General features: G+C 46.8%; 2 protein-coding genes and 2 long non-coding RNA genes across 5 annotated transcripts; 1 reads left to right on the top strand and 3 right to left on the bottom strand.

Annotated features, from left to right (window-relative positions):
* The first annotated feature begins 2,562 nt into the window (after positions 1-2,562).
* LOC111944509 (uncharacterized) lies at positions 2,563-7,603 on the top strand. The gene is made up of 11 exons (XM_023947245.2): positions 2,563-2,791; positions 3,150-3,221; positions 3,814-3,912; positions 4,347-4,454; positions 4,738-4,809; positions 4,898-4,969; positions 5,056-5,154; positions 5,606-5,713; positions 6,179-6,353; positions 7,049-7,106; positions 7,420-7,603. The coding sequence occupies exons 1-10, from the start codon at positions 2,695-2,697 to the stop codon at positions 7,071-7,073; spliced, it is 927 nt and encodes a 308-aa protein (XP_023803013.2). The 5' UTR covers positions 2,563-2,694; the 3' UTR covers positions 7,074-7,106; positions 7,420-7,603.
* Positions 7,604-7,961: 358 nt separating this feature from the next.
* LOC147651076 (uncharacterized) lies at positions 7,962-17,219 on the bottom strand. The gene is made up of 3 exons (XR_015274815.1): positions 14,641-17,219; positions 12,147-12,227; positions 7,962-12,026 (listed from the first exon to the last, which is right to left on the bottom strand). It is a non-coding gene; the product is annotated as an uncharacterized LOC147651076 (long non-coding RNA).
* A 12,527-nt stretch (positions 17,220-29,746) lies between these two features.
* LOC111942186 (uncharacterized) lies at positions 29,747-31,889 on the bottom strand. Its single transcript, XR_015274961.1, has 5 exons — positions 31,771-31,889; positions 31,251-31,322; positions 30,949-31,036; positions 30,158-30,239; positions 29,747-29,939 (listed from the first exon to the last, which is right to left on the bottom strand). It is a non-coding gene; the product is annotated as an uncharacterized LOC111942186 (long non-coding RNA).
* A 270-nt stretch (positions 31,890-32,159) lies between these two features.
* LOC111944024 (uncharacterized) lies at positions 32,160-36,239 on the bottom strand. 2 transcript variants are annotated; one of them, XM_086845859.1, is made up of 7 exons: positions 35,891-36,239; positions 35,524-35,795; positions 35,104-35,195; positions 34,922-35,018; positions 34,657-34,775; positions 33,412-34,497; positions 32,806-33,091 (listed from the first exon to the last, which is right to left on the bottom strand). In XM_086845859.1, exons 2-5 carry the CDS (start codon positions 35,564-35,566, stop codon positions 34,708-34,710), a joined length of 300 nt encoding a protein of 99 aa, XP_086701985.1. In that variant the 5' UTR covers positions 35,567-35,795; positions 35,891-36,239; the 3' UTR covers positions 32,806-33,091; positions 33,412-34,497; positions 34,657-34,707. The 2 variants fall into 2 exon arrangements, with proteins under 2 accessions (XP_086701983.1, XP_086701985.1); XM_086845857.1 differs by lacking the exons at positions 34,922-35,018; positions 35,104-35,195; positions 35,524-35,795; positions 35,891-36,239 and having other exon boundaries at positions 32,160-34,497; positions 34,657-34,814.
* Positions 36,240-60,948: the final 24,709 nt, after the last annotated feature.

The following is a 60,948-nucleotide window of genomic DNA, read 5'->3' as shown; positions in this document are numbered from 1 at the left end:
TCACTGCATGGATGCCTGTGTGAATTAAAACAATGTTGGTGAAGCAGCTGAACAGCTCAGACTTCAGAGACTCAACTTGTAGGGTAAAAGAGGAGGAAGGAAGGATAAAATCCTATTTCAAAGGCTGTTTTTTCATTTCTCGTATGCCAGAAGTATGGTAGGCTACACCTATCTTCAAATGTCATTTAAACAGAGAGAAACTCTCTCTAGGGCAAATTGTGCAACACTTTGCCTCGCAATCCATCAGCCTTAATTACAGTGAGAGGTAGGTCTTAATTAGAGCAAATCAACATTGTGCTGATTTACCAAAATATGGATATGATCTTGTATCAGTATCCAACTATAATGGACCAAGACTCTTTAACTGATTTGGGTTAAAAAATGTATGTTTATTGTCAGCGCTGGGCTGATGTGCAGGGTCACCCCTTAATTCACACGGCCCCAAATACAGGCGATTACAAACTTGTTATTTACCGAGATACTGAATACAAATACATATTCATAACCCAGTTACCACCCACTCCCTGCTTCCTATGCTAATTAAGAAAAATCAATTAAGCATGCGCAGTTTCTTCCTTGAAATGAGTCAGTAGTCTCGTTATGGGGAGCGGTCATAAAAGGGAGGAAGGGATACGGCTCTTCCTCATTCTGACCTTTCTACCTTTTCAATACAAAGTGGCAAAGGAACCCCTGGGCATGTTCCTAGTTTCATGTTTCCAAGTGGTTTCTGATTTGCAATTGTCTTATGTTCTTGAAGTTCCTTACAAGATTTCACGTTTCCCATTAAAAGCCCAGCTGAACAAACATAGAGTTGACAGTTAGTTATTGGCTAATGATTAGCTCCTAAATCTATTCAATTTAACAAGGATAATTTCTTTCATTAGATTTAACAAAAATTAATTTTAATTAAGGCCTTAGCTTTTCTAGTATCTCAAATTCTTCAAAGTTTATGCTTCAGTGTGAATGGCAAGGAGAATTTGCTAGTCAATAGATGATTATGTCCCACTCCAGAATGAACAAAATCTGCCATTACTTGGAAGAAAGCAGACATGGAGCAATGCAGTATTTGGGTTTTATTCAGTGGTAAATGAGGCAAGAAGCTGTAACAACTTAGGTGTTTGACAGAACACAAGTACTGATAGAGCCAATAGTGCACCCACTTTGAAGGGATCTTCAGGACATTCCTTTATTGCTTAACAAGGAATGGGCAGCAAAATGCTGGCATTTATCTGAACTGGAAGCCATGTTCTATTGAGAGCTCCACCAGCTATTCATCAGTCTTCACAGAAGTAATCGTGAACGCTGTTTATTTCTATCTTTAGCACACCTTTTATAGGGTTCTACAGGGTCTGCGGGCAAAGCAAGCTACTATTGGCTAACAACACAGGTTTATATTGTTTCTCCTACACACAAGGATATTGTTTTGCTTTACTCTCTCTTCTGCAGGAAGGTTTCCAGGACTTTAGCCTTTAATATCATGACTTATTTCAAAGGCTGGTTTGTGCATACAGGCCTTTACTAAAATATAAAATATATCAACAATGTTCCTCGCCTGTTTCTCCTTGAGCACACTATTCTTTGCAGACTTCACTGTCAAACCCATCAATCCTCTCTTGGCCAATAGCTAAATGGCACAACTATCCAAACACAGGTGCCAGCATCATCACGCCAGGATCATTCCAGCACTGCTTTGCACAGGAGCACAGAAGGGCTTGGCTTGCAAGGGACATTTAAAGGCCATCTAGTCCAATGCCCTGCAGTGAGCAGGGACACCTTTAGATCAGGTTGCTCAGAGCATGAGCTTGAATGTCAGCAGGGATGGATGCCCACCACAGGAGCAACCTGTGCCAGGCTTTTAAAACCCACAGTGTCTATGTCTAGGCTGAATCTACCACCTTTTAGATTAAAAACATTCCTCCTGAGTCTTTTCACAACAGGCCCTACTAAAAAATCTGTCCCGTTTTTTTTACAAGCTTTCTTAAGGTTCTGAAAGGTAGCAATCAGGTCTCTGTGGAATCTTCCCTCTTCCAGGCCGAACACCCCCAGCTATCCCAGCCTGTCTCCAAAGCAGAGGAGATCCAGCCCTCAGACCATTTTGTCCCTCCTCTGGATTAGCTCCAACATGACCATGTCCTTCCTGTGCTGGGCACCCAGAGGTGGATGCAGTACTCCAGGAGGGCTCACAGCAGAGCAGAAGGGTGATGGAATCTCATCCTTCAAGCTGCTGGGCACCCTCCTTTGGAGGCACATGGCTGGCTCATGCCCAGCCTCTCATCTAGCAGCAGCCTCAAGTCCTTCCCAGCAGGGCTGCTCTCCATCCCTTCATCCCCAGCCTGTGAGATCAGCTGGGCTGGGACCATGTCATAGCCCTTGGACAGAGCTGCTGGGCAGGATGAGCTGCCTACTGGAGGAGGCAGATCCCACTTCCCACACAATTCCATCCTGGCCATAAGGTCACAGCAGGCACTGGGGTCATAGCAGGCTGAGGTGACAGCTGGCTCTGAGGTCACAGAGGTCCCAGAGCCCTGTTCTTGCACAACACCACAAGGACCAAGCAGTCAGTCCTTGACTACGACTGTTGCAGCAGCAGCGGCGACGGCAGCGGCGGCGGCGACAGTGGTGCTGACATTTGAACAGCGGCGTCAGGACAGTGGTGGCAGCAAGAGCTGCAGGACTGGCAGAGAGCAAGGCATCATGGCCCTTGCTCTGCGCCTCTTCCTCCTGCTCCTCCTGGCAGCGGCCCTGCCTGACAGGGCTGCCCAGGCTGCTCCACAGCGAGCATGGAGAGCAGGTGAGCAGGCAGCCTGGTTCCCCTTTCCTGGGACGGTGCTCCCTTCTCCCTCAGAAATGTTTGGGATGGTTTTCCCCAGGGCTTTATGGAAGGTTTCCTCTGTGGGAGGGAGAAAGTCCCCAGGGGCCCCGGGCTGGTCCTCTTGAGGCCTGACCAGGGATGTTGCACAGGGCCTGCAAAGAGGGGGGAGAGAGATCAGAGCCAGCCAGAGTTCCCTGGGCCCCTCTCCAGCTTTGGCCATGTCCATTGACATGTGGCTCCCTTGGCCTTACCCAACCTGCTTGCATTGCCCAGTTCCCTAAGGAAGAAGGGGATCCCAGCACACCATGGAATGGTTCTGATCTGTGCTCTCTTCTAGATTGGGACCGTGACATGGAGTATATAAAAAAGATGGTAAATGGTGGTTTGAAGACCATTCCAGATGCTGGAGGCAAGTTCTCAATGTCCCTTTCCACACAAAATAATCAGTGTCAATGTGGCAAGAGCTCACTCATGTGCCATTTCCCTTAAGAGTCTGAAGGTTGATGGATTGTGGAAACCACACTCTGTTCCCTTCTGGAGCCCTGAGTGATCCCACAGCATCACTGTCAGTGGGAGGAAGGAGCATTTAGCTGTCAATCTCCTTCCCATGTGCAATGCCAGTGTCTCCTTCCATGTGCTCTGTGCAGCCACAGAGAAGAGCAAGAGGGAAGGGGCCAGGGCTGTGCCCTGGGGCTGTGCCTTGTGTGGCTCCTTTGCCAGCCCCAGGGAACCTGAGCTGCTCCCGCTGTCGCTGTCAAGCCCTGGCCCTGCCTGGGTTTCACTTCAGAGCTGCTGGCAGCACAAGGGAGACCATTCTCCCCTGACTGCCATGCAAGGGGCTCCTTCCATCCCTGTGTGGGGCCACTCCAGGAATGTGGTCCCCCTGCCCCTGCTCCTGAGGGGAAGGCAGATATGAGGGAGTGCTTTGGAGGGCAGCAGTCACCCAGATGTACTCCCAGCCCCTCAGGACTGAAGGAGAAATGGAACTGCTTTCCATTCAGGTCCTCCTACATGGACAAACCAAGACAAAGAAGACCAGAAATCCCTGGAGGCATCCCAAGTTCTGGACAGGATGTTGAATGATCTGAAGAGACGTCGTGGTGGGTGCAATTCCATCAGCAGTCAGGGCCTTTCTCTGCACATCTGGATTTGCTGTTCCCGGCACTGTGAGAAGGGATCCAAAGCAGCCTGGCTGCCCCACTGCTGCTTTCACGGCCTGCAGGGCTGTTCCCCGGCCTGGCCTGGCTACAGCTTCTCCCCAGCCTCTGCAGGAAGGCATTTGGCATCAGCTGACAGGGAGCCCAAACAGCAGCACGGGCCATGCACACCCTGACACCCCCTGAAATTTCCTGGTCTTGGGGTAGTTCAGGTGTAGGGGCTGTTTGGAGGAGGAAAGGTCCTGGCTAATCCCAAACTTTGATATGATTTCCTAATCTTTATCCATGATTTTGACCATTATTGCCTCATGATGATGTCACCTCGCCGGAAGGAGAACAGTTCTGTCTAACACAGCTGTGCCTCTTCCATTCCCCAGAGTTGAAGAAAATGGCTTTGCTGAAGGCGGTGTTTCCCGAAGGAAACACGGGACCATGGGCAGCGTCTGCTGCAGGAAGGGAGGCCATGCCAGGCACAGTCCCAGGAGGTAATTGCTGTGCCCCTGGGCCTGAGCCCTGCTGAGGCTTGAGCTGCCATCTCTGCTGCTTGGCAGTGCCTGCCCTTCAGGGATGTTGCACAGATCATGGAAAGGATGTTTAGAGTGACCAGGAGGCAGCCCAGAGCTCCCTAGAGCCCTCTGCAGCTTTGGCCATGTCCATTGACATCTGGCTCCCACAGCATTACCCAAACCCCTTGCAGTGCCCAGATCCCAAGGGCAGAAGTCGATCTCAGCACACATTGGAATGGTTCTGATCTGTGCTCCCTTCTAGATGAGGGTGCTGAGACAGCTTCTCCAGCAGCTGGGATGGAAGATGGCTTGGAACCATTAGGAGGTTCTGCAGGTAAGTTCTCAACTTCTGCTCAGAGCATAATCATTAACAACCTGTCAAGAAACAGGTGACAGAAGCTTCTGTGGCTGTTGAGTTACAGGTGTGTCTGCAGAGAGGACTTATTCAGCTCCTTTCCTGATTCCTGAAAGCAAGCTCAGCTCCCATCGCAGGGGTGAGTAGTGTGTCCCTGCTGAGCCCACAGGCTGAGCCCTGGTTTGTGGGACACATTCATCTGAAATAGAAATACTTTCTGTTAAGGTCCTCCTAGAGGGAGGAACAAACCTACAGAAGGTATCAAGTCCCTGGAGACATCGAAACACATGGATGTGAGGCTGAGTGATCAGGACAGACGTCGTGGTGGGTGCATTTTCCTCATCAGCCAGGGGCTTTCTCTGTACATCAGGACATGCTGTGCCTGGCACAGCAGGAAGGGATCCATGTCAGCCTGGCTGCCCTGCTGCTGCTTTCATGGCCTGCGGGGCTGTTTCCCCAGCCTGGCCTGGCTGCAGCTTCTCCCCAGCCTCTGCAGGAAGGCATTTGGCATCAGCTGTCAGGGAGCCCTAACTGCACCTTGGCCATGCACACCCAGAGATCTTCTGCAATTTCCCAGTCTCAGGGTAAATCAAGAGGGGCAGCTTCAGGAGGAGGGAGAGTCTTGTGTGTGCCCAAAGAGCTGTGGACTTTTCCTGATCAAGCAATCATGACCAAGACATGGATATGTCTTTGACAAGTATTACTCCCTGAAGAAGCCACTTCCCCGATGGGCAGTAGATCCATCTGATTCAGCTGTGCCTCTTCCTTTCTCCAGAGATGGACCAAAAGTCTTTGCAGAAGGCAGAACTTCCTGCAGAATGCAACAGCTTCATTCCAGATGCCTCTACAGAAAGGGAGGAGATAGCAGACAGTGCCACGGAAGGTATATTGCTGTGCCAGGTTCAGCCAGGCTGAGCAATCCTGCTGGGGCCCCTCCGTACGAGACACGTCTCGAAACCTGGGAGCGGCTGCATTGGGTGTCCATGGTGGGGAAAGGGCAGAGGAGGAGGCCAAGGCTCCAGTGTGTCCTGACAGGGCCTGGCTCTGTCCCCTTGGGCTAGGGGAGCTGTCAAGTGGAAGGGAGGGTCAGGGGTGGCTGTGGCTGCTCAGGGATGGCTTTGGCCCGTGTCCCTGGAAGGAACCACTGCCCAAGTGGCTGCGCTGTCCCCGGGGTTCTGCTCCCGGCCTTCTGGGCTCTGTTGGGTGGCACAGCCTGTGCCAAGGGGCAGCAAGGTGCCTGTAGGCCCCAGCCCTGGGGGAAACAGAGAACGTCCTGGCCGTATGCTGCGTGCTGCCAGCTCAGCAGTGGAGTACAGCATAGGCTCAATGCTGCCCATTTCTCCCACAGATGTTATCTCAGAAACTGGAGTGTATGTCGAGGATCCCGTGCGCCTGCCAAGAATTGTCTGCCCGCAAGACATCCGCAGGTCCTGCATGATAGGCACTGTAGTGACACTGATCACAGTGCCACTTGTGCTTATATTCTGCTATTTTGGGATCCAGAAAGTCTACGAGATCAGACGGTAATTTGTTGATTTTTCTCCAGTTTTCCTAAAACTCTGCTTATAGCACTGGTAGCCTGACGTACAGTCAGTGCTGCTGTGCGCTTGTGGCTAGTCCTTGGTTTCCAAATAACTCTCCTGAGAGTTCTGCTGCTGCCCAGGCCTTTCATTGGCCTCCTAATTGCTGGGCCTTGTCCTGGGGAGTCTGCTCGTGCTGCAGCTCATGCTGGCTCCCACGGAGGCTGCCTGGCCAAGAGCAGCCCCAGGAGCAGCAGGCAGAGGCAAAGCAAGTTCACAATATTTGGCAATGCATTTCATGATCGGACAGAGGTTATTTCAGAGGTCATGTAAAGTTTCATGGTAACAGTGATGTTACCGGACAAGCAAATTTGCTATAATTCAGTGTTAAAACCAATCCAGCCTGATGAAGACTTGGCTTTGGCCTTGAGACTTTGCTCTTTGTGTGAGCCCTGTTCTGGACTGACTCCCAATCAGTCTTGGAGCCAGTTTGGGGTGAAAGCTCATCCCAGCCCTGACCCTTAGCAGATTTGGGCTCAAAGGGGAAGCTGAGGCTACACTACAAGTGACTAGGCTGCAGGGCTCCATTATCTTATTAGGCTTTGACAAGTTTAAATGACTGTATTTTTACTACATGGCTTTGTGTATGAAATTAATTCACTTATTTTAAACCAAGTTTTAAAAATCTTCTTTTCCAGTTCTTCCTCCAGTTATTTGATATAGTTTGTTATTATCCCGTGGCTGAATTACAGGACTGTAAGTACTATAAAATGAAATATTTTTTACACTCTTCTGTCTTTCACAGACTGTTCAAACTTATGTTGGTTTGATGTGACCCACAGAAGAGTTTTGCTCTGCTTTTAATTCAAACAAGGAGCAGGAAAGAATCTCTTCACTTCATAGCTTATGAAAACTACCAGGGTTCTATTTTTCCAGCTCTGGGCTGAAATTTAAAACTATAACAGCAACAAACACTCCTGTAAAGTAACTGATATAAATTAGGGATTTGGTCTGTTTGCTCACTAACCCCTGAGCCCCTCAGAGCTGCAGCTCCCTGTTCTCTTTGCAGACAGAGGCTGGCTATGGATGACAGTCGTGTGTCTGGCCTTCTGCACAGCACATCCACACAGGAGCTAAGGGATCATCCTTGCACAGCCCATCGTGGAAGAAGAGAGTTCACTGATAAATCCGACACCGTTTTATGGCATGGCAGCAGAATAAAGGCTAGAATTGGTCCTGTTCCAAGCCCTTTACATTTTGCTGTGTGTAATGGAGATAGGAACTACAAGTTTCCTATTTGTTCACAATTTGCTGTCTGAGAGCACACAATCCACAACGTCACGGGAGCTTGCAGATCTGTGTCTGAGATGACTTCAAAAACAAAACCAACCTTTATGTGCAACACCTGTGCTTCAAGACTTTACAATACAAATCACAAGCTGATTCTGACTGTTAAGTGGGAAAAGACCAAACCAAAGAACAAAACCAAAACTCTGACCACACAAAACAGACAAACAAAACAACCACCAAGATGTTGCAGTCAGCAACCTCAGGATCTTGTCCAGGGAAGCAGCAGGATTCTGGGGACCAGCATGAAACACCAAGACGGGCTCCCGGTTCACAAAACCATTTATTCAGCATGGGAACAAACCCAGGTCCGGAACAGAGAGCTCCGAACAGAGGCACAGCAGGGGTTTTTGAGGGACAGAACCCCCGAGGGTCTCCACCCTTGAGGGTGGAGTTCAGGGTCAGGGAGCAGTAGAAGCACAGCAAGGGAGAACCCCCCAGGGACTAAAACCAAATCAGAGCACCTGGGCCGCCCTTCACAAGGGGTTTGGGGTGGGACAATGTAACTCTTTGTCTCCCCTGACGAACGCTGCCACACCAAGAAAAGAAAAGAACCAACACAAAAAGCCCCACAAATCCAGAAAAAGATAAAAATCAGGTGAAGGAGGCAGAGATCCAAGAGCAACAAATGGGCAGAGGAACTACAGAAAGACAGGTAATAAGAAGGGACAAATAAGAAGTGGCTATGGCACCCAACTAGCCATAGGTTCTGAGATACTGTTCTCACCCTTCTGAAAACAATCTGACACAAAAATAAACAGAAAATAAATGATGATATCTGTGATAATGGGGCTCTGCATGTTTAGCTGTATCTATCCACTGTGTGTAAGTTCTGTTTTCCTTGTTAAGTCACGTCATCTGGTAAGGCTGTTCTTCTGTCCAAAGAAAAAACACTGCAGTGGAAAAGGAGGCCAGCTTAGAAAATATTAAAAGCGAGAGCTAAAAATAATATGTTTACTTGGTTTGCTGTTTCCTCGTGGATTTTTTGTCTGTCTTTGAAAGCAGCTCCTTGGATGTTGATGCAGGCAAGAAGTCCTTTGTAAAGGGCTGTCTTTGCAAAAAACCTGCCACTTCTGTGATGCAAGACAGAAACAGCTTCCCTTGGGCTGTAGCTGGAAGGCTTGAAAATGTGTTCCAGAAACTCGTGATATGACAGAGTCTGATTAACACAATTTAATGTCATCAAGCGCAAGATGTAAGTTACCTGATAAAATAGCCCGAGTATTTATATGACAAGCAGCAGGAAAGGGCTGTGCATTGGAATGACAGGAAACAGCCCCAGAGTGCATGATGGACAAGTTTCCCAGCCAAAGCAGACCAGAAGCACTGGGAGCACAAAGGGACACACCCAGGGGCAATAAGGGGAGTCAGAAAGGAGTCTTGACAACAGGGGATGGACGGATCGTGTTGGTGTGTTGGAACAGAATTGGTTAAAGGGGAGTGTGGAGAGATATGGTTGAGGCAAGGAGCAGCAGGACCAGGCGTGGAGGTGTGGGAGCACAGGCTGGGGGCCTGTGGGGCTGCCAGGACTCAGCACCAGGCAGTGCCTGACCACACCAGCCCCGGGCAGGGGTGCCAGTGGCCACCGGCCCCGTGAGGCCGCCTGTGGTGCTGCCAGCTGTGCGCACCGGGAGCGCCGGAGTGGGAAGGAGCTGCTTGGACAATGTGGCAGGACAGAGACTGGCTCTGGTATACGGTGTGTGGTAAATAGAGTGAGCACAAGGAGGAAAGGTGAAGGTGCTGGCAGAATTTTTCCAGCCCAAGAGGGAAAAAGCGCAGGGTCCAAGAGGTCTCCCAGGACAGAGGGGATGGGGTCGGCCACAAGGAAGTGGCAGAGGCGTTCTCTCCCCGGCAGGGGACACCCAACCCAAACAGCAGTTGGGAAAGAATCAGTGTGCTGTCCTGCAGGGCAGAGGGACACTGGGAACGGCAATGTCTGCAGAAACAGCAGGACCCTCAGGAAGAGTAAGTCCAGAGGATAATGGAAATGGATTGCTAAGAGTGTCAAGGGCTCCCATTGTACCAGGGATCCACCAACCTGGAGCCTTTGGTGACTTTTAAAGTGGGTCTGGATCGAGAGGAGGTGTGTGTCCTAGTAAACACAGGCGCCTCTCGATCCACCTTAATTTTTATCCCTGAAAGGGGAAAAAATGTCAGAAGGATTTTTTGATTGTTCAAGAGAGTTGTGAAAATTGTGGTTTCTTCTGTAGGTTCCGAAGTTTGAATGCATCTTTCTGTGAGAGAATTGTAGAAATTGTAGTAAATGAATTTGAGGATTTAATTCATTTGTCTACATGGGGTTTTGTGCAGAGCTGAAAGGCTCCTGTTTGGAGGGGACTACATCCCTCTGCTTCTTGTGTGTTTTGTTGTAAAAAGCCAGAATTGGCAGGTTTTAGTTAAGAAGCCAATTCTGCAACTCTGCAGCTGCTGCTCCGACAGAGATCACAGAACCATCTACAAAGCCTGGGCAAGATTTTAAGCCTTTCATTACTCAGATGAGACTTGCAGATTAACCCTTTTATCCAGAGAGAGAAAAAGAGAGTAATCAACATGTAAAGAGACGTTATAAACTATCAGAGACAGTAAAGAAAAGAATTAAGCTTCAGAAGAGCTAGAGAATAAGGAGATGCTTTAATTAAGCTGAAATATTTTTCTGTTAAAGTTATGGAGATGGACAATAGTGTCCTGAAAAAACTCCTTTAATTCATGACAGAGTATATTGGGAGGAATAGAGTGTTCAAAGTGTGGATTTTGAGCAAAAGGTGGAATAATTGTGATGCAGTGAGGTGCTGAAACAGAGTAAGGCGAAGTAATAGTTGAAGATTTGAGGCCTTGAGAGGCAATGAGAAAACTTCTGTTTCCAGAGAAGCTCACAGAGACAGATGAAGAGAACTTTTGCCTTTGAATAACTCATCCTTAAAAATAACATTCCTAGACTCATGGCCCATAACACACCTCAGAGTGAGGTGAAATGAGAGGAGTGGACGGATGACAGATTTTTTTTTTCTGGGCAGCTGGCATCAGAGAAATAGAAAGCTATAACAGAAATAGTTTTCTTGTGAAAAACTCCATAGATTAGCAGAAGAAGACTTCTGTTTCTCTGCAAAGACTGATGAAAAGACTCTAATAACAATTGGGACTGATTTAAACACCAAAGTTCCAAGTTTTTTGTCCCTAGGTTGTATGTGAACAAGGGAATTTTTGAGTAGTGGGGGAGAAAGAGGTTTTCTGGAAGTTATTCTGGTGTTCTTTTTCTTGTAGTTCTGTTAATAAACTTTCTTTATTCCTTTTAAGTTTTAAGCCTGTTTTGCTCTTGTTCTAATCCATATCTCACAGCAAGAAATAAGTAAGTTTTCTAGTAATTTTTTAGTTACTGCTTTAAAACCACAACACTACTGTAGAACAGTACTGTACTACTGTACTGTATCACAAGTGGCAAGAATTCCTTCCCAGGATGATTCCAGCAGGGGCAAGGCTGCAGACAATTGAATTAGGTTTTCAGGTACTGTGCAGTCTGTAGCCATCTGACCCAAGGGCACAGCTCACACACACACACATATATATATATACTTTGGAACATCTAAGCATGGGAAAGAGTGCTCTGGCTTGCTAAAGAACTCAATGTTCAGTCGCTTGCAGTGGGGCTGTTCTTAGGGGGCACCCAGAAATAAACCAAAATAAGACCCTTTATGGCTTTGGGGGTTAGTGTTTCTTGGGGTTTGTTTCGTTCGTTGAGGGGTGGATTTTTGAAGATGTGTAGAGAAATTCTAGGGGCAAGCACTTTACATTATTAGACCATGCTAATTGTCTTACCACTGACCACAATGGAAAATAAATTACTTTTACCTGGAATTATTGGTGATTCGAGATGTGACAACACAAATATTGTAGCCTTACAAAAACAATGTGTATGGACATTCAGGTGAAAAAAACATGCACAAATATTCTATTCATAAAAATGAATCAGTTCAACATTTGCACACTTGTTTGTACAAAATTAAAGGGGCAAATGACTAACTTTCACCTGATACTCCACATTCTTAAACAGAAAAAGTTACCAAAGGACAAATGTAACACTGGCCATTAAACAAAGGAAAGGTTCCACCTTTCTTCAGATAAGCACTGGAAACAGCACACGGAATCAATCTCTCAGTGAGCTTATTCTTTGGAAAGAGGACTCCTTGTTCCCCAGGGGTGCGTGGTCTGTTGTGTGCCCACAGGTCACTGTCCTCACCTGCCTCCCAACCTGGCATCTGAGCAACAGGGCTTCTGGCTTTGGGTAGGGCACCATTTGAGACCATTTGAGTCTCACAAACGAGACTGTAGGATCTGAAATAACATAAGGCTAAATTCAGGAACTTGTCAGACACAGCAGGTCACGTTACTGAGCAGCACAAAGGGTTCTGTGTTTAAGAACCTGTCTTGAAAGAGACACCACAGGTGTCTTACCTGGAACTCAGCTGCTGGTACTGGACTCATCAAAGCAGACACTGCCTGCTACCACTCTGTCAAACAAACTTGAGAGTTGGGCTGGAGATGGAAGGAGAGGTGAACAATTAACACCTTGCCTAGAAAATGAGAATTGAATTTAAACCAATTTTTTGCCTTTTCCTCTGTTCCAAAACACAGAGTAATAGAAAGGAGAATCAGAGATTCCTTTCTTCCATCATGGTATTATCCAGTGCTGTTTTAGATACCTGGAAGGTGGGGCCAGAGTTCAGGTCCTCAGCTTTTGTGACTTGCATTCACTCCTCAACCTCTGCCCATTCCTTAGGGTGCCAGGCTGCTTGGCAGTATCCTCACTCCAAGCCCAGCATCCTCACTGACAGCAGCCTTAGCTGCTTCTGATTGTGCAGATGCAGCTCAGTACCAGTTGATGCAGCTCTCCAGCTCTCTAGTCTCCCTCTACTGCAGCCTCATTAATCAAAATGGATGTTGGCAAACTGCAGTAAATGCCAATGAAATTTCTTCAGCGTCTCCTAAGTTCTCTTGAAAATCGTGTACACGGAAATTCAGACGTTTCACTCAGCTGTGCTGCACTGCTGACACTGCAGCACACTTTTTCAGAAAAGCTAAGGAAAACAAAATACAGAACCTTCTCCTGGCACACACAGGTCACAACTAAATGAACAGAAAATGTTTGGTTTAACCAAGTTCTACTGAACAAGCCAGCGTGAAAGCTTCAGGACATCACCTTATGTGGGGGGGAGGGAATAGCATATTAAAAATAAAAGCAGAGGAAGTGCCACAAATGCTTTCACTGCACTGAGCATCTCTGCAATTGGCTAGGGGAGCTGTTGCTCCATAAACTCTGCCTGCTCCTGCCCCACGGAATAAGCCCTGCTCACTGTTACGGAATAAGCCCTGCTCACTGTTACAACAGACTGAAGCACAGCACAGCAAGCTGTCCCCAATTACTAACCCTGATGGCCATCCTCCCTCAAGAACAGTAACAAGTTTGCCCGAGATCCTAAACTCTCTCAAACTGAGCTGTGCACAGGCAGAAAATTATAGTCCACAAACATTTCATGCTAAGCCTAGCAAACTTGTGTTCTGTAACTTCTGGTTTCCAAAGCAACAGAACACGGTCCAAATCCCTCCTTGGGTATTATCAAATAGGAATCCCTTTCAAGTGTGTCATCATTGTAAGAAAGAAAAGCAGGGAAACAAAGGTGAGGCAATTTCAAAAGGTACTAAACTAAAGGCAGAAAATAAATTAAACACCCTCCTCAAAGAAAAGAAGCCTTGGGTTTACAACTAAAATACCTTTACAGGGGATTATTTTAGATTTTTAAATTAAAAAAATTGTTTTCCTTTTGTGTGAGACCCATGTATTAAAATCAGCACAGACAAAACTGTACCTGAGTGTCTAAAAGTCTTGCCTGTCCCAGGAGTAACTCTGAATTGGAAATCAAAGGTGTACCCTAGCCTAGGGAAAAGTGCTGAAAAAATACCTACTGCTTTAAGATATGAAATGGAAAAACTAACATCCTGCCTCTTCAGCTCCTACTCTAGTGCAAAGCAATGTTGAATTTGGAACAAACCCAAGAAACTTAATAAAATTAACAACTTTAATGTCCTGACAACTGATATGCCGGAGCAAGCCCTGAAGGGCCCATGGGATTCAGTAATACACTTTGATCATAAAAAGAGGTATTAAAGTGAATGATCCCAAATATTGGACCGAGCTACTGAGAAAATCCCTTACATATAATTAAAAAGATTGAGTTAATAAGGACATTGCATTAATTTGGGTTCATCAATAAAACAACTCTAACAGCTTTAGGTGTCATCTTGAAAAACAGCATTAATGGGGAAGTGTTCAGCAGAAAGTCAGACTTAAATAGCCAGCACTGAAACTCAATTTATTTGTGGGGAATAGGAAATTTCTTCTACAGTTACAAAAAGTAACTGGCCAAGAAGTCACAAGTCCTTCATCACAGGAGTCACACGTGGAAATTATAAGATATGCTTTTTTGGGGGAATTGCAGCAATACATGAGAGGTATATAATAAATAATTGCATGTACAGACAGTTTACCAATAAAACTGAATTATTTAGTTCTTGTTTGAAGAGTATTCTCACTCCTCAGTCTCATCACAGTTTTATTCCTATGCAAAGGCACAGTAAAATGACTGTAGCAGCCAGGCTAGGGCCAGATTTGACTGCTTCGAGTTTTAGAAGCCTTTTAGGAAGCCCGGACACTTGCTCAGTTTGTGAACCCACTCCAAACTCTGTGTTTCTATTTGGGTACTGTTGTACTCAGTCCAGCTAGATTAAAGCTAACTAGAAATGCCTTCTCAACATAGCAAAGCCATAGCCTCAGGCTCCCTGGACCTGTAGGCAGCATGTCCTCACTCCCAAGCTGTACAAGCTATTTTTGGATTGCACCAAATGGATGTCAACAGACCTGCTGTAATCAAACACTGGTTAAAAACAGCACCTGTCTTCAGCAGAGACGGCTCATGATGGCTTCCAAAGATGTTCCTAAAATGCTGTGCTGCTCTAATCAGTTTTCCAAAGGTCCATGAATCACGCTCTCTAGGGAAGGGCAGAGTGTGCACATGGCAGACTGAAATCAGGTGAGGAAGCAAAAGAAAACAGTATTACGTAACAGCGAGCTGGCTTTGAGTTTAGAAGCAACCGGTCTCTCGTTTGGCGTCTTTCTTTTGTCACCATCTTTCACACCCTCCCGCTTACACTCCAAGGTCTGCAAGCCTTGTCTGGAAGCACACGGTGCCAGCGTGACACACAGCCCAGTGCCAGTGCAAGGCTCCACACAGTGGCAGTGTGGCACACGACAGCAGTGTGACACTCAGGGCAGCACTAGGGTGACATACAAAACACTGCTGGTGTGACAGAGCTGAGACACGCGGGCAGGGCGGGAGGTCTCTGTGTGCCAGCCGAGGTGCAGAAAAACACAGCTGTCAAAATGCCAGGAAAGGGCAGAATGAGGGGGCGATATAAAAAGCTGTGCTTGCTATGGCCACCCTGGCTCTCCCCATCCAGCCCGGGCCGCGCAACAGAAACCACCATGTGCGTGAGCTGGGGCCGTCCTCAGGGAAACCCGCCATGGAGGGGGCAAGGGCTGCCGGCCCTCAGGGAAACCCGCCATGGAGGGGGGAGGAGCTGCCGGCCCTCAGGGAAACCCACCATGGAGCGGGGCAGGGGCTGCCGGCCCTCAGGGAAACCCGCCATGGAGGGGGCAAGGGCTGCCGGCCCTCAGGGAAACCCACCATGGAGCGGGGCAGGGGCTGCCGGCCCTCAGGGAAACCCGCCATGGAGCGGGGCAGGGGCTGCCGGCCCTCAGGGAAACCCGCCATGGAGCGGGGCAGGGGCTGCCGGCCCTCAGGGGAAGCCATCATGGGGTATGCCTGGGGCTGCTACCCCTCAGGGAAACCTGACATGGCAGCCAACTCCAGAGGCTTTGATGTACATGTTTCTTGGTTTAATGCCCTTCAAAGATCAATTTAACATCTTTGCAAACATGCATGACATATAAGGGTACTTAAAAATTGAGTCTGATCTAATTATCAAAGATAAAGCCTGTTCCCTCTAAACTTATTTTTTCATGATTGCTAAACAACACGTGAAAACAATACTTTTCTTATATTTGACTTAAAACATCCGTTATGCAAAATTCATTCTGAAGGCAGGAGAAAAGAAAACAATAAAAATAGAATGTAGGCAATCTTCAAAAGGCACAGAGAAGAAAACAAAAATTAAATAAGAGAAGCTTAGAAAAAATAGTTTTTCTCCTTCAAATAGCAAATACTTAGAAGATGAACTTTTGTTGTCTTACTTATCCCTCACCAAACAAGGCACTTTACAGCTTTGTTGTCTCAGTGGTCTATTTCTCCAATCGCTGACTTGCCATTTAAGCTCTGGTTTATCAAAAATACACAACAAGGGATTCTCCATGGAGGAGGGTTGCAAAAGCCTCTGGATTCCTGACCATTCACCTGTGTCAATGCTCACAGTTATCTCCTAACACACCTGAGCTTCCTGTCTTTCTCTGAGGGAAGGATTCGGCTTAAGTCTAGGAAACGGGGCAGGGGAGACCAAAAGCTTCCCCTGAGACACTTTCTGGAAGGCCTGCAAGGACCCTGTCTTTCTTTGGGACAGAGTGTGATCATTATGCACAGTGTCTTGCCCTAGATGCCCCCTCTATTCCAGAAGAACTTCTGTCCACTTCATCGCTTGTCTGTCCCTCCAGTTCCAGGGCCTCCAACCTGCTCTGTAAGGTACTAAATGTATAAGTTGACTGCGAGGTTTCAGAATAAAGCAGTCAACATGGCTCTAACTAGGATTTTTAAGTCAGGCTTACAATATATTTTGAGAAGGAGGAGAGAAGGGGGAGATTCCACACCAGAATCCAGCACAGTCTGGCCAGCTTTCTCAGCTGGGTTCTTGAAGCACAATGTCCAGTGCTCACGCTGCACCGTCTTTACCTGTGTTCTGGTGACCAGGACCATCCCATGGTCAGGCCCAGGATGATGTTGGTGCCAAAGCCCTGTTGCCTGCAAACAGCACACTCTTTTTTTACCCAGCTGGAGCTGAGTTCAGCCTATTTGCTGAGTTGACTTTATCCGTGTTTTCCTTATGTTGGCAGTTCTACCAGATATCTTTATGGCCCCTAAATCCTACATCCTTTGTGTCCCCTGGCAGTGGGCATCCTTCTTCTCAAGCTTTGTCAGCCTCCCTCTAGGTCTGAGATCGGTGAAACTGAGCCTTAAAAAGGCAATTGTAGCAACAAGTCCTTTACTTTCCTAACACCTGGACATCACTTGGAGCTCACAGGCTGCTGTGAGACAGGTGAGATGTCTCTTCTTGTCGATCAGGCTTGAAAGCGTGTAAAGCTCCAGCATGAAAGGCCATCTTTTCTTCAGGAAATGTGACCTAGGCCGCAGTTTGCAACAGCTCCGCGCCCGCCCCTTCCTGAGAGCCAGACCGCTGGCGGCGCCATTCCAGGGCTCAGGGCGCTCCCTGCTGGGCCAGAGCCGCCATGACAGCGCGGGCTCCGCGCGGCGGGGGCTGGAGGGCGGGAAGGGGAGGGCGGGCGCGAGGGCTGGGGCGGTTGGTGCCCAGAGCCGGGCTGGCGCTGCTCCCTCAGAGCGTTCCCGGCCCGCGCTCGGGAGCCGTGCGGCTCTTGCTCGGGGCTCTGGGAGAAGCGTGCGGCCGCTGCTGGGCCCCGGCCCGCAGATCTCGCTGCTGGCCGAGGTTGGCCGAGGCTGCAGTGCCAGAGCTGCCGTGCGGCGTGGCACTGCCAGGGCCTCCCGGCCGGGCCTGGCTGGAGGTGCCCACACCTGAGGGAAAGCCCGCCATGGTAGCGCCGGGGCCGCTCCTACCCCGGGGCCACCGGCAGGAGCCACGGCTGGGATGTGCCGACCGACCGGCACTGCTTGCACGTCTTCAGTAGATGGAGACAGTGGCATCACAAGAGAGCAAAATAGTATAAACACCTGATACAAAACTCCAGAGGGAAACCATAGAAGTGAAAGGAAAATGAAGGTGTGCCAAAAGATAAAGAGCAAGAGAAGGAAGACTGAAAACACACCAAATCTTAATCTTCGTAGTAATTTTTACTGTAACAAGGGAAACGTGATGATGGAAAAAACCTACCAAACGTTTTGACAATAAAAAAGGGCCAGTTTCCTAATTTTACAAGCATGTTAAACTCTTAAAGTAAAGCAGGCACCATTCCTTTGTCTGGTCATGCCAGTTTAATGATGCCATTTGATTCAGTTGTCCCTCAAATACTTCACATAAAGTGAACTGAGTATTTAGATTCCAAGGAATCCATGCATAATTAGTAAAAGAAATCTGCCATTTTGTAGTAGTTCTGTAGTTAGCTAGTAAAAGAAGTCATAGTTTTGCCAGTGGTGCTGATCCCTGACCATCCATACAGGTCGCCTTGAAATGGATTTTTTAGTAATGGACTGCTACAAAATAATGTGTTTTCTGCTGTTAAGCTGGTACAAACACTTTCACTTTTATGGTAAAAACCCAAGTGACCCTAGCAGACTGCTCTTTCTTTTCCACTTGTCGTAGATGTAAATCCATGCAGGTTAAAATATGACCACACCTTGGTGCTCTGTCCCCTACAGCATGCATCTGTGTCCCCTGTGTGAGTCTGAGTCAGGCACCTGTGGCGACAAACGGGAGAAATAGGGGCTCTGTGCCCGAGTGCTCTGCCAGGTGAGTGGCTCCAGGCACTCCCTCCAGCATTACAATGGGCAATCCCTGCCACCCTGTCCTCATCAGCTCTTGCCCTTCAGAATTTTGCCTGTCTGCTTTTATGGCAAGAAAATGAATGTATTGGACTCGTGGGCTTTCACTCATGAGATATCCAAATTGCAGTCAGGTATGGCGGGTGGCAGGGCAGGAGGGAGCCCAGCAAAAGAGCGGGAGGATTTGTGCCAGGAGAGGTTGACCAGAGCTTAGCCCAGAGCCCCAGCAAGGAAGGCCGGCCATGCAGCCAGCTGTGGGACAAAGTCTGGCTCCCGGCAGCTGTGAAGAGGGTCTGGCACAGGGGCTTCCTCCACCAGCTGGCTCTGTGGGCAGAGATCCAGCAGCGGCCCCATCCTGCTCCCTGCCTGCAGCCCTGGGGCTGCCTGTAGACAGGAGCAGTACAGGGGCACTTGCCAGGGCCTGGAGAAGCACAGGAGTCAGCCTCTGCACGGCGACACAGCAGGCATGCTGCACGGGACACAGTCAATGGCAGCGGGCGTCAGCAGCTCCATGGGGCTTTCAGCCTGCAGCATCGACCCCAAGAGCTGCTCTGTCCCTGCCTGCGTGCCTGCCTGATGGGCAGGGCTGGAGGCCTTGGAGAGCAGCGGCCATTGCGGGCACGGGGCTCCCAACAGCTGCCCCCTGGCCCAGCTGGGCCCCACTTGAGGAGGAAGGAGGCTCCCAGCCCTGGCCTGGCTGAGCAGCTCCTGCCTCCTTTGGCCTCTGCTCTGGGCCCCACGCTGGCCACCCCGACAGCCCCTGGGCCAGGCTGTGGGAGGGGCTGCTTTGCCCTCACCTGGCTCCCTGCCATCAGAGCCCTCCTACTCCCTGTCGCACATGATTCTGGTCAGGGGTGAGTCCCTGTGCAGGAACACCACGGTCTCCTCCACGTGCAAGTCCTCTCTCTCCATGGCAGAAAAACGAGTGTTGCTACATAGCAGCATACTTGTCTTGATACTGTCTCATGGTTTCAGTGGAATCGAAGCACTCAGCTCCCTTTACCTGGGGTATTTGAGGGACAACTGTATCAAATCCCAGCATTACATTGTTAGAACTGTAGAGAGCAATGGCTAGCTAGCAAAGGTCATGTTCCCATGCAGCAGTTAGCTGGGAAAGAATTAGACAGTAGAGTTTGGTTAGTGTGAGATGTTGCAAAGTCAGGAAGACCTTAGTGATAACTGTTAACTGGAGAACAGGATGCTGTGATCAGAAGAATGTGAATTCAGCATAGGTGAGCGATCACAGGAATGTGGAATTAGGTGGAGCTGACCTTAAATGAAAATATCCAATAATGAGCTTGCTTTTGCACTAGGTATGAGCCTAATTACTGATGCTATATAAGTGGTTTTAGAGTTACTAATAAATGAGACTTGCTGATCATTCATATTGAGTGCTGCATTTCTTCCGCCAAACTCATCAAGGTGCCCAAACAGCAGGGACCTTTGGGACCTTTGGGATCTTTGGGACCTTAAAAAGGAGTTGGAGTCAGCCAAGGGAGTTGGTGTCAGGGGACGGGTCCTCCACAGCAAGGACGGCCAAACGCAACAGCTATGCCGTGTTCCAGGCAACCTCACAAGAGAGTCCTGGTCAAAAAGCAACGTTGCCGCGCCCCAGGCGTCCTTATAGAAGAGTCCTGCTGTAAGGTGCTGCTGAAACTTTGTAGGGGCTGCAACAGCGCGCGCTGACGGTAAGATGGAAAGGCAAGCAGCATATGATTTATTTACCTGCTTTTTAGAAAAGCGACAGGTTAAAGATTTTGATTTGTGCAAGGAGCTTCCTAGACTTCTTGCTTATGGGTGTGCTCAGGGTTGTTTTCAAAATCCACATACAGTCCATGAATTAAGTGAGTGGCAAAAATTTGGAGATATATTGTGGGAAGCTCTTTTAAATGATGATAGAACTGCTAAAAAAATGAGAAAACTGTGGCAGACAATTCATAATGTTCTTTTGCAGTATCAGGCTGAAGAGGCAGCTGCCACAAAGGCATCTGCAGCTATGTCAAAAAATAGATTATTAGAGGGAATGAATGAATGTCCATTGCCACCCGCCACGAATACAGTAATTTTGACTCGCCCTGCGCCGTCACTGACCCCTGCTGCAGCTACTAATCCTTTTGTGCCATCTTCAATTCCTTCACCTACTAACCTTGCTTCTGGAACGGAGCCTTCGGCACCGTTACCACCCTCCCCTATGAGAAATCCTGAGGTAGGGCATGAGTTAGGTGAGGCTATTGCACGGGAAAGAAGGGAGACATGGGCTGCATTGGCACGGAATATTTTGCAAGAGGGTGATCAGGAAATAGCAGACGCTGTATTGGAAGTAGCATGTCCCGTAACCTTTGCATCGATTCAACGGGGAGGAATACAAGCTCAAATGACAGCTTTAGATTGGAAGTGGTTAGCACAGTTGCGATCTACAGTCAGTCAGTTTGGAGTGACCAGTGAACCGGTTAGACAAAGGATTGATTATTTGTGGGCTACACAGATTTTGTTGCCTGCAGATTGTAGGAGTATTATGAAATTGATTCTTAGTCAGCATCAGCAGTTGTTGTTTAATGCACACTGGCAAGCTTATTGTCAAGAAAGTGTAAATGTGCAAAGACAGGCAGGTGATCCACTGCATGAGCTAACTTTGGAAGAACTTACAGGATTAGGAGCATATAGTCAAGTGGAAGCACAAGCTATTCTGGGGCTAGACAAGTTGAGAGAAGGGATGCAGTTAGTGCAAGCTGCATTTGATCGGATTAAGGAGCCAGGAGGTTTTCCATCTTATATGGGTATTAAACAAGGGCCAGATGAGCCATTTGGAGCATTTATTGATAAAGCGGCTGCAGCTATAGAGCGGGCAGGTGTCCCTGAATATATGAGGGGAGCATTATTAAAACCATGTGCATTACAAAGTTGTAATGCAGCAACCAGGTCAGTTTTAAATTCCCTAAATGCTAACTGGACTATTGAAGAGGCATTAGAAAGGATGTCTAATATACCGGTGGGCTCACAGGCAATGTTAGTCCAGGCAATTAAAGAACTAGGGCAAGGGTTAGAAAGCAGGCTGCAGCTACTCAGAGTCAGGTTTTAGCAGCTCTTGCACCCCTACAAGCGGCTACAACCAACAGTGGCAGGATTCCAGCCTCCCAACTCAAATGTTTTCGCTTTGGCAACCTTGGACATATTTGGAAGGAATGTACTGTGCCATCTGTTTGGGGCAATCAGTGTCGGTCCAATACCCACGCTGATAATGTCTGCCGCCGGCGATCGGGAAGTGGGAAGGCCAGCGCGAGGAGCCGCCGCGCCAGGACACAAATAGCAGCTGCCGGAACATCAGTGCTTCAACTTCCCTCCAGCCTGCCACAGTAGGGAGCCTCGGCCTGGACCTGGCAGCCTCAGTGACTGTGGATTTATTGACATCCCAGCCCTACAAAATTCCCACGGGAATTATTGGACCAGTGATAATAAATGGAAAAGCTGTGGGTGCAATAGTGTTGGGACATTCATCTGCTAGTCTAATGGGACTGTTTATTTTACCTGGAGTAATTGATGTGGACTATTCTGGTGAAATATATATCATGGCATATACGCTGGCACCACCAGCCAGAATTGATAAGGGACAGGGAATTGCACAATTGGTGCCACTACCGCAATATACCCATCAGTTGACACCATTGAAAAATCAATGACAGGGTACAGGTGGATTTGGTTCTACAGGAGGACTTACATTACATACTCTGGACTTAAACACTTGACCCGAGCAAACATTTGTTCTCAATTATAACGGAGAATCCCATCAATTAGAAGGGTTATTGGATACTGGAGCGGACTCAAGCATTGTTGCTCCACAGTATTGGCCCCAGGAATGGCCTTTGTTGCCTAGTATGGTTACTATTACAGGGGTGGGAGGTTTAACTTTAGTGAAAAAGTCTCCACAAATCCAGATTCAATTAGATGGGAAGGTCATCAGTTCTGTTTTGTCAATTGTCCCATTATCAGACAAGGTTCAATGTCTAATAGGGAGAGATATTTTGTCACAACTTGGTGTAATTTTGACCAGTGAGCACCCTTTAGAAGAGAGGCCATTGTTTGGATTTTCCCACTCCCACTTAAATGGATAATTCAGGAACCAGTATGGGTTGAACCGTGGCCTTTAAAAAGGGAAAGTCTGCAACAAGCTCATCAATTAGTGCTGGAACAATATCAACAAGGACATTTAAAGTTGTCAACAAGTCCTTGGAATACCCCTATTTTTGTTATAAAAAAGAAGTCTGGGAAATATCGGCTGCTGCATGACTTACGTGCAGAAAATGAACAAATGGAGCCAATGGGGGCACTACAACCTGGTTTGCCCAAGCCTGCAATGTTGCCAAAAGATTGGCCCTTGTTAATAATTGATTTAAAGGACTGTTTTTTCACTATCTCACTGCATGAACAGGATACTTGCAGATTTGCTTTTACCTTGTCTTCATTAAATCGAGCAGAACCAGACATGAGATTTGAATGGACAGTTTTACCACAAGGTATGTGTAATTCTCCTACCTTGTGCCAGCTTGATGTTGATAATGCTTTGCAGCCACTACGTGTTCAGTGGCCCACAACTATTATTTATCATTATATGGACCATATTCTTTTTGCTCAGTCACAACCTTTTCCAGATAAACAAGTTAAAGACATTCAAACACAACTACTTCAGAATGGACTGCTTGTTGCACCTGAGAAAATACAGCTGTCATCCCCATGGAAATATCTCGGGTGGACTGTAACTGAGCAGTATGTTGCCCCTCAGAAACTGTCATTAAACATGTCACTTCATACTGTTCATGATGCTCAGCGATTGCTAGGAGATTTACAATGGCTTAAACCTGTTGTGGGTATTCCTAATGAGCTTTTACAATCCTTACGACCTTTGTTAAAGGGTACTGATCCTACAGCACCTATACAGGTCACCAGTGAACAACAAGAAGCACTCAATAAAATAATGGACTGTATCCAGACAGGTGTTGTTCGTAGCTGAGATCCAGACTTGGACATTAACCTTACTGTATGGTTTGGACCTCAACATCTCATCGGTGCCTTAATGCAACAACAGAAGAAAACAGGGTAGATATGGGTATTAGAGTGGTTGTTGCCACCACTACTACAGAGACATACTTTAATTCAAAATATTGAAATTTTAGCAAATTGGATAAAACAAGGGCTGAAGCGATTGTGGCAAATTATGGGTGCAGATCCAGCTGAAATTCAGGTAGCAATAAAAAAGGACACTTTAGATTGGTATTTAATTCACAGTTCGACACTGCAAGAAGCATTGCTTGACAACAGCAGTGTGGGCAGTACTGAGGAAGTGCCTCGAATACCACTACGATGGATAGGCCAGCAGAATTGGATTGAGAAGCCCAAACGATCATTTGTGCCAACAGCAGGGGCATCAAGTGTGTTCACTGATGCTGGAAAGAAATCTCGTACAGCTGCTGCTATATGGCAAGATTCACAAGGACAATGGAACCATCATCCTATTCCAGCTCAAAAGGAGGATACATTACAAATTCTGGAATTAGTCGCTGTTGTTTGGGTTTTGGTGCAGTTTAAGGGTCCTGTTAATGTGGTAACTGATTCTTTATACGTTGCAGGAGTGAGTGACCGTATTGAAAATGCAGACATAAAGGAAGTAAGAAACCTTCGTTTATATGAACTGTTTTTGCAACTTCAAAGAGCAGTAAAATTGAGGATGGCTGCCTTTGCTATTATCCATATTTGTAGCCACAAATGGGATGTGGGTTTAGGAGAAGGAAATGCTAGGGCAGACCGATTGGTTTCACTGTCCCAAAATAGCCCTGTCCCATCACAGATATTAGCTAGAGAAGCTCATGCCATCTTTCACCAAAATGCAAAAAGTCTCCATCGGGAGTTTCAGATATCTTTAGAGGAGGCTCGGGCTATTGTCAAAGCATGTCCTATTTGTAGTTTTCATACTCAAGGCAGTGGATTGGGTCTTGGGGTAAACCCTAGAGGATTACAGGCTAATGAGTTGTGGCAAATGGATATTACTCATGTTGCAGAGTTTGGGAGAGTTAAATATGTACATGTCACCGTCGATACTTATAGTCATTACATCTGGGCTACAGCTCAATCTGGCGAGAAAGCACGGAATGTTGAGCGACATTTAGTAAATTGTTTTGCAGTCATGGGAGTTCTACGTTCTATTAAAACAGGCAATGGACCTGCTTATTGTAGTAGTAGAATTAAGCAGGTGATGCAATCATGGGGAATCAAACACATAACAGGGATTCCACATTCCCCCACAAGTCAGGCAATAGTAGAACGAGCAAATGGTACCTTAAAACAATATCCAAATAAATGTAGGGAGATCAAAGATCCACAAGAACCATTATTGCGTTGTTTATTTCTTTCAAATTTTCTGTGTATTTTTGGAAACAGTGATTTGCCTGCAGCAATGCATCATAGTGCACCTGAAGCAGAGAAAACTCAAAGTCCAATATGGGTTCGCTATAAAGATCCAAAAACAGGTCTGTGGGGAGGTCCCAGCAAGGTACTGTATTGGGGACATGGTTATCTTTGTGTGTCTACCCCCAGAGGGCCTGTCTGGGTGCTGGCCGATGGACTAAACCCGCTGATCCCAGTGATTTACCTTCAGCTGATCCAGAAAATTCAGCAGATACTTCTCGCTCTCTACCATCAACATAGAGATGAGACCCTGATGAACTCTCACATGCAAATCTTGTGTACAGTACCAAATTGTGAATGTTATCCTTTTGTATGTTCCATTTGTAAAGTGTGTAAAGAAAAGTGGTAGACACATTCTAAGTGGGGTCGATCGCCAAGAGGGATTTGTACAGAGTGTTACAAGTTTGAAAGAAATTTGACTGAGATTGCATTACAGGAAGGTGTGCAAACAGGACAATTTGAAAAAGGATCTGATCGATGGTGGGAGATTTATGCTTTTGGGATAAATCCGGAAAATTATTGTTATCATCCTAATGCCCCTTTACCATATATTATTGAAATAATTGCAATACGTTGTCGCAAAACACTGACAAAAGTCAGGTGTGATATTCCAGGGGTAAAAAATAAAAATTGGGAGCAATTCTTAAAACGGCAGTCTCGAGAAAAAGGGTCTTTCCTTGAAAGTTATCCCTGCTGCCGAGAAGATGGAACACCCCATGGTTCGATGCAACCGAATCGACGGGTGAGGGAGAGGGGTAAAAGAAAAGGGAAGCAAGATCTCACATGGGATCCAGCCAAGATGCTGGCCGAACTGCCGCAATCCTTTTAAAGTCCTTAAAGGGCTATCTCTGATCAGGTTGTTGTGGTGGTTTACCATGATAAAAAGAAATGAAGGGTGTTTGATTGACGTGGATGAAAGAGAAAATATGTGGGTAATGTGGGTTAATCAAACTGGACAGGATAATTTTTGCCTTCCAATGGCTACTCCTTCAGATCCTTTTAGAACTTGTTTAGTGGGCGCACCTTTAGATGATTCACTCAATGCCACGATGTTTAAAAACTGGACAAAGAATTGGAAAACACCCAAGGAAGCAAACAAAACATTATGTGAAATTCCATCAGGTAAATTCAGGATCAATATCTGTGACATAGGTTTAATTCCAGCAAATCCCATTGGTACTCAAAATTGGTACACTGCTACAGGTTTAAATGTTACTGGGTCAGAGCCACGAGAGTTAAGACTGTTAGGCTCAGCCCCTAGCAATTATTGTTTAACTTTTGTCAATTGGGCTAGGAACAATCATGCAAAAAGGTCTCATGGGCCAAATGGTACCAATGTTTCTCCACAAAATTTGCTATATTTGCAAAATAATGATGCATACTGTTGCAATTGGTCTCACAAAGTAAATTCTAGCAGTACACCTCTATAATTACCACCTGGTATTTTTCTAATTTGTGGAGATCGTGCATGGCAAGGACTGCCAGCAAACACTTATGGAGGGCCTTGTTATTTTGGGAAATTGACACTGTTTGCACCCACAATACAGCAACTATTAGGAGCCAATAGAACCAGGTTACGAACAAAAAGAAGTGTGTTCCAATTGGGACCAGAATGCAAAGATCAGGTTGAACTTTGGGAACGTCCTACAGTGAATTGTGTCATCTGTTTTTACACCTGGAGTATCTAGTGCTCAAGCCTTAACACAGTTACGACAACTGGCATGTTGGACAGGAAAACAGTTTAACATTACATCAAAGGTTTGTCTGATTTTCTTTTGGATATGAAGAGTGTTAGGCATACTGTATTGCAGAATAGAGCTGCTATTGACTTTTTGCACAGGGCCATGGCTGTGAAGACTTTGATAGAATGTGTTGCATGAATCTTTCTGACCATTCAGTGTCTATTCATGCTCGTCTTCAACAACTACAGAACAATACGAAAAAATTAACCATGGAAACAAATCCATTAGAGGAATGGCTTCAATCCCTAGGTCTCACAGGATGGTTAAAAAATTTGGCACAAATGGCAATTGTTATATTGATCATTGTGATTGTGTTACTGTTTATTCCTTGCATACTGCAATGCTTGCAAAACATGGTAAAGAAGGCTACTTCTACAGTTTTGTTAGTACAAAAAGAAAACAGGAGAATTATAGAGGAATGGCTAGCTAGCAAAGGTCATGTTCCCATGCAGCAGTTAGCTGGGAAAGAATTAGACAGTAGAGTTCGGTTAGTGTGAGATGTTGCAAAGTCAGGAAGACCTTAGTGATAACTGTTAACTGAGAACAGGACGCTGTGATCAGAAGAATGTGAACTCAGCATAGATGAGCGATCACAGGAATGTGGAATTAGGTGGAGATGACCTTAAATGAAAATATCCAATAACGAGCTTGCTTTGGCACTATGTATGAGCCTAATTAGTGATGCTATATAAGTGGTTTTAGAGTTACCAATAAATGAGACTTGCTGATCATTCATGTTGAGTGCTGCGCTTCTTCTGCCGAAATTATCAGAACTGCACAATGGAATAGATGACTGCTTGGTAAAGAGATTAACATACTTACAAAATTATGAAGGTGGCCCTTTTTAATGTCAGTTACATTTGGTAGGTTATTCCTTTGCTGGAAGGAGCTGTTTCCCCAGTGGTCAGGCCCAGCATGTCTATAATTGTGCTGAGGCCGCTAAGTACTACTACTGATACTGCTACTACTACAACTACTATAACTACAACAGGCGCTGCTCATGGTGCCCATGGTCTGGGGAGCTGCTGTATGTTGACCCTGCTATTGCCTCACTCTGTGTGCTGCAGCTGCTGCTCTCCAGAGACCAAGATGGCAGAGACTGTTGGTATGCTTCATGTTGGGGGCTCCTGTGGTTGCTGGCCCCTGGAGGTGGAGCGTGCAGAGGCAGATTCTGATGGCCTCAGATTCTGTGTAACCACAGGAAGGCTCCAGCCCTGAGTGGGCTTGGGTCATGGCTTGGGCCATTGAACTCAGGCTCACAAGTGCAGGCTCTAAGGCCAAGCGGGACGGCCAAGGGCTCCCCAGGCCTCGGCCATGCCAGAGCAGTGCCACCAGCCCCCAAAGAGCAGACAGGCTCTGCCAAGCATAGCCTGGGCACTGCCCCCAGCCCAGGGGCACCCGACTCTTTGGCCTTATACCCGTGCGGATGGTGGCCCCGCTCTGGCCGCAGACGCAGCAGTGCTGGAATGAGCCAGGCAGCCCCATCAGCGGCAGCCTTGGGGCCTCCCCAGGCAGCCGCAGGGCTGTGGGCAGGGCGCAGGATGGGGCTGCTGCTGGCTCTCAGCCCACAGAGCCAGCTGGTGGAAGAGGCTCCTGTGCCAGAGGCTCCACGGAGCTGCTGGGAGCCAGACTTTGTCCCACAGCCGGCTGCATGGCTGGCCTTTCTTTGTGGGAGTCTGGCCTCTACTTTGGAGGGCAGTGGAATGCTGGACTCGATGCCCAATGTGGCTGGCGGAACATTAAGATGCATTGAGATATGTTGGTGGATGGATAAGACATCGGGCGATGACCAGGATGTGTCATCCAGCAATGGTGCATCCCTGTGCCTGGGCCCCTCTGCACTTGATGTTCTCCTGCTGCTTCTGTCACGGTGACTCCGCGACCGGACGGATCCATCTGAGGCCTGACCTGATGGCGAGAGCGGCTTCGCCTGCGGTCAGGCCCAGCACACCTGGAATGGACCCTATCCTCAAGGTCCATGGAGCTGCTGTGTCTTGCTCTTGGTGTGCTTGGGCTGCCACTGTCTGCCAAGGATGAGGCTGCACACTGGGGGCTGCTGTGGCTGCTGGTCCCTGGAGATGGAGAGCCAGACCAGATGTCACTGGGCTGCTGGAGCTGGTGATGATGGCCTCAGTTTCTGAGAGGCCCCAAGAAGACTCCAGTCCTGACTGGCTGGTTAGGTTGGGGCCATTGACCTCCAGCTCATCCCTGGAGACTGTAAGCCGCCAAGTGCAACAGGGAGCAGGAGGGCTCTGATGGCAGAGAGCAAGGTGAGGGCAAAGCAGCCCCTCTCACAGCCTGGCCCAGGGGCTGTCGGGGTGGCCAGCGTGGGGCCCAGAGCAGAGGCCAAAGGAGGCAGGAGCTGCTCAGCCAGGCCAGGGCAGGGAACCTCCTTCCTCCTCAAGTGGGGCCCAGCTGGGCCAGGGGGCAGCTGTTGGGAGCCCCGTGCCCGCAATGGCCGCTGTTCTCCAAGGCCTCCAGCCCTGCCCATCAGCCAGGCACGCAGGCAGGGACAGAGCAGCTCTTGGAGTCGATGCTGCGGGCTGAGAGCCCCACAGAGCTGCTGACGCCGGCTGCCATTGTGTCTGTCCCCTGCAGCATGCCTGCTGTGTCACCGTGCTGAAGCTGACCCCTGTGCTTCTCCAGGCCCTGGCAAGTGCCCCTGTGCTGCTCCTGTGCTGTCCAGGGCACCCACGGGCGTTGCTCGCGCCTGAGGGCGACCAGAACCAGCGGGGAGTGTGACAGCTCTGCTGCTCTGGGCTCAGCTGTCAGGCCAAGCCCCCGGGGCTGGGGGCAGTGTCCTTTTGGGCTTGGCAGAGCCCGTAGGCTCCTGGAGGGCTGGGGGCAATGCTGCGGCCCAGCCTGGCCCAGGCCTGGGAGGCCTTTGACATTGCTGATTGCCTTCACAGCCACCAGGGCTGAGCCAGAGCTCAATGGCCCCAGCCTGACCGGACAGTCTGGACTGGAGCCTTCCCGTGGCTCCCCGGAACCCGAGAGCATCAGCGCCAGCTCGGAAACACTGCCTAGCCGGGTTTGTCAATATTTTTTCCTGTTAGATCCCTTAAAGGATTTAAAAGGTAAGGTTGCTTGGCAACTTCTTCAAGGAACAAATATGACACGATTCTTTTCAAGAAAGGGTTTATTAGTTTGGGTTCAGTTTCCCTATGGAATTCTTATGCTTCCTTAGACGATCCAGAAATTAATGAAAATCTAACATATTCCTAGGAGAAGTTTTTGAATCCACTACTTGCAGAAGTCTCTAAATTCATTGTTTCTCTTAAACACTTCCCTTACATCTAGTTAGCTAGCTGCTCCTGTAACAGAGAGAGATGCAGTGGTTTACTTGGCTGGACATCACAACATCATGTTACACACACCAGTATACCAACACCCATTTGTTCCCTGACAGTTCCAAAGTTTCAGGCTCTTCTGGAGGTCCTGAATTAATTTTGCATGCACATCCATAGCCGTGTTCCCTCCCCATGCTCAGCATTCAGCCACAGTTACCAGGGAGCCAATGTTCCATACTCACCTCAAGCAATAAATCTACATATGTCTTCCCAACCCACTTTGTCTTCACTGAGCTCTACAGATCTACAAAATAACTTTAGGCCCTGTGCACAAAAGAAAACACAACACCAATCAATAGGGTTCAACCCTTCTGATTCGGCTGCTGCTCCCAACAATCATGAATGAACAACACGATAAAGTCAGAAGCTCTATCCTCCACGTCCCTCCTATTCTCTTGCCCCCCACCACATGTTGGCTCCAGCAGAAATGTTCCCTACTGCAGCCTGGTGTACTAAGAAAAATGAAAGGCAGCAGCTGTCTCCCTGAACATGCTGCAATCTAAATTGCAGTGAAACAGCAGCTCTTGCATTAAATGCTCAGCAGCAGGATCCCACAGCTGGCCCCAGAAGCGCTGCCTGCCAGGGGCTGAGATCTCCATTCTGACACACCCTGCAAATCAGACGGGCTGGAAGATTGCAGGGCAGTAACTGTATGAACACAGCCATACATTTCATCCGCGTTATCTAGCAAGTCTCAAGAAACAAACGTCATTTAAGCCTGTCTTGAGACTATATTCTACAAAATAGAACAAGCAATTGTTTTGGTGGCCTGTGTAATTTTTGGGGGCTGTGTATGTTTTCTTTTGTTGTTGTTGTCTTTGTTTTTAAATCGAAAATTCACTGGCTTCAGAAGAGCAAGCCCCAGATTCATTAGGATGAAGAACCGCACGGACGTATGTGGCTGACAAGAACACTCGGCATGTCTAACAGTAACACCAGAAAGACAGGAAAAAGTTAAAGGAGATAGACCTACCTGAAAGGTTTCCAAATGTCTCGCTAACCTGTCTAGTGACTATTTTTCTGCTAAGCTCTAAACGTTCCTATAGCTATGAGGTAATTATCTGAAAGAAAGGAAAGGCAGAAAGCTGCTCAGCCTTTATTTTTTACCAGGACTGTCTCATGGGATTCTACCACAACTTTGACCACAAGAAAGGATGGCAAATTTTGACTACAGAGCATTCATAACCAGGCAGCATTTTTTCCTCCTTACTCAAGTCCAGTAAGGGTTTAAAAGGGAAAAATATACAAAAGGGGACTGAAGAAGTTGTGTCGTACCTCTTTAGGCATTCGTCATCTATGGAGAAGAAGAAAACTCTAGCACTTTCTGTGCGTGGTAGAGAAAGAACCCTAGACAAGTACAAAGGGGTTTTAGCATCCTAAAAGGTCCTATCAAATCCCATGGGCACGAGTTAGAGCTGTAGTGCCTCAGAGAAATGGGATACACGGAAGAGCTTTCCTGCATAGTATGCAAATAAAGCCTTCTATAAAAAGACCCCACGTTTGACACAAAAACTGACTGTGTCTTTGCCTTGTGGCCAAACTCAGTTTGGGGTTGGCCAAACCAAAACAACCCAGTCCATTTCTTGTGCTCAGCTTCTCTCTCTTCACATTCAACTTCACATCCAATGGGCTGCTGGGACTCTGGACTCCACACAGCACCAGTGGTTTTCCAAGATGACTTTCCTTGCTCAGAGGTGTGCAGTGTCAGTTTCCCATTTCCTCAGTGCTGCCACTAATATTCCCACAGCATCCAACTACTACAGCCAAGTAGACAACAAATACAAATGGAACTTGCCTTTCTTGGTGCTTTGCAATTTCTGACATCATCAGCACCCTCAGAAGTGATGTCTTGGAAATGTGAATCCTCTTGCCACGTGACTTTTTCCGGTTTTATCGTTCCAAGTATGTGAGGCCCTGCAAAACCAGCAGCAAAAGAGAAAGAAAGCCAAAACCAGATTATTTCTCTGCTTGCCAGGAAAAATTCCTTCTTTCAAGTGAAATATTTATACCGGGAAAGACAGATTTAGGAAGGACAGAATCTTCTCCTCCCTGATTTCCTGAGCTGTAGCTCTGCTCCAGGATCTTCCACTTTCTTCTAGGCATCTCCTATGTATTCGTAAATATTTATCATTGCATCCAGAAGACAGTGAATAGCTCCTGAATACAGCACAAGTGTGCTGGGCTTGTTGCTTTGTGTTGTTGCATTTTAATATTTTGGATAACTCGGCACGGTTTCCTTTCATTCCTACCTGACTGTGACTTGATTAAATATTCCTTCATCTTCATTTCATAAGGCCTCACTTTATCTGAGGTTAGGACACCCCAATGATCCTTCAGTGTCATTCAGCTTCCTTTTTCTGAAGGTCCAGGAATAGAATTTGGTAACTAACAGAATGTTCATGGAGCTTGGGGTCAACTCCAGGATTTTGCTCCTCCCTCTACCTTAACACCCATTTTCCTTAAAATCCTCTTGGGCTCTAGGTAACTTGGTATGACTGCTGTGTCACCTTTTTCCTTGTTTGAGAAGTTTAGGGCACAACAAGAAGCTTTTTCACCACTCTGCAAAAATCCCAATGCCTTCTCAAGGCGTGCACCTCGAAATTCCTGAGATGCAAGCAGGAGTTACCTCTCATTAATCTCCCACAACCTTGGCAAGTAGAAATGAAGATCAAAATACTTCTGCATAATTACTAACTTCTGCTGCTGAAAATCCTCTGGATTTAATCCTCTGGATTAAAATCCTCTGACCTTCTTCACACCATATTGCTCTACAGTGCCTGCCAGAAGCTGTTCCTTAGAAATGGCTCCGTTAGGAGGGTTCTGCTGTTACCTTCTTTGATGCCCAACTCCTCTGTGTCTTCAAAGAAGGAAAACTTGAAAGCACTCGACTCCTGAGTTCCGTCGTTTTCAGGCAAAGGTCCCAGACCTTCGTCTGGGGCAGAGTCCTGCGCATCCTCTTGGTCCCAGGCTATTTCCACAGTCTTTTCCGGTTTGACCTTTGAAGGTCCAAGCAAGTCTTTTAAATCAGCAGCAGTGTCGCAGTCGATTTCTCCAGACACTTGAGGCAATGTCTCACTCTCTTCCTTCTCCCTCTGCTTTACTGAAGAAAGGCTTTACTGAAATGAGATTGATCAAGGATAGCAACACAGCCCACGGCCTTTTCAAAGACAGCTTCCCTAAGAGCCACCTTGCTCGTCATGTCTCCCTAAACGTATCCAAGCCATTAAGGACTGGTTCACTTTCAAGGGGAAGCAGTGGGGAAATATCTGTCTAAAGGCAGCAATGAGTGTCCTTTTTAATTAGCTATGTCCTCAGGTGGCTTTTCCCTTCACAATACATGGTAACATAGAAATCAAGGATCATAGAAATGCCAAGAGCTAATCTGGGTTTTCCACAGACCTGCAAATCTCAAGGTCCCTGTACTGACCCTTCTCACCTTCACTTACAGCCACAAACAGAGGGACTAGAAAGAGAAGATGACACTACGTGCTGCTGTTAGAGGTCCGAGTTGAGGCCCGACGTGGCTGGCGGGAGCGGTTGCTCCAGCGTGACGTCCCCGACGGTGTCCCCCTGCGCCTGGGCCTCTCAGCACTGGCTGCTGTCCTCCTGCTCCCGTCCTGCCGACTCCTGGACCGGACAGGTCGGTTTGAGGCCCGACGTTGCAGGGGGGAGCAGCTACGTCTGGGGGACGTCCCCGAGGATGTCTCCCTTTGCCTGGGCCTCTCAGCATTTGCTGCTGTCCTCCTGTTCCTGTCCTGGAGACCGCTGGACTGGACAGGTCGATTCGAGACTTGATGTGGTAGTCGGGAGCGGCTGCGTCTGGGGGCTGCCTGCGATGGTGCCTCCCTTTGCCTGGGCCTCTCTGCCCTCGATGTTGTGCTGCTGCTCCTGTCTCGGCGACTCCTCGACCGGGCAGGTGGACTCTGGGCCTGAGCTTCCTGGCGGGATCGGCTGAGTCTGGGGGCTGCCCGCGATGGTGTCTGCCTTTGCCTGGGCCTCTCTGTCCTTGATGTTGTCCTGCTGCTCTGGTCACAGTGACTCCTTGACCAGACAGGTGGACTTAAGGCCCGAGCTTGACAGCAGGGGCAGCTGCATCTGGGGGAAGCCTGCGATGGTGTGTCCCTGGGCCTGGGCCTCTCAGCCCTTGGTCTTGTCCCGCTGCTCCTGTCACGGCGACTCCGTGACCGGACGGGTCTATCTGTGGCCCGACTCTGCTGGCGAGAGTGGCTTCGCCTGCGGTCAGGCCCAGCACACCTGGAATGGACCCTGTCCTCAGGGCCCATGGAGCTGCTGTGTCTTGGCCTTGATGTGCTTGGGCTGCTGCTGTCTGCCAAGGATGAGGCTGCATGCTGGGGGCTGCTGTGGCTGCTGGCCTCTGGAGATGGAGAACGGGGAGCCAGAGCCAATGACACCGGGCTGCTGGTGGGGCTGATGGCCTCAGATTCTGAGAGGCCCTGAGAAGATTCCAGTCCTGACTGTCCGGTCAGGCTGGGGCCATTGAGCTCTGGCTCCTCCGTGGCAGCTGTAAGAGCAAACAGGAATGTCCGAGGCCTGCCAGGCCTGAAGCAGGCCATGCCCGACCAGAGCACTGCCCCCAGCCCTCCAGGAGCTCATGGGCTTTGCCGTGCCCAGCCTGGGCACTGGCCCCAGCCCAGGGACACCCGCCTGCTTTGCCTCATACCCGTGCCGAGACCAGCACAGCTCTCACACTCCCAGTGGGTTGTCCTCACTGTCAGGCCAGAGCAGCGCCTGTGGGTGCCCTCAGCAGCACAGGAGGAGCACAAGAGCAGCTCCCAGGGCCTGGGAAAACAAACGGGTTGATGGCACTGAAGACAAAGTGTCCCAGCACGGGATTGTGCAGCCCAGCACCACTGGCTCCTTCTGCTTTGAGCCCTTCCTGAGACACAGGTTCCCTGCAGAGCCCCGGGTGCAGCTTCCCAACTCACCCCTCTTCCTCTGCCTCCTCCCTGCCTCCTGGGAGGGAAGGAAACCCAGGAGTCCAACACATTTTTTTGCTTGACGGAAAAGCAGCGTGGCAAAATACTACAGAAAATGGGAAGAGCTGATGAGGACAGGGTGGCAGGGACTGCCCCTTGCAATGCTGGAGGGAGTGCCCGGAGCCACTCACCAGGCAGAAGATGTGGGCATAGAGCCCGTATTTCTCCTGTTTGTCGCCGCAGGTGTCCGGGTCAGCCTCTGCACGGCGACACAGCAGGCATGCTGCAGGGGACAGACACAATGGCAGCCGGCGTCAGCAGCTCTGTGGGGCTCTCAGCCCGCAGCATCGGCCCCAAGGGCTGCTCTGTCCCTGCCTGCGTGCCTGCCTGATGGGCAGGGCTGGAGGCCTTGGAGAGCAGCGGCCATTGCGGGCACGGGGCTCCCAACAGCTGCCCCCTGGCCCAGCTGGGCCCCACTTGAGGAGGAAGGAGGCTGCCAGCCCTGGCCTGGCTGAGCAGCTCCTGCCTCCTTTGGCCTCTGCTCTGGGCCCCACGCTGGCCACCCCGACAGCCCCTGGGCCAGGCTGTGAGAGGGGCTGCTTTGCCCTCACCTTGCTCTCTGCCATCAGAGCCCTCCTGCTCCCTGTCGCACATGGCGGCTGTCAGCGCTGAGTCCCTGTCCAGGAACGCTGCTGTCTCTGCCAGGTGCTGGTCCTCTCTCTGTGGGAGGAAGAAAAGTGATGGGAGTTTGGAGAACAGGCCCAGAGCTACGAGGGTGCTACTCCCTGGTCAGCCCTGCGTGAGCCCTGCTCCTGTCCGCCTTCTGCTCCCGTCGTCGCGCTGAGGAACACCGCCGTCTCCTCTGGATATTCCTCTGCTGATTCTGGGAAGGGAGAGGCAGGTGAGCCTGCAGCACAGGCCCAGAGGCCCGAGGTGTGGGGCCCCTCTGGTCCCTGGGCAGCTGCTTCCCTGCCTTACCTTCTCCTCCCGTTGCCAGGTCGCACTGACACACGGCCTGAGCCCAGCCTTCCCTTTTGGGGCTTTGGCCACTCTGACATCAGCATCTTGCTCCCAAGATTCACGCAGCCATGGCCTCACATGCCCGGCAGCCACTTGAGGCCACCCCCTTGGCAACCGAGGTTCTGACATGGTTCCAAGCCTTTGGTCAGCACGGAACCAGGCCAGAGACTCCTGCAGCAAGTCCAGGGTCCAATCCCAGGCTCCAGGGCAGCCATCGAGGGTGGCACTGTAGGCACAAAGGTGCTGTTCAGGCACGGCCACCCCAGGGCTCCTGCCCCTGGCAGTCGGTTGCCCAGAGAGCTTGTGCAGAGTCTCTTGCACTGCACAGATTCCAAACCTGCTCTTGGTGCACTGACATGTTCCTCTAGACCTCTCGGCAATAAACTGAGATGAACCTGATTTCATGCCCGTGCTGATCACTGTTGGGAACAGTGTTTATCAAGCTGGGGACCACGTCAGCTGCCTCCCAACCGCAATTCACCTGTCATCTAATAATCTAATAACTTTGACATTTTGTATTAAAAATTCAGTATTAAGTATTAGTATTAAGCTCCCGAGAAACATCATCTTTTACACTGACTCAGCGGAAACCCAGAGAATTCCTTGGGAGTTTTCTGTGTACGTCTGACTGGAGAGGTTTCAACCGTCCTTGTCTCGGTAGTCCAAACCAGGAGGATGTTTTTCCCACAGTAAAGGAACGTTGCTAGTTTGGTCCATGTTTTCCTTCTAGCAAATATATTGAAAAAACACCGCTTCCCTAAGCACTGCCTTGCTTTTCATGTTTCCCTAAAAGTATCCAGGCCCATGAAGGAGTGGTTACCTTTCAAGGGCAATGTCTAGGTTGACTGTATGACACTGTCTCCCCTGTCATCTGCTCTATGCCCAGACATGGGTCCTGCAGCTTTAAGCTAGGCCCAGGGGATGGGGGGAAACCAGGGGTGTTCTTTTGGCTGTCTGTTCAAACACAGGTTCTCCTCCACTCTCAGCATTGATTCTTTCCCAGCAGAGATAGGGGGAGTTAAATTCTTGCTTGTAGCTAGCTTCAGTTTTGCCAGCTGAGGCAAGAAGTTGCTCAGGACTGCATAGAGCTTCCCTGCACACCCTTCATTTCCCTTTATTATGGTAAACCACCGCAATAACCTGATCAGAGATAGCCCTTTAAGGACTTTAAACGGATTGCGGCAGTTCGGCCAGCATCTTGGCTGGATCCCATGTGAGATCTTGCTTCCCTTTTCTTTTACCCCTCTCCCTCACCCGTCGATTCAGTTGCTTCGAACCATGGGGTGTTCCATCTTCTCGGCAGCAGGGATAACTTTCAAGGAAAGACCCTTTTTCTCGAGACTGCCGTTTTAAGAATTGCTCCCAATTTTTATTTTTTACCCCTGGGATATCACACCTGACTTTTGTCAGTGTTTTGCAACAACGTATTGCAATTATTTCAATAATATATGGTAAAGGGGTATTAGGATGATAACAATAATTTTCCGGATTTATCCCAAAAGCATAAATCTCCCACCATCGATCAGATCCTTTTTCAAATTGTCCTGTTTGCACACCTTCCTGTAATGCAATCTCAGTCAAATTTCTTTCAAACTTGTAACACTCTGTGCAAATCCCTCTTGGCGATCGACCCCACTTAGAATGTGTCTACCACTTTTCTTTACACACTTTACAAATGGAACATACAAAAGGATAACATTCACAATTTGGTACTGTACACAAGATTTGCATGTGAGAGTTCATCAGGGTCTCATCTCTATGTTGATGGTAGAGAGCGGGAAGTATCTGCTGAATTTTCTGGATCAGCTGAAGGTAAATCACTGGGATCAGCAGGTTTAGTCCATCGACTCAGCACCCAGACAGGCCGTGTGGGGGTAGACACACAAAGATAACCACGTCCCTGTCGTGGTTTTAAACTAATAACTAAGAAAATTACTTACTTCTTGCTGTGAGATATGGATTAGAACAAGAGCAAAATAGGCATACAACTTAAAAGGGAAAAAAAAGAAAGTTTATTGACAAACCACAATAATAAGAACACCAGAATAAACTTCCAGAACAACCTTTCCATCCCCTATCTACCTGTCGTTCCGATTGGGAACGGCTAGAAAGAACGACACTGGACTCTCAAGGGAGTAACAACACGAGAATTCCTTAGTTTATTGCTTCAGCTCTCTCTTATAGACAGATACGTGGAAAGTACAGAAAAGAAACTCTTATTGGCTAACAAAGTGCTACATTACCATCATTGGTCAGGGGCACTCTGCCCCCCTGACTGTCTCCTGCAAGGAGAAACAAGAGGCTGCAAAACAACACCTGCAAGGCTGTTTAGTGTCCCTGAGAATTGTTTTAATTCCTTCTCATATTTTTCCCAGGATACTTTCTCAAGCAGCCTGAGGAGCCATGCGGCCTGCAATTTGTACAGGCACTGTAGTTCAGATTTAGCATCTATATCTACCCACTATTCCCTTGTTCACATGACAACAGAGACAAAATCTCTGGAACTCTGATGGTTAAAACAGTCCCAGTTCTTGCTAGTCTTTTCACCAGTCTGTATAGAGAAACAGAAGTTTCTTCCTGTTAATTTATGGAGTTTCTCACAAGAAAACTATTTTTGTTATAGTTTTCTATTGCCCTAATGTTAGCTGCTCAGAGCTGCTATTATTAGAGTTCACTCCTCCCATTTTCACATCACTCTGAAGTATGTATGGGCCATGCAGACATGAGAGATAGCATTTTTAAGGATATGTTATTCAAAGGCAAAAAAAGTCTTCTTCATCTGTTTCTGTGAGCTTCACCAGAAAACAGTTTTCTCATTGCCTCTCAAGGCTTTAAATCTCTCAACAGTTTTCTCATTGCCTCTCAAGGCTTTTAATCTCCCAGCACTTCACTATACTATAATTACTCTTTACTCAAATTTACACTTTGAACACTATTCCTCTCTAGATCTTATATCATGAATTAAAGGAGTTCTTTTCAGGACTTCATTGTCCATCTCCATAGTTTTAACAGGGAGATATTTCAGCTTAATTAAAGCATCTTCTTAATTCTCTACCTTTCTTGAAGCTTCTTTTCTTTCTTGTCACTGGTAGTTTATAAAGTCTCTTTTCATGTTGATCTTTCTCTCTCTCTCTCTCTGGATAAAAAGATTAATCCGCAAGTCTCATCTGGGTAATGAAAGAGTTAACATCTTGCCCAGGCTTTTGTAGATGGTTTGGAGATCTCTGCCGAACAGGAGCTGGAGCCGTCTGTGATGGAAAGTTCCTCATGGCTGCTCTGGAGCGTGTAGTCGCTGTTCCAACCCGCTGCAAGTCCAGGGCCTCTCTCTTTCTTCACTGGGCAGTTTCTAGTGAATTAGTTACAGCAAAACCTGCAGCCGAGCCAGAGATCGGCTCGGCCCGGCCCGGGCCCGAGGAAAACCTTCCCTGGGCCCCCCCATCTCCCGGCCGGGAGACGGGGCAGGCCCGGCCCCATCCCCGCCCAGCCGCATGGCCTGGGCAGGGACGGGAGGCCTGGGGCTCCGCCACCCTCCACAGCCAGGAAACAAAGAGAACCCAGAGAGCTCTGCTTTTACATTTTAAGGTAGGGTTCACAAGTTGATCCCACTTTTCAATGGCCTAAACTGCTGTCAATTCCCAGCAATGACCGATAATTGGTCAGGAGAAAAGACTCCAAGCACTTCCCAGCAACTCCAACTCCCTTAAAGGTAACGTAACTCCATGACAGTCCCCAATACAGTACCTTGCTGGGACCTCCCCACAGACCTGTTTTTGGATCTTTATAGCGAACCCATATTGGACTTTGAGTTTTCTCTGCTTCACGTGCACTATGATGTACTGCTGCAGGCAAATCACTGTTTCCAACAATACACAGAAAATTTAAAACAAATAAACAGCGTAATAATTGTTCTTGTGGATCTTTGATCTCCCTACATTTATTTGGATATTGTTTTAAGGTACCATTTGCTCGTTCTACTATTGCCTGACTTGTGGGGGAATGTGGAATCCCTGTTATGTGTTTGATTCCCCATGATTGCATCACCTGCTTAATTCTACTACTACAATAAGCAGGTCCATTGCCTGTTTTAATAGAACGTAGAACTCCCATGACTGCAAAACAATTTACTAAATGTCGCTCAACATTCCGTGCTTTCTCGCCAGATTGAGCTGTAGCCCAGATGTAATGACTATAAGTATCGACGGTGACATGTACATATTTAACTCTCCCAAACTCTGCAACATGAGTAATATCCATTTGCCACAACTCATTAGCCTGTAATCCTCTAGGGTTTACCCCAAGACCCAATCCACTGCCTTGAGTATGAAAACTACAAATAGGACATGCTTTGACAATAGCCCGAGCCTCCTCTAATGGTATCGGAAACTCCCAATGGAGACCTTTTGCATTTTGGTGAAAGATGGCATAATAGCCATCAAGCAATCTAGCATGAGCTTCTCTAGCTAATATCTGTGATGGGACAGGGCTATTTTGGGACAGTGAAACCAATCGGTCTGCCCTAGCATTTCATTCTCCTAAACCCACATGCCATTTGTGGCTACGAATATGGATAATAGCAAAGGCAGCCATCCTCAATTTTACTGCTCTTTGAAGTTGCAAAAACAGTTCATATAAACAAAGGTTTCTTACTTCCTTTATGTCTGCATTTTCAGTACAGTCACTCACTCCTGCAACGTATAAAGAATCAGTTACCACATTAACAGGACCCTTAAACTGCACCAAAAGCCAAACAACAGCGACTAATTCCAGAATTTGTAATGTATCCTCCTTTTGAGCTGGAATAGGATGATGGTTCCATTGTCCTTGTGAATCTTGCCATATAGCAGCAGCTGTACGAGATTTCTTTCCAGCATCAGTGAACACACTTGATGCCCCTGCTGTTGGCACAAATGATCGTTTGGGCTTCTCAATCCAATTCTGCTGGCCTATCCATCGTAGTAGTATTTGAGGCACTTCCTCAGTACTGCCCACACTGCTGTTGTCAAGCAATGCTTCTTGCAGTGTCGAACTGTGAATTAAATACCAATCTAAAGTGTCCTTTTTTATTGCTATCTGAATTTCAGCTGGATCTGCACCCATAATTTGCCACAATCGCTTCCGCCCTTGTTTTATCCAATTTGCTAAAATTTCAATTTTTTGAATTAAAGTATGTCTCTGTAGTAGTGGTGGCAACAACCACTCTAATACCCATATGTTGAAAGACCCCCGAGCTGTTCACCATTCTTCACAGAAGTAATTGTGAATGCCGTTTATTTCTATTATTAACACACCTTTTATAGGGTTCTACAGGGTTTGCGGGCAGAGCAAGCTACTATTGGCTAACACACACAGGTTTACATTCTTATCCTTGTACACAAGGATATTGTTTTGCTTTACTCTCTCTTCTGCAGGCAAGTTTCAAGGATTTTAGCCCTTAATATCACGACTTATTTCAAAGGCTGGTTTGTGCATACAGGCCTTTACTAATATATAAAATATAGCAACAATTCCCCCTTTCTCTTTTTGCACAAACCAGGCTTTGGATAAGATAACACACAACTTAGGCTGTCATCCCAATTAACACTATAAGTAAAGTCCGTCCCCCTTCTAGCACAAGAGACCTCAACCATCCGGTGTTGCCCCAGCTGGCGAACCAGCTTCCAGTGGGGTCACTATCTTCCTCCAGGGCATGTAACCCATCTTGTAGCTGTTGTAGTTGCTTATGGATGGAAGCTGAATGATCAGTAAGATCCAAGCAGCACATGCCTTCAAGCTCCCCACAACCACGTCCCTGTGCCAAGAGCAAAAGGTCCATTGCAGCTCGATTTCATAATACTGCATGATGTACACTACTCACATTGGCTGAAAGCTCACTTAACATTGTGGATGTTAAGTTCAATCCTTCCTTAGTCCAACAAGCGAGCCTTTTTAGGGTGGCTAAACTTTAATTCATTCAGGCTTCGCTTTGACTGTTTGATGTTCTTCATTTTGCTAGCTATATTCAACAATTGGTGTTAGCTTGGGTGGAACAAGGTTATGTTTCCCAAGATAACAGGGTCTTCTATGTGGACTAGCAGGAATCCCATTCCATGCCCTATCCCCACAGATTAGGAACATGGAACTAGGTAATCGCTTTGGTAATTGTCCTGTGAGATTGCACCACGAACAAAGGCTTTACTTTCTATGGTAGTAACGAGATCAGCTATAGGGTTGACTGCAGCTCAGAGCTACATTACTTTGTTGGAATGACTTTTTGTCGGGGGTTCAAACATTATCCATCCACCTGAGGTATTGGTGGAACTTAACAAATCTAATTCTTCTGAGGGTTGTAACATTGAGAACGTTGGTAATTTTTTGCTTGCCAACAGGCTTCAGGTTGTCTTAATGTGAAGCCAACAGTGCAATTGCACTCTTGCAACATTGCCAATCGATTCAGTTGAGTCTCATTACTAATTAAATCTTTAAATGCTGGAGGATCCCATTCAGGGACTCCTACGAGACAGGTGCGAAAGGATCTCCAGGTGTGGCTAGGCTTAGACACATTGACTTTTGGCCAGTTCAATGTGCCAGTGACCCACATGTTCTGCCTCTTTTGGATGTTAGTTAGCAGACAGTTGGTTGGGACTATACACAACACAATTACCATAAGCAGTTTGTTCCATGCAAATGACACCATATTTGCAAACTTACAGCTAAAACGCCAATCGTTAAATGAACCTTCAAAGATGCTTACACTAGCTCTTGAAGGGGGAATACTTATACTTTATACTAACATAACAATTACTACACAGGCTAAACTCTTTATCTTAACCTATTATATAACTACTTTTAACACACGTGCTTTGGTATATATGTAGTCTAAGCGTGAAAGCAATTTGCTAAAAGGGTAAACACACAACTACAATTTGCTTTATATACAGTTAAATGGAGTCTCTACACTTTTCTTAGATCTTCTACAGAATTTCTCTAACACGATTCAGTCCTGGAACGTTCACTGCTCCCGTGATGTCAGCTGGCAGCTGATGGGTGACTGAGGGTTTTGATGTTCAAGGTTGTTCTTCAGATCCTTCTAAATCTTAAAACAAAGGATACCTGAAAAATTGGTAGAGACATAACATCATAGTAATGACATAAAAGTTCTGTTGGCAACTGTCTGTGTAGTGTTCAGACACAACTGTGTCCTGACAGGTCCACTTCTGATCCATGTCTGGAGTACCAAGGCCGTGTGATGACTTCTCTGTTCACTGGATCTCATGTGTTCAGAGACAGACAGTCTGGTCAGATGGACAGGTGACCTTTTTGAACCTGCCAACAAAACACAGGCACTTCTCTCCTTGAAGTTAATGAATTACACTAATCAAATGTTTTTAGGGCATCCATTTCCCCTGTTTTCTTAAAAAAAAATAAAATGAGATGTACTTCTGTTATAAACATCAACAGCAACACAAAACCATATACACAATTAATAAGAACTTATACCAGTTAAAAATCAATTAAATCATAAACATTATTAATAACATATGTAATATAAAACTACTATTAATTACTAAAACACTGCACTAGCATCCCATAGTTAGCAAGCAAACAGAAACAAAACAATCAGTGAAGGATTGGGTAATCACCTCCGGAAATGATTCTCCAAGCCCACTTCAAAACTGATCCAGCTGTCATATCAACAGGGTCAAATTGCTGAGTCAAAAAGTGACTCAAATACTGATTTGGGACAGAAAACATCTGGATCTGATGGCAAACATTCCCTCCAGGTAAAGTCAAGGCTTGGCCAGGGCCTGGCTTTAAACTGGAAAGATGCCTCTTAACATATTTCTAGAACAAGGTTCTCAATAGTAGCAGCTATGAGATGCTCACAGCACAGCAAACTGTTAAAATACATTTGTACAAATCAAATGATCAGAAGCCTCAGGTACCAGACCAATTAAACCATGCAGCAGTTGATTTAATCTGAAGCCTCTCCTATGGCAGCTGATCCTCAGCAATGATACATCTTCTTAAAATTCTGGAAACACTGAAAAATAAGAAAGCTATAACAAACAAAACTGCAGAGATTGCAACAACCAATAGAACTCCTGATGAAGTCAAGGGTGTCACAGACTGCATTCCCTTCTATCCACAAGCAGGTGTTCACCAGTGTTCCATCACTGCTGTTTCAGTTGTGGCTGTCTTCATATCTCTAGGAAAATAACTATACTTTGCAGTTTAAACAAGTGTCTCCCATAAAACACAAAACAATTTAAATTAAACAATATTTAAACCTAACAATAATTATATATGATAAAAGGAAATAACAAACTTAACCTTAAAAGAATATCTAAGTTAGAAAAATTAACTTAAAAACATTCAAGCCTAAACATTATAAAACTTAACTATCCTTAATTCTATTAACACTTAATCTATATTAAATAAAATCATAACTTAATATTATTCTGTTAGTACAAAAAGGCAACTAAAAGTTTGATATATACTTTTTAAACACAATATAACAGTAACATGAATTCACTATAAAGATTATAAGAATGTAACAAATATATCACAATTCTATGTCATCTAGCTTCTCTAGTGAAATCCTAAAAACTGCAATTGCATAAACTCATAATTACTTAAAACACAAAATTAACTCTACAATGGCATATAAAAACATTTTGAAAACCCAATAAATTATGACTTTTTAACAAACTGGGTATTATCTGGGTGCTTCTTCTTAGAGAGGGAGCAGGGGGGGTGAGCTGCCCACTCTGCTGCTGCTGCAGCTCTGCTCTTATCTTCCTTCACATTCTCTACATACTCTTGCAGCGAGGAAAACGCAGAGAAAGGGAAAGAAAAACCTCACAAAGTTAACTTTAACAAATGCAGTTTTTTCTCTCAATCTCTCGTGTTGTTTGCCGATAGAGGAAAAAAGGGCACGATTTTACAAAAGCAGGCGATGTTACACGAAAAGTCTCTCAGGCCAGGTGCTAACAACAGCGATCATTGCAGCTTATCAGCGTGGCCTTGGAACTTTTCTTGCGCTGCTTCTGCCCCCAGGGTGCCTTTGTTCTCACAGAGCCCACCTCTGTGCTCCCCCATGTCCCCCTGGTTCGGGTGGAAACCAATCTAAATTTGGCTTCTTTTCTTCCAGGGTGGTAAAGATGGAACTTTAATAAGATTGTAATGCTAAAAGTGACTCCAAAAATGAAGCAAATATTTCTGGATGTATCACATCCTGCCATAACTGAACAGATTCTGTTCGTTGTTTCAGCGATCGCTGTGGAACTTTTTTTTTTTTTTTTTTTTTTTTTTTTTTTTTTTTTTTTTTCTCTTTGACTCTCCCTCCCTCTCTCCATGGGCAGCATAGATAGGAGTGCTTGTCCAGCAGTGGGAGGTAAAGGCATCTGCCGCTGTGACACAGGTAGAATTACGGGGCTCACAACCTCAGCATATCTCGCTTTTCTGTCTTTTAAGGTATTAATTACAATCTGCCAAGTTCAACCGAGAGACGCAGTGTCCTTGCTCTTTTCTGTAATTGCCATTTCCCATATCAGAGCCGACATACCAGTCCATTCTTGCACCGCAAAAAGCGGTGTGAGCACTGCAAATGCCCATGACAATTAGCCCATATAATGAGCATATCCAGGTCCTTTTCCTGGGCTGCTTCGCCTCGTTTAACGAGGATGCAGAGAAGCAGTTTATCTGCCGCCGCAAACTCTGCCTCCATGCTGACGGCCACCTGCAAGGGGGAAGGTTGCGACCCTTCTACCACGCCCTTGCCTTCCTGGGCCCCCCCCAGCAGCCTGACTTTCCACGTCCTACCGCTCAGCGTTTCACCGCACTCAGGCTGCCTATCCGGTGCCTATCCAAGCCCGCGACGTCTAATGCCCAGATCCACTCCGCTGACTCCAAAGCCCCTCTGCCCGCAGGGGTGTCCTTGGTCGGAGCGCCAGATGTTGAAAGACCCCCGAGCTGTTCACCAGTCTTCACAGAAGTAATTGTGAATGCCGTTTATTTCTATTATTAACACACCTTTTATAGGGTTCTACAGGGTTTGCGGGCAGAGCAAGCTACTATTGGCTAACACACACAGGTTTACATTCTTATCCTTGTACACAAGGATATTGTTTTGCTTTACTCTCTCTTCTGCAGGCAAGTTTCAAGGATTTTAGCCCTTAATATCACGACTTATTTCAAAGGCTGGTTTGTGCATACAGGCCTTTACTAATATATAAAATATAGCAACACCCATATCTCCCCTGTTTTCTTCTGTTGTTGCGTTAAGGCGCCGATGAGATGTTGAGGTCCAAACCATACAGTAAGGTTAATGTCCAAGTCTGGATCTCAGCTACGAACAACACCTGTCTGGATACAGTCCATTATTTTATTGAGAGCTTCTTGTTGTTCACTGGTGACCTGTATAGGTGCTGTAGGATCAGTACCCTTTAACAAAGGTCGTAAGGATTGTAAAAGCTCATTAGGAATACCCACAACAGGTTTAAGCCATTGTAAATCTCCTAGCAATCGCTGAGCATCATGAACAGTATGAAGTGACATGTTTAATGACAGTTTCTGAGGGGCAACATACTGCTCAGTTAAAGTGCACCCGAGATATTTCCATGGGGACGACAGCTGTATTTTCTCAGGTGCAACAAGCAGTCCATTCTGAAGTAGTTGTGTTTGAATGTCTTTAACTTGTTTATCTGCAAAAGGTTGCGACTGAGCAAAAAGAATATGGTCCATATAATGATAAATAATAGTTGTAGGCCACTGAACACGTAGTGGCTGCAAAGCATTATCAACATCAAGCTGGCACAAGGTAGGAGAATTACGCATACCTTGTGGTAAAACTGTCCATTCAAATCTCATGTCTGGTTCTGCTCGATTTAATGAAGGCAAGGTAAAAGCAAATCTGCAAGTATCCTGTTCATGCAGTGGGATAGTGAAAAAACAGTCCTTTACATCAATTATTAACAAGGGCCAATCTTTTGGCAACATTGCAGGCTTGGGCAAACCGGGTTGTAGCACCCCCATTGGCTTCATTTGTTCATTTACTGCACGTAAGTCGATATTTCCCAGACTTCTTTTTTATAACAAAAATAAGGGTATTCCAAGGACTTGTTGACAACTTTAAATGTCCTTGTTGATATTGTTCCAGCACTAATTGATGAGCTTATTGCAGGCTTTCCCTTTTTAAAAGCCACTGTTCAACCCATACTGGTTCCTGAATTATCCATTTAAGTGGGAGTGGGAAAGTCCAGACAATGGCCTCTCTTCTAAAGGTTGCTTACTGGTCAAGATAACACCAAATTGTGACAAAATATCTCTCCCTATTAGACATTGAACCTTGTCTGATAATGGGACAATTGACAAAACAGAACTGATGACCTTCCCATCTAATTGAATTTGGATTTGTGGAGACTTTTTCACTAAAGTTAAGCCTCTAACCCCTGTAACAGTAACCGTACTAGGCAACAAAGGCCATTCCTGGGGCCAATACTGTGGAGCAACAATGCTTGAGTCCGCTCCAGTATCCAATAACCCTTCTAATTGATGGGATTCTCCGTTATAATTGAGAACAACTGTTTGCTCGGGTCAAGTGTTTAAGTCCAGAGTATGTAATGTAAGTCCTCCTGTAGAACCAAATCCACCTGTACCCTGTCATTGATTTTTCAATGGTGTCAACTGATGGGTATATTGCGGTAGTGGCACCAATTGTGCAATTCGCTGTCCCTTATCAATTCTGGCTGGTGGTGCCAGCGTATATGCCATGATATATATTTCACCAGAATAGTCCACATCAATTACTCCAGGTAAAATAAACAGTCCCATTAGACTAGCAGATGAATGTCCCAACACTATTGCACCCACAGCTTTTCCATTTATTATCACTGGTCCAATAATTCCCGAGGGAATCTTGTAGGGCTGGATGTCAATAAATCCACAGTCACTGAGGCTGCCAGGTCCAGGCCGAGGCTCCCTGCTGTGGCAGGCTGGAGGGAAGTTGAAGCACTGATGTTCCGGCAGCTGCTATTTGTGTCCTGGCGCGGCGGCTCCTCGCGCTGGCCTTCCCACTTCCCGATCGCCGGCGGCAGACATTATCAGCGTGGGTATTGGACCGACACTGATTGCCCCAAACAGATGGCACAGTACATTCCTTCCAAATATGTCGAAGGTTGCCACAGCAAAAACGTTTGAGTCGGGAGGCTGGAATCCTGCCATTGTTGGTTGTAGCCGCTTGTAGGGGTGCAAGAGCTGCTAAAACCTGACTCTGAGTAGCTGCAGCCTGCTTTCTAACCCTTGCCCTAGTTCTTTAATTGCCTGGACTAACATTGCCTGTGAGCCCACCGGTATATTAGACATCCTTTCTAATGCCTCTTCAATAGTCCAGGTAGCATTTAGGGAATTAAAACTGACCTGGTTGCTGCATTACAACTTTGTAAGGCACATGGTTTTAATAATGCTCCCCTCATATATTCAGGAACACCTGCCCGCTCTATAGCTGCAGCCGCTTTATCAATAAATGCTCCAAATGGCTCATCTGGCCCTTGTTTAATACCCATATAAGATGGAATAACCTCCTGGCTCCTTAATCCGATCAAATGCAGCTTGCACTAACCGCATCCCTTCTCTCAACTTGTCTAGCCCCAGAATAGCTTGTGCTTCCACTTGACTATATGCTCCTAATCCTGTAAGTTCTTCCAAAGTTAGCTCATGCAGTGAATCACCTGCCTGTCTTTGCACATTTACACTTTCTTGACAATAAGCTTGCCACTGTGCATTAAACAACAACTGCTGATTGTTATGAATTCCCTCAAGAGAGTGATATGGTTCAATCAGAGAAGAGTTTTATTAATCACAGCAAGCAAGCAATAAGCAATAGATCAGTGCTGGGCGACAGGGGAGCAGGAGAATTTCCGCTCCACGCAACTGCCGCACCGCTGGTTTCCGTACTCCCCCTTTTAACCCGGCTTCCGGGTTACGTGTCCTTTCTCTGGCGTCTCTGCGCATGTGTCTCCGGTTGCTAGGGGGTCTTTTTTCTGCCTTCTGGTGGTCGCGGGATGAAGATCATAGGTCTTCCTCAGTCTTATCCTTTTGACCTTTCTTCACTGTTTTCTGTTAAGGCTTATCTTTGGTGACTTTCTGGAATTCAAGAAAGCTCGCAAGGCCGTTAGTGATTTATGCAAGCGTCAGTGGCAACCTTCAACCTCATCCTGATTCCACAAAGCATAGTTTTGCAAAGCATCGTATCTATATGTTTAGGCGAACAAAAGGGTCTCTGCTTATCACAATCCCCCCCTTTTTCTATGCCTTACTTTTGTTCGCTAAATCTTTGTAGTTCTCTTTTACTTAGTTCTAAATAATCTTCTGTCTCTTCCCCATTTAAGGTTTCATATTTAGCTTGTATTAACATAAGGTGAGCTGCTTCTAACTTGCTTTTCATGATGCTAATGATTTTTTTGAAAATGCAAGGGCCAAAACTAAGTCCTAAAATTAGTCAAATTAGCGGTCCCGCTATGGTAGATAGCAGAGTTGTTAACCAGGGAGAATAGTTAAACCAGGATTCGTACCAACTTTGTTGCATTTCTTGTTCTCTCTTTCTCTTTTCCAGTCCTTCCCGTAATTTGGCCATAGTTTCTCTTCCTACCCCACTTTTGTTTACATATACACAGCATTCTTCCCTGATCGCAGCACATAGGCCCCCTTGCTGTAAAAATAATAGATTTAATCCCCTTCTATTTTGCAAGGCCACCTCAGCTAGCGAGTCTAGGGAGTCTGTGAGGTCTTCTATAGATTTATCGATTCTTCTTAAATCCTCATCTTCTGAAATTCTAAGCTCTCTGAACCCCTGGTGTTGATTCGCTAAGGATGCTATACCTGTTCCTAGTCCAGCTCCTCCTATGCCTAGCAATACGGCTACTGTTAGTGCCATGAGGGGTTCTCGCTTCACCAAATGATGTTCTGGGTTTTGGTATTGTGTATACACATATTCTTCAGAATGATAAATAATCCTGGGAACTATTATAACCTGTATGCAAAATTCGTAGGTTTCATTAAAGGCTGTTATAGAAACACATGGGGTTACTCCTAAGGTGTTACAAACCCATTTAGTATTAGCTGCTGGAATCAGCCACTGAGCTGGCTTGCGAGGGTCCTTAATCTGCATTTTTGTCTGACATAAATTGTTGCTATCCAGCTCCCCGATGGGACCCCTCTGTCCCACCCCCCGTGGAGCCTGCTCGTCTCTGGGCACAGGCGGCGGGAGGGGGTCCTGGAGTGGATACAACACGGACTCAAAGTATCTAGACACAGGAGGCTCAAACTTGCTGGAATAATCCCGGGTTTATTGTCTGTCGTCCATCCGGGGCAAGAGAGAGAGCGAAATGCCCTGGGTCTTATCTCTTATACCAGGGGGCAGGGGTGATTAGGGGATGCAGGAAGATCACAGCCAATGGGAAGGGGGGGGAGGGAAAGAAGGTTTTCAGGTAGGAACTAACATTACACAAACCAGAGGTGAGTTTTACCCTTGGGAGGTACCAAGATTTCTAGATGCTCTACAACACCTCACCCTTTTCTGTTATACAAAAATGAGAAACATGGATTTGAATAAGAGGTAGGTTATTTCAAGAAAAAAGGAAACAAATTTTTTTTAACATATTTGCAGCCAAAGTATGCAGGTCAGAGACTAGAGAGGTTTCTTCTTGCTCTCTTCAGCGGCGTCTTCTTTTGGAAGCAACAGCCACTTGCTTCTCTTCTCTTCTTGCTGGTGCTGGATTCTTTGGAATAAAAGGTTTTACCCATTTCTGAGGGATCCATCGGGGGCCTGAAGGGGTGGATACACACGCGTAGCCACGCCCCCAGGTGACAAGTTCATAGGGACCCTTGGTTTGCCAAGTTTCAGGGTCCCTGATTAACACCGGTGGATGCTGTGACAATTTAAACTGATCACCACTGTTAAAATGCCGAGTTACAGGAGGATTCATGTTTTCAAATGAGCAGTTTAGGAAGTTAATGGTGAACAGAGCTTTACATAGTTTCTGTTGTGGAGACATCCACACTGTCTCGCTACCTTGCCTGGCTAGGACTTGTTTGAGCGTCTGGTGTGTACACTCGATTACAGCCTGACCTGTGGGGGAGTGGGGGATGCCAGTTTTATGTTCCACTCCCCACTGCTGGACAAATTCCAGGAACTCCTTGGATTTATACGCTGGGCCATTATCTGTTTTAATTTCTTTAGGGATTCCCAATACAGAAAAGGCCTGTACTAAGTGTTGTTTAGCATGCACAGACTTTTCTCCTGCATGAGCAGAGGCATACACCGCTCCTGAGTATGTATCAATACTCACATGTACATACTTCAGGCGACCAAAACTGGGAATGTGAGTGATATCTGTTTGCCACACTTCACAGCTCTTAAGGCCTCTGGGATTAACTCCGATGCCTAATGATGGCACTGCCTGGAGCTGACAATTGGGACAGGTAGCCACGATGGCTTTGGCCTGATTCCGTGTCAGCTGGAACTGACGAATCAGTCCTGGCACATTTTGATGATATTGCTGGTGACTTATTTTTGCCTGCTGAAACACATCAGGGAGACATACCTTTTCGGCTGGGGCAGCAAGGGAATCAGCCTTCCGGTTCCCCTCAGCGATTTCACCTGGCAATGGGGTGTGCGCCCTTATATGCATCACATAGAAAGGTTGTTCTCTATTCGAGACTAAGTAAATCAGTTTTGAAAGCAATCTAAAGAGATGTTCGTTCTCAATGTCCTTGAGAACTGCCTGTTCCGCTCTGGACACCACTCCTGCTACGTAGGCTGAGTCAGTAACTAAATTAATCGGTTCTGAAAATTTTTCAAAGGCTCTCACGACCGCAGCTAGTTCAGCTATCTGGGGTGACCCCTCTACAAACTCAACATCAGCTTCCCAAAGCTGAGTCTGTGGATTTCTCCAAGTCATCACCGACTTGTGAGATGTCCCAGATGCATCAGTGAACACTGTGAGAGCTTTGAGTGGCCTCCGGCTCCTTTTCTCACGAGGAATGAGATGGAATTCCTCATGAAACAATTTGTGTGATGGTGCATGAACTGAAATTTGCCCACTATAGCTGTCCAGAGCTAACTGGAGGTTAGCATTGCTCTGCAGCAGATGCTCAAACATCTCTTTGGTCAGTCTCTCAGGGGAGTTTTTCCCTTCTCCAGAGAGCCTGACTGGGAGGTGAATACACATAAAGTCACAACCTGCCAGTTCCCGCAGCCTTACCCTGGCCTTTTGAATCAGCTGAGCCATCAGCTCTTGTGGCTTGGTAATAGTCTTGGGTCTTTGATGGGAGAGGAAGACCCATTCTATTATTAAGAGTGGGTTTCTCTGCCCTTCAGCCCATTGGAATATTAACCCATGTAGGTGTGGCAATTTTCCCAGGACAATAAATTTGAAAGGCAGCTCAGGTTTGAAGCGGTGTGCCTGTCTTTCTGTCAAGGCCTTTTGTGCCTTTTCAATTACAGTTTTCGCTTCTGGAGTTAGCACTCTGGGAGACAGTAACTCTCTCTCCCCTTTTAATAAATTGAGTAGGGGGCCCAGGTCTTCATTGGTGAGACCTAGCCAGGGTCTGACCCAGTTTAGTGACCCACATAGAGAATGAAGATCTGCTAGAGTTTTAGGATTACCAATAATTTCCAATTTTTGTGGAACAACAGTCCGTGCTGTAATTTGCAGGCCCAGATATTTCCAAGGTGGCATCCTCTGAACTTTGTCTTCCTGCAATTGGAATCCAGCAGAGGTTAAAACTTTAACCACTAGGTCAAGGGTGTCTTTCAGTATGTTGTTATTGGGACAGCATATTAAAATATCGTCCATATAATGCAAAATGATAGCCTCTCTCTTTTCAGCACGCACTGAGGACAGCAATGACCCCACATACCACTGGCAGATGAAGGGGCTGGCTTTCATCCTCTGAGGTAATACTGTCCAGTGGTACCGTTTCATTGGGGCTTCCCTGTTAATGGTAGGAATGGAAAAGGCAAACCTTGGTGCATCCTCTGGATGCAGGGGAATTTGAAAAAAGCAATCTTTAATATCCAGTACTGCTAGTAGCCAATCTTGTGGTAGCATGGTTGGGGAGGGCATTCCTGGTTGGAGAGATCCCATGTCTTGTATTTTTTTGTTTATTTCTCTTAAATCTTGAAGGAGACGCCATTTATCTTTCCCTGGCTTTTTTATTACAAACACCGGGGAATTCCAAGGGTTGTTTGTTTCTACTATGTGTCCCTTAGCCAATTCTTCTTCCACTAATTTTTCTAGCGCCCTAAGTTTTTGTTTGCTGAGAGGCCACTGGTTCACCCAAATTGGATCATTATCTAGCCAAGATAATTTTTGGACAGGACGCTGTACAGTGGCCTCTATCAAAAATCCTGAGGTGTCTCAGGAATAGTGAGTTTTACCCCCCACTCCAACATGGTATCTCTCCCCCACAGGGGGCACTTGTAGTCAATTACAAAAGGTCGGACACTAGCAATCCTACCATCCGGACCTTCGATCTGGACGATATCTCTAGCAATTTTTGCCAGTTTCATCCCTCCAACACCTTGTATTTTTCCTGCCACTGGTTGTAGTTCCCAGTGTGAGGGCCACACCTTTTCCGGTATGATGGTCACATCTGCCCCAGTGTCAATTAACCCTTCTACATGGAGATGTTCTGATTTATGTGTTAAATTGCATCCTATAATTGGCTTGTTTTCACCCACTACTTCTGCCCAGTAAACTCCCGGTGCTTTGTCATCTACTGGGACTTCTGTTGGAACAGGGATTACCTGGGCTATTACCTGCCCTTTGTCTATATAGAAAGGGGGTTGGGGGCACCTAGCTAAGAGAGTGAGGTGTGTTAGGTCTCCCGTGATTGTCATGGGAGCCACCTCAATCTCTATTGGTGTGTGTGCTGTGTCTCCAATAACAAAATACCTACTATCCAGTCCAGCCAGGTCTTGTGAATTATCCTGCAAATCTACTCCAACAACAGTCCAGCGGTCAGATCTGAAACAAAAAGCTTTAGAAGTTACAAGTCTGAATCGCTTTTGCGGTTGCCAGACCTTATTAGGCAAACGTTTTTCACAATTATAGTTTTGCAGTTTTTCACCCCCCTTCCCCCTTTTTATTAAAGGACAGAGATTCGTTTCCACTTCATTTATGTCTGCACGCTGAGTGGATAAGCGCTGTGATGTAAGTTTTTTGGCAAGCTGGTATCCATGTGTTTCTGTTGTTTTAAAGGACAGTTTTTAGCAAAGTGTCCTGGTTTTCTGCAATAAAAACAAATTCGCTGTTGCTGGTCAGGCGTCATCTGTTCATTCTTTGTCTCAGATGAAACTGCAGCAACAGGTCTTGAGGTGGTCCAGGGAGGTCTCTTTTCCTGCGAAAACATCTCTGCTTTCCTTGCACAGGCTGCTGACATCTGTGCAAGGGTTGGAGGGGGATCCACAGGCAAACCTAAAATAATTCTACGGCAAGATTCATTAGCATTTCTCTGAGCAAGTTCCTTGACTAACTCTGTCTGTACCACGGGGTCTTCTACCTGACGGGAAACTTGTTCTCTTAATCGGTCTAAGAATTGCAGGAATCCTTCTGAGGGCATTTGTTTTACATTAATATAACTGCCCTTAGTGTCAGCTGTAGGTAGCTGTGTGAAAGCCTTTTCTGCAGCTGTAGTGATTTTATCTATCACAACTTTTGGCAATGCCCTAGTTTGGTCCTCAGGTTTTTCCCATACTCTTTCACCACATAAATGCTCTAAAGTAATAGGATTATTTAATAAATCCACATATTGGGGATTAGTTTTTAATAATTCCACCAGTATGTTTTTTAGAAACCGCTTCCATGTGTTTTCCCATAATTCAAATTCAGATGGTGTAAGCAAACACTTAAAAAGATCTTTAATATCTGTAGGAACTAAATCATTTGAGGTTAATGTTGTTTTAACAATGCTTTTAAATATTTCACTATTACGGCTAAATTCTCTTTGTACTTTGCAAATTTCTTTTTTGTCTTGGTATGAAAACGGTTTGTAAGTACGGTTTTGAGGTCTCGTTCCAGTAAAGGTGACAGGAGCAACAGTGGGGAAAAAGGCTGAATTAAAACTATTTAGTTTTCCATTCTTAGTTGTATTGAGCTGGGCGGGGGGAAGGGCTTGTCCTGCTCGGACATCGGGGAAGCCCGTATTCCCCCATCCCCCAGGGGCACCATGTGGCTCCACACTGGGAGCAGGCTGTGAGGTTCCACTCTTCCATCCCCCGGGGCGTCCCCCGGGGCCATCAGGGCAATTTGCAGCAGCACAACCACACCCGCCTTTGGAATGTGGTGAGGCAACCTCACCTCCCTGCTCGGTCTTGGCCCCGCCCCCCGGACCGTGGGAACTGGGTGGGGCCCCGCCCCTCAGCCCCCACTCGGCTCCGCCCCCAGACCCGCCCCCCAGACCGTGGGAAATGGGAGGGGCTCTGCCCCTCACCCCCCCTTCGGCCCAGCCCCCAGCCCCGCCTCCGGTTTCCGCCCCATCTCTGCCCCCAGCCCCGCCCCCGCAGGAGCCAGGCGGGGGGGCGCTCCCCCCCACGCCGGGCCTCGGGGTTCCACCCCCCCCCATGCCGGGTCTCAGGGTCTCCCCCCCCGCCATGCCGGGTCTCGGGGTCCCACCCCCCCCCACACCGGGCCTCGGGGTTCCACCCCCCCCCATGCCGGGTCTCGGGGTCTCCCCCCACCCCACGTCGGGTCCGGGAGGCTGGCACCCCCCCATCGGGGGGCAGAGCCGGGACACCCTTCTCCCTGACCCTCTGCAGGAGCAAGGGGTGTAACTCTCTCCCTCCCCGCTCTTCCTCCCCACGGGACAGGGGCCGGAGGAACAGGGAATAGGGTTACAGCTTCGGGGGGCAGGGTCATAGGGTGGGGCCAGGCAGGGCTGGGGGGTGCAGCAGGGTGGAACATCAGGGGGAACAAGGGGGTTGTGATAAGAGTTATGGGTGGAAACCGGTGGGTGGGGGGGATTATGGGTAGGAGAAAGGGAATACACAGGATTCACCATGTGGCCGGGTAACACGTGGCCAGCGCCATCTTGGCTCTCAGCCATGTGGGGATAGAAAGATACATTTTCTGTAACACTGACAGGGTATAGGGAGGGAGCCTTGATGGCTTGTGAGGCAGGACTAGGTGACTGAGAGAGACACACCGGACTAGAACTTGTATTGTTTGTCTCGGGTATCTTTTCTAGTGGGGGAACAGAGGTTTTGGGGGAAAAGTTAGGAAAGTTAGGTGGATACTGTGGTGCTTGTTTGTCTTCTGTTTTTATTTCTCTGTTAACTAATTCTTTTCGAATTAAAAGAAAAACTGGGAGGAATTTCAGGGCCGATTTGTCTCCTCCTTCTATTTTTAAGGTTAATAAATTTCCAATTTCATCCCAGGCAGTTACTGAATCTAATTTCAACAATTCGATCTGTTTACTTTGCTGAGTCAAATATGATACAAACTGTTTTATCTTATGTTTTGAAATTTTGACATTTGTGGTTTTTAAAAAATTCTGTATTTGTTGTGTATGACTCCTTTCTTGTGTGCATAGCCGGGATCCCATTTTTGGAGGTCACAGCAGCTCTGCACACAATCTGTCTATTTTCCCTACCACAGAAAACAAGGTTGCACCAAAAGGATTACAATTAAACTCACACTGTACAGGCAGCAGGGAGAATTCCCTCTCCCACCCCCTCTCCGTCTCTGCCCACGGCTGGGGGAACCCCACACGCTCGGGTCTGCTGCCGCTGGGAAGGAGTTACACGGAACACAGTCCCCCGGGGTCTGTTTCACTCTCCACCCCTCCCAGCCCGGTGTCCGAGTTCAATCTTACCTTTTTCTGTCGTTTTCTGGCGGTGGAAGGATACTTGTTGCCCTAGAATCGGTCCTCTGGTGCTGGAGGATTTTCGACTCCTTTTCGGAAACTTTTTTTTTTGTATTTTTTCTTAACTGCATCCAAAGTCTCCAAAGAACGGCTCACCCTGGCTCCGATAAGCCTTTAACGTGGGCTTGTTCAGCCCCAACGGTCGGGCGCCACTCTGTTGCTATCCAGCTCCCCGATGGGACCCCTCTGTCCCACCCCCCGTGGTGCCTGCCACTGGTCTCTGGGCACAGGCGGCGGAGGGGGTCCTGGAGTGGATACAACACGGACTCAAAGTATCTAGACACAGGAGGCTCAAACTTGCTGGAATAATCCCGGGTTTATTGTCTGTCGTCCATCCGGGGCAAGAGAGAGAGCGAAATGCCCTGGGTCTTATCTCTTATACCAGGGGGCAGGGGTGATTAGGGGATGCAGGGAGGTCACAGCCAATGGGAAGGGGGGGGAGGGAAAGAAGGTTTTCAGGTAGGAACTAACATTACACAAACCAGAGGTGAGTTTTACCCTTGGGAGGTACCAAGATTTCTAGATGCTCTACAACAATAAATGATTCTTATCTGGGGGCACATTTCCTAGACATTTTCCTTTTCCAGTGACTCGAGATAATGTTATTCCTGGGGTATCTTCTCTTCCTGTTTTCCATAAGCAGGCAGCAGGATTGGTACCGTTTACCCTTTTTGGTTCTGCTATGGAGCCTATGGCTTCATAAAAGGGTGGGTTAATGTTATAGCATAACCAACATTCCCTAGTTAAATTTGGGTGTGTATTATTTAACGCTTTAAAGGTAGCCTGTAAAATTTTCCAAAGGGCTTCGTTTCCATATTCTTGGGGTATCCCTACCGTGGTTGATACTTGGAACTTGCTATTTTCTAGTTTTTCTGAATGGTTATTCTGATCCCTTACTTTGGGGTCTACTGCTCCCCACACCACTGGATTTGGTCCCACAGATCTCGAATCATGGGGAACCACCTCTTTCTTTATAAGAATGTGCATTCCCTGATCTTTTCCAGGTTCCCATACCCTGAGAGCCCAAGTTCGTCCCAATAACCACCCAGGGTCTTGGGACTGTGTAATATTGATATAGTGAAATTTGCAAGTCCCAACATACATTACTGCCCCCGAGGGATCTGTCCTGGGCTTTATACATCCGTGTGGACCCCTTTCAACCTTTAGATGCTTATCTGGGTTCTGTACTTTCCACCGCATGGAAATTGTTTCACAGCCCCAATATCTACAATAAAATTCACCAGGATAATTACAATATCCTCTGCCTGGATTAGAAGCTGGGCACATATATAGTACCTTACGCCCGGGCCGTTTATAGCTAGTACCCTTCCACTTAATGAGAGAGTCTAGTGTAACTTGAGAGCTGGGGGCTTCAGAGGTGATCTGTGATTGGATAATGACCTGGTCTTCCCATCAAATTAAAGACCAATTGAAGGGTTCGTGAGTCTTGCTTGTACAAATGTTAAATGTTAAAAAATGTGCTGATTAAGATTATAAATGTTACTGACTTCTTTAATGAGCATTGGCTTCCCCTGCTATAATAGAGGCTTTTCTTTTGTGAAGTGTCAATTTGGATTCCCCTGAAATTATTTTGCTGGGTTGTCTCATTCCCACTCTTGTGGCATTTCCAGGACCATGACCTTTTGGTCCCATGTATATTGGAGTGTTTCCCTCCACAGTTTATTACTCTTCTGCCTCTGCCGTCGTCGACCCGGTTGCTGCGGGACACGGGGTGTACCATCTTCTCGGCAGCAAGAGTACTCTTCAGGAGGGGAATTACTCCTTCTTTTATTGATTCTTTGTATGTATTTTTCCCAACTTTTATGTTTTACTAAAGGGGTATTGCACCTCAATTCCTGGAGCCACCGTCTGCACAACCCAGCTACTATATTTGCTACAAAAGGCGCAGGTTCGTTTGGATGGTAACAATAATACGAGGGATTGACTCCTTTAGAGTAGATGGCCCACCACTTCTCTGATCCTGTCTCAAACTCTCCCGCTCGTATTCTGGTTACTAGGGCCCAATCAGTGAGTCTCCTCTGGGCAGTGTAGCAAGATCTACACAGCCCTCTTGGTGGGTAGCCTATATGACCGTGGGTCCACCAATGTTCTTCACATATTATACATTTAAAACAGACAAAAGGATAACAATCTCGGCATAAAGCACAGCCTATTTTAACACTTCTATTATATATTTCCTCACCACTAGATGGAGGTATTTTATATTCTATATAAAAGCCTTTATGGAGTTTACTATTCATAAATTTCTAAGCAAGTTAATAGTTCTTAGATGTTATTTTGTTCGGGATATCTTAAGTTTCAAATCCCCAGCCGGGCTAACCACTTCCCAGTTATTAGCTTTTGGTGGCTTCACAGGTCCTTTTATTCGACTCGCATGTGTCCAGCCTTTCTCTGCTGTTTGGACTGCAGAATCACTTGTTAGTAGGACTTGATACGGTCCCTCCCACTTCGGTGTTAGGGGATTCTCTTTCCAACTTCTTATCAGCACCCACTCTCCGGGTTGTACCTGGTGTAATATAAAATCCAATGGTGGTCTTGGAGCTAGCATCCCTTTTTCCCACAATGCCCTTTTGAACTTCATTAATTTTATTAAGTACTTATTGATGTATTGATCACTCACGTTTGGATGTGTTTGAACTTCCTCTATATTATAGGGCATACCGTATAACATCTCAAAAGGGGAAATTCCCAAATCTGCCCTTGGCTGGGTTCGAATATTCACAAGGGCTAGTGGAACACGCTTAACCCATGATAATTTCCTTTCCATCACCAGCTTGGTAAGTTGCTTTTTTATTTCCCCATTCATCCTTTCTACTCTTCCAGAACTTTGAGGGTGCCAAGGGGCGTGTTGTTCCCACTTTATTCCTAATGCTTCTGCCACCTCTTGAGTTATTTTTGATGTAAAGTGGGGACCTTTGTCAGAGTCTATTGTCTCTGGTACTCCATATCTAGGGATTATTTCTTCTAATAACACCTTTACAACTGTTTGTGAAGTTTTCCTAGATGTTGGGAAAGCTTCTACGAAATGGGTGAGATGGTCTACTAGGACCAGGAGATATTTAAGTCTCCCTACCTTTGGTAGTTCTGTGAAATCAATCTGAATATTTGCAAAGGGTCTTTTTGCCAGGGGTCTCCCTCCATACGGTAATTTTCTGAGATTTTTCCTATTCGTTCGTAAACATGGGAGGCAGCTTCTAGTAATTTGCTTAGCTAAGTCTCGGATACCTGTGCTCATATACCTTGCAGCAAAATAGTCTGTTAACCCCTGTGCTCCCCAATGTGTCCTTTGATGTATTTTTTCTAATATTCTTTGAGCTATGGCTTTTGGTAGTACTTCCTGGCCATCTGGGAGAAACCATCTCCCCTCTGGGTTTTCTATTGCTCCTGTCTCTGGGAGTTTTAACCTCTCTTCCTCAGTAAATCTACTTCTTAAGTCACTATCCCTATGTTTCAAAATTTCTTCATGCCTCCCTCTTTCTTTTAGGACCATGGTTCGTAATGCCGCTCGTTTCACCTCCTGGTCGGCGGCATTATTTCCTCTACTCCTCCAGTCCATTCCCTTCTGGTGTCCTTTCAAATGAACCACTGCCAACCTTTTGGGCCTTCTCAGGGCTTTTAATACTGCAATTATCAGTTTTTGATGAACTAAATATTTCCCTTGGGAGTTTATTAAACCTCTTTCTTCCCACAGTTTACCGAACGTATGCACTACTCCATAACTATATCTGGAATCTGTATATATTGTCCCCTCCTTTCCTTCTAGTAGTTTCAATGCCCTTAATACTGAATACAATTCGCAGGCTTGGGCTGACCAAGATTTGTCTAATGGACCTGATTCTAAGACTTGCAAATCAGGTCCTCGTACGATGGCATAGCCTGTTTTCCTCCTTCCTTCTATTACTCTGGAGGACCCATCCACAAGCAGCTTTTCTCCGCTTTCTAATTCCTCTTCTTCCAAATCAGGTCTAATTTTGGTTTGTTCCTGAATTGTAGTTCTACAGTCATGTGTCAAAGGTTCGCCTTCGGGTTCTCCATACAAAAATGCAGCCGGGTTTTGTAAAGCAGTGGTTTCTAATATTAAGTTTGGGGCC

Source organism: Cyanistes caeruleus, chromosome 11 (assembly GCF_971803275.1).
Source record: "Cyanistes caeruleus chromosome 11, bCyaCae1.hap1.1, whole genome shotgun sequence".
Taxonomy (NCBI): domain Eukaryota; kingdom Metazoa; phylum Chordata; class Aves; order Passeriformes; family Paridae; genus Cyanistes; species Cyanistes caeruleus.
This window is presented reverse-complemented; position numbering and strand designations above follow the sequence as displayed.

Bases quoted from the DNA above. Each gene is read 5' to 3' on its own strand.
- LOC111944509 (XM_023947245.2), top strand. From the start codon at position 2,695: ATGGCCCTTGCTCTGCGCCTCTTCCTCCTGCTCCTCCTGGCAGCGGCC. The intron at 4,970-5,055 runs GTGAGTAGTGTG...CTTTCTGTTAAG, and splicing joins GCTCAGCTCCCATCGCAGGG to GTCCTCCTAGAGGGAGGAAC. The intron at 5,155-5,605 runs GTGGGTGCATTT...TCCTTTCTCCAG, and splicing joins TGATCAGGACAGACGTCGTG to AGATGGACCAAAAGTCTTTG.
- LOC111944024 (XM_086845857.1), bottom strand. From the start codon at position 34,258: ATGGGCCCTGAGGACAGGGTCCATTCCAGGTGTGCTGGGCCTGACCGC.